Source organism: Cyprinodon tularosa, unplaced genomic scaffold (assembly GCF_016077235.1).
Source record: "Cyprinodon tularosa strain WSP-4 unplaced genomic scaffold, ASM1607723v1 ctg99, whole genome shotgun sequence".
Classification (NCBI taxonomy): Eukaryota; Metazoa; Chordata; class Actinopteri; order Cyprinodontiformes; family Cyprinodontidae; genus Cyprinodon; species Cyprinodon tularosa.
Window position 1 is genome coordinate 274,660 of NW_024039773.1, and position 72,089 is coordinate 346,748.

The 72,089-nt window shown below is 38.3% G+C and overlaps 1 protein-coding gene across 6 annotated transcripts; it reads left to right on the forward strand.

Annotated features, from left to right (window-relative positions):
- Positions 1–4,394: 4,394 nt before the first annotated feature.
- Positions 4,395–22,986, forward strand: znf217 (zinc finger protein 217). Of its 6 annotated transcripts, none has more exons than XM_038276020.1 (6): positions 4,424–4,492; positions 5,197–5,237; positions 7,266–8,583; positions 8,678–8,782; positions 14,237–15,481; positions 21,763–22,986. In XM_038276020.1, the coding sequence occupies exons 3-6, from the start codon at positions 7,305–7,307 to the stop codon at positions 21,873–21,875; spliced, it is 2,742 nt and encodes a 913-aa protein (XP_038131948.1). In that variant the 5' UTR covers positions 4,424–4,492; positions 5,197–5,237; positions 7,266–7,304; the 3' UTR covers positions 21,876–22,986. The 6 variants fall into 6 exon arrangements, with proteins under 6 accessions (XP_038131949.1, XP_038131948.1, XP_038131946.1 ...); XM_038276019.1 differs by lacking the exon at positions 4,424–4,492 and adding an exon at positions 4,611–4,734; XM_038276021.1 differs by lacking the exon at positions 5,197–5,237 and having other exon boundaries at positions 4,395–4,492.
- Positions 22,987–72,089: the final 49,103 nt, after the last annotated feature.

Sequence of the window (72,089 nt, forward strand, 5' to 3'; positions counted from 1 at the left end):
TTTATTGATGAAAAAATAAAGATGATATGGGCAGGATTGAGACTCTTAACCATTACTCTATATGCACTTTGTAAACGGTAAACAGTGCTCTGCTGGTACTTCTGACATAATCTATTGCTCATATAATTATATAGAGCTCTGGGACTCTGCCTGAGGATTACAGGTTTAACTAGTTTAGCTGGGTCTGTTTTGTTTCTCTAATTCAGGTGTGGTACTCTTGACATATTCAAAGAAATATTCAAATAACAGCACTGTACTTGATTCGTTAATTTCCTGTTTTTTTTCTGTTTTTAGTTTAGAAAAGATGCTATTTAGCATTTGGTTATTTTTACACTGGAAAAACAATCTAGAAATAAGTAAAAATTTCTTAAATTAAGTGTATTTACCCTTGATTTGAGTAGATAAATAAGGTAGTTTGCCAATGGAATGAGTATTTTTACTCTTAAAATAAGATAATTAGATAATATGCGCTTGAAATAAGACAAACCAATTGTGTTTTCTTATTGTAAGTCTAAATTGTCTTGTTCCATTGGCAAAATGTCTCTTTTACATCTTCAATCCAAGAACAAATGCACTTATTTTAAGAAAAAATTACTTATCTAGATGTCGATTTTTTTCCAGTGTATCATTTTATTTCAGATTTTTGGCACCACTTAAGCGCTATCTTTACTTATTCTGCATCGTTTGTTTTCTGTGTGACTTGTGCATTATCACTGGGAGGTCACGCTGGCACAAATAGGCGGAAAAAAAAAAAGTCAATGCCAACACGGCTCTTGAAGCATAACAAAAAAGCCCATTTACACAGTTTCACCACATGAAAGAAATATTTCAGATGTAAACTTTTGCATGAAGGACATCTAGTTCCAGTTCTCTTCCCCTTCTAAGCAATAACTCTACAGCCCGTAGCTCTGAATAAACATCTCTAGGCTGAGGGGGGGTGAGAAAGGAGATTACATATTATCAGTGTCCTTCAGAAGCGGCACCAGGATTATGAAAGAAGCCAGACTGCGAATCTGGAGGACAACAATGCAGTCAGCTGCTGCTGACATGCCGAGACAAAAACAAGCCACCCCCCCATCAGAGTGGGTGTCCATTCAATGCATATTCATTCATTTAAAGCTACGATTCTACTGCTATTCTCTGCTCTGCAACATGATTTTTTTTATTTAGTGAAGAACACATGCAAAGAGTTTGGCAGCAACACAAAGTTAATCCAATCAGTTCAAAGTAAACACTGTTTGCCACTTGTTGATGTCATTACCAACACATACAGGGATGAATTTCCACTTAACTGCAATAAATCATACATTCCTATTCATACAGTTAAAGGAAAATGAAACCACAACCCTATTGCTACTGGAGCATATTTAAATAATTAGCAAAGTTATTCTTTTTTGGCACTTTTGCAGTCCTGAGGGATCACACTTGCTGCTTAGATTGATAGCTTTTCTCAAAGCCTTTGTGGTCCCAGAACAATAGGAAATGAGCGGGAGGCCTCGACGTGTCACATGTGGTGTCTTTGATTAACATGCTAGACTTGTTTGTGTAACAGGATCTGAGGGTGAGGCGAAAAGAAAAAGAAAAAACCCTGAAAACTGAATCACTGCATTGCAGGGTGTAGGAAGATATTTTAATTTGACTCAGAGGCTGAGAGTGACTCTGTGTTACAAGGGAATATTTTACAGCATAATTTCTGTTGTGGACAGATTTTAAAGGTTTAAATTATTTAAAAAGAAAACAATACAAAGCTTGTCGGCGTGTTGGAATGTACAGTGGGAAAGTGTGTTATGAAATGATTTAGATCATCGTTTTTTTAAGTAGTTTTTAAAAGATAAGAGCAGATTTTAAATCATTTAATTTATTTTGAAAAAGCGACCAAACTGTGGAAAAATAAACTGCCAACTGAATCGAGCAGCTAATTAAGCCCTCTGCTGTGGTGGAAAGTGTCTAAAAGCATTTGCAGTAAATAGTTCTGAGTCTTTAGTGTCACTGTGGAGGAATTTGACACTCCTTGCTTTGCTAAATTTTCTAAATCAAAGTTTGTTTGTTTTTTGAGAATAAGGAGCTAATTTAGGTTTGAACTTTACTTTTTTGTTTATAATTGTTTTAATTGGTCTGTTTTAGACGTGGTGTATCATTGCCCTGCTGTTTTTTAGGGTTTAAGGTCATTTTAAGCCATTTTTTCTTAAAATATGTGCATTTGTTCTTGGATTGATGAGGCGAAAGAGACATTTTGCCAATGGAACAAGACAATTTACATTTAAAATAAGAAAAAAAAAACATTGCATTGTCTTATTTCAAGTGCATTTTATCTAAATATCTTATTTTAAGAGTAAAAACACTCATTCCATTGGAAAACTGTCTCATTTACCTACTCAAATTAAGGGTAAGTACACTTAATTTAAGATATATTTTACATATTTTTAGATCATTTTGACAGTGCAAAGCTATAGGACATGCACTGGGGAAAAAATAAATATAATTAAGTCTTTTTTTCTTAAATAAATTATTTTTTTCTTGAATTGAGAGGGTAAGTGAGACACTTTGCAAATGGAATGAGACGGTTTACATTTAAAATAAGGAAAAAATAAGAAAAATAAGAAAACACAATTGCTTTGTCTTATTTCAAATATCACTGCAAAAAATCTGAATCTAGATAAGTCATTTTTTCTTAAAATAAGTGCATTTGTTCTTGAAATGAGGAGGTAAAAGAGACATTTTGCCAATGGAACAAGACAATTTACACTTAAAATAAGAAAACACCGTTGCATTGTCTTATTCCAAGTGCATATTATCTAATTATGTTATTTCAAGAGTAAAATTACTTATTCTATTGGCAAACTATCTCATTTACCTGCTCAAATTAAGGGTGAATACATTTAATTTAAGAAATTTTTACTTATTTCTAGATCGTTTTTACAGTGTATTATCTAATTATCTTATTTTAAGAATAAAAATACTCATTCCATTGGAAAATAATCATATTTACCCACTCAAATTAAGGGTAAATACACCTAATCTAAGACATTTTTACGTATTTTTGGGTTATTTTTGCAGTGTGCAAAATACATGTCTTTAAAATATGCTTTAAAATGTTTTTACTCTCCTTATCTTTGGTGTTAGGAAACTTTGGATTATGAAAATCATTAAAAGTCTCACAAAACAGCTCTCTTATTTTCAGTCACACATTTTGATGACGGCGTATTCCCAGACCTGCACACCTACCCGTGTTTTCACTACATGGTTGACAGCAACGGTCCAAACCTTTAAGGTAGCAGCAAAGAAAATGCCAAACATCTTTTAATATCTAGGCAAAACAGCAGGAAGTTTAAAGGCTACAATCCTCAGATAGTTTTGTCAAATAGAGTCTTTGTTCCATGTTCTACTGGGGAGTGGTTACAGAGGTTTTTTTTTTTTTTTTTTTTTACAAAGTTTTTCTTTTTTCTTCCCTCCTCTATGGGGGGGAGGGAGAGCACGTCTCCATAATGAACTTACACTATAGTCCACTCAGTATCTCCACTGACTAAATATGTTGAGTTTACATCAATGTCTTCTTTGGAAACTTTTTTTTTAGTGGTGGAGGAGGGGCAGGTTTTAGGCAACATGTGATCTTCTTTATCTCAGAGCATCTGTGTTGCAATAGTGATTTCCCTGTGCTTTTTGTTGGTGAATATGACATTGATATATTCACATTTATACTGTTTTGCTAAAAAAGAGACAAAAAAAAAACTATCTTTTATCTGTTGCACCATATGGGGGAAGTATATCAGCAATATGTCTTTGTTTTGGAATCACAATGAAGTGCATTTACATCTCTTATTGGGTTTCCACCGGTGAAATAGGTAGAAGAAGAAATTTCCCACGACCCAGCCAGCCTACTTCTACATCTGCATTATCAGAAAAAGGAAAAAAAAGAAGAAAGAAAGAAACCTCATGTAACAGTGAAAGGTTTAAGGCACCCCTCCCCCCACCTCCTCATGGTAGCTGATGCATGACATGAAAATGGTGGAAGGACTACAGTTTAGGTAAGCTACACCTTCAAAGTGTCACATAAATAGCTTTTATGTAAACCCACTATTTTACTAATTTGATATTTTTATCCCCTTTTATTTTAAATTAAAACATCAGAGCAGTAAACAATGCAATAGAAGTCACCACATAAAGGTATAACTATGATCATATATATAGATATAAATGAATGAATAATTCCTACCTGCGCCATTATTGGAGGTAATGTTTAAAAATGTTTAAAAATAGATACATTAATAAACAAATAAATAAATAAAAACTTTTTTTTTTTTAGAGGAGTTTTCTGTCATTCATGACCACGTGACTCGTGGATTTTTTTTATTGAAGAGGAGGGGGCGCGTGCACGCGCTCTTTTTTCCCCCTATGAGTAGTGCAGCGCGCGCGCGTCAGAAGTCAACAGCTGCACAGAGTGAGGAGGAAAGCAAGGGGAGCAAATATGATTCACATTCAAACAATTGATTAGGTGAGCCGTCCAACAGCACACACACACGCGCGCGCGCGCGTATACGCACGAGGAAGGGAGGGAGGGGGAGAGAGAGAGAGAGAGCGCTGCGTGAAATGAAGAAGCTCTCCGACACAAACAGCAGCAGCCCCAAAAAAAAAAAAAAAAAAAGAAAGAAAGAAAGCAGCGTGGCGGCTCACTTCTTCCTTCTCTGGCTTGTTGTATATCTCTATAGTTAATAGTAATCCGGAAACTCTGCCTTGGTAGGTATTGTTTGGTGAGTTTCTACAGTTTCCTCGCAGTCGAATACAACAGAAAGAGAACAAGAAGAAAACAAAGTTAAAGTAGTTTGTTTTTCTAACTTTCTTCTAACAGAAACAATAAAAAAAACGACTTAACGCGACGGGTTCATGAATTATGTCGGTGACCTTAGAAGGTTTGTTGTTGTTTTAAAATGTTTCCGTCGTCGTCGTTTTGGTCGTGATTGTTTGAACTGAATTCTTCCTTTTTTTTCTCTCTCAATGTTTTCGGTTTATTGACGTTAAAACGTTAAACCTGTAGAGGTGTATAAGGAGCCAATGAGCTCCTCGTGCTCGGATAATAATGCACATATAGAAGCGTAATAGTGGCTCTGATTAAATGCAACGTTTGTTTGTGTCTCAGCTGTTAAAAAGTTAACTGCATCATCCACCCCCCCCCCCCCCCCACCCCCCATGAAGGTTCAGGGTCCCTCTTTGACCACATCTGGGCTCTTTGGATTAACAAGGTGACTACTTAACAAAAAAAAGCAGAAGAAACTAACAAAAAGCTCAATTTCCTGCTTGTTATCGAAAGTCTAAGCAGAGGTCAATTAATTAAAGGTGCAGTCATATTTATAACTTTATCAACTATGTTGATTTGATTGATCTTTTATCAAGTTTTAATAAATAGTTGTCTATTTGTTATGTTAAAAGGGTTTAATTGTGGCAGCAAATTTGGGTTTTACTCTTTAGATTTGCTTTTGTTTTATTTCTGGGAGGTTTTAGGCAAATTAAATATAGTCGAATACAAATTTAGATTCAAGCCCTATTTTAAAATATGCAGAAACAACCATGTTTATGTTTGGTTTTCTATTCTAAATATGTCTCATCTTTATAAAAGGCAAATAAAATGTATAAATAGGCAAATAAAAAACTGACTTGCTATAGGAGGAGTGGTCAGATCAGGAAAAGGCCTGAAGGTTATTTAGTCTTTTATGCTTGTTTTAGAAACAATGCAGCCTTTTTTTTTTCTTCTTTTTTTCCCAGAAACACTTTTAAAAGTAATTATGACTAAAGAATATCGACAATACTATTATGGATTTAGGCTTTAGAAATAGAATTTTTCATAACCGAACCAAAGTAGAACATAACTTTACGTATACAGTATAAACACTGCAAAAAATGATCTAGAAATAAGTCAAAATGTCTTAATTTGAGTAGGTAAATAAGGTGATTTGCCAATGGAATGAGGATTTTTACTTTTAAAATAAGGTAATTAGACAATATACACTTTAAATAAGACGACAAAATAGTTTTTTTGTTATTTTAAATGCACATTGTTTCACTTACCTCCAAAATTCAAGAAAAAATTCACTTATTAAAAAAAAAAAAGACTTATGTAGGTTTGAATTTTTTTTTTCCAATGAAGCAGTCTGTTTTTTTTTTTTGATGTCAGTAGATGTCCTCTGCACTCCTTTTGAACTTCGCAGTCGTAGGTCAAGTTTTATATGTGAAATTCAGCTTCTTATTCATCGTCGCCGTAAAAAAAAAACTACAAAATCTTTGTATTCATTAGAGGTAAGAGTTGAACCCTTTTCTGATGCATTCTTCTTGTTTGCTTCTCTTTCTTACATGTTTTCTTACCAACATGTAAGAAAAAGAGGTTGAAATTATTTAAAATCGTACTTTCTCTCCATCGTTATCCTAGGAGTCTGTAACTTAAACGTTTATTTAAAGACGCATCAAGTTATTGTAGTATTTGATAGTTTTTGGGGGCGTTTTGTAAAATATTTTATTGATTCAGTTTCAGCAATGATCAGCTGATTGAAGCAATGATAGATCCTCATCTATTAGCAGAGTTTTGTTTTGTTTTTTGGCCTTTTTATTAACATTTAGACATTTTCTGATGAAAATAAAACAATTAGCCTTCTTCTATAAATGAATAAGCTGATGATAAATATGCATTTTAAGACTTCTCCTTTGTAGATGAGTAGTATTACTGGCAGGAAAAGGCAAATAGGTGAAACGTGGTTTGAAATTGGGACAAGCGCCTCCTAGGGGGCATCCAGTGTAACAGCAGGAGAGAAGGGTTTTTCTAAAATGTATTAATAGAACTTCTGTTACAAAGTAAATTAGATTAAGATTTAGTTGAGATGTTATTATTATTTTTTGATAAATTTGCAGCAGTTGACTTTTCCCTGTTCAGCTACAACCTTTTTTAATCTTATTCTTGCATTAATGTGCTCCCATGCTGTGTATAAACATTAATTCTTCCAGCTTATATGATGCATAATGCAGTTTAAAAATAGCTAAAGATGGTTTGTCTTATAATAGGTATGCCCGCTGTTTTGGCATATAGAAACAAAGTTTTAATCAGTGGTCTGTATTGAGAGGAAATGAGTTGTCTGTGTAGCTGATTGCTTAAAACAGATGTGTTTCCTGTTTCAGTATTAGATGGTTCTCTTAAGTATTTAAAGCTGATTATAGGCCAGTTCTGTGTAACCATTTACCAAAACCTTTTCTGATTTTCTGAGTTTTATTGATGTTATTTTTAGGTTCCTCTTTTGGATAGTGTGCTCAAACCCCAGAGGAAAATGCCAACTCACTCCTTATTGCCGTTTGTGGACAGCCCGGACGGCCTTCTCCAGGACATCCTGATTAGCAACAACGCAGGAATCCCAGGACCTGGCTGCAGCATGACGCCTCAGAACAGTTGTGCTCTGAAGGTCGTCGTAGAGACTGAGCGCCTGCAGCTTTCCTGCATGTTCTGCGACCAAATTTTTAGCAGTCAGGATGAGTTGGGCCCACACGTGCTGGCGCAACACCCCACTACATTCTCGGAGCCCACCGTGCTGCGGGTCGACGCAGAGTTCAGGATCCCCGGCGGACAACCCCGGCCCGAACCCGGCGCCCTCCCCGCACAGAAGGAGGAGGCGCCCAGCTGCATCGTTTGCGGTCAGATCGCACAAGACGCCGGAGAGCTGGAGGCGCACATGAGGAAACACAAGGACTACTTTACGTACTGCTGCAGCGTCTGCGGACGGCGATTCAGGGAATCCTGGTTCCTGAAGAACCACATGAAGATGCACGTGAGACCGGGGCCGAAGAGCAAGGCCGTCCTGGACCAGGAGGCCCCTTTCACCATCAACGACGTCACACAAGCGCCGCCCCCGGAGCCCGTCGTGTCTGTTTACAAAATGTGCATGGTGTGCGGGTTCTTCTTCCCCGACCATGACAGTTTGGCAGAACACAGTAAGAATCACAACCGAGAGGCGGAGCTGGGGAAAGATGAAGTCATGGAGAAGATTGAAGGTGCTACAGACCCTTTAGCTAAACAGGAAGCGTTTTTAGGCAGCCTCAAGCTTTGGCCTGCCTCCACACATAAAGGTTTAAACGACACAAGATCATCCAAGTGGATTCCCCAGCTGGATCCCTTTACTACATATCAAGCATGGCAGCTCGCCACAAAGGGCAAGATAGCCGTCGGTCCAAATAATACTAAAGAGATCGGCCAGGAGCTCAGCACGGACAATGAAGACTGCTGCTCTGACAAGGAGGAGATGAGCGTTTCATGGTCAGAAGGTCAGGGAGAGAAAGCTGCCAAAGATGCGCTGGCGAGAGAGCTGCGGTCTCAGCAGCAGACCGTTCCGGAAGCCTCAAACCCGCCGCGGAGGTCGCTCATGCAGAATCACAAAGACAGAGAGAAGCCGACCACCTGTGAGGAATGCAAGAAGACCTTCAGGACCTATCACCAGCTGGTGCTTCACTCCAGGATCCACAAGCGTGAGAGAGGCGGCGAAGAGAGCCCGACGCCGAGAGCGCCCCAACAGGAGCCGGCGGAGGAGCCGCACGAGGAGGAAAACTTGATTACAGGTAAATCTGGAGCTGCTGCTGACAGGACGGGGAATTACATGCAAGTTCTCACGGTCGTTTTCATGATTTCACTGTGTTTATTTTATTTTTTCAGAAGACGGCGTGGAGCGATCCAAATTCAGATCCAAAGAGTGCAACTACTGCGGCAAATCTTTCCGATCCAGTTATTACCTCACAGTCCACATGAGGACTCACACAGGTAGAACCTGCTCCAAATGATAGAGACGGGATAATGAGGCATCTTGAAGCGTTTTGAAACTTTTCCAAACTGTATTGATGCTGCATTGATTCTGTCTCACAGAATACTGACACCTGCTGGACCTTTAAAGTCGTAGGGAAATCATATTTAAAATGTCAAATCATTCTGGCTTAAACATGAATATAAATGTACTCTTTATCAGAGTTTTTTTTTTTTTACTGTCCCAAAATTTAGAAACTTTTTATTTAAAAAAGGAATCAGTGTTTTTTTTTCTTATCATAATGCAGGCCACTTAGTTATACCTCAGCTTGTACACCTACATTCGGCCAATCGTATATCAGCGGTTGTCTGTCAATCAAATTATTTCGGTCATAGCATCTTGATTCATATAAGAATCCTTTCCTTTCCCATTGAGTTGCGTCCCAGTGTTCACGGGGATGGACGTCTGTGTCTTCGGCAGGCGTAGAGCTAACAGAACTGGCAGCGTTGCGAGGCAAGGGCTCAAACATGTACGGCTGGAAGCCTTCTACACCAAACCAAGCTTCTGCCGCACTGGCGTCCTCTTCCACAACATCTTCGTCCCCGCTTTCCTCCTCTAAATAAAAAATGGATGACGGAGGAGACTCATCCACGACCTCCGACACTAAACTCTCCTCCTCTTGCATGTTTCCACTGTCCATAGCGTTCCTTGACAGCGTCGTTTCTAAGTCACCAATTTAGTGCTACTTGGTCCCAATGGAATTTCCCATTGGGAACCTGCTAGCACTAAGTTGCTAACTGGTTAGCAAGATGCTTCCGACAAACCGGCCACAACCAAACTTGCTTGTGAACCTTCCGCCACAACAAACCCTCCCCCTTCAGGGGTTGACGTTAAGGATTTTTCACATTTCATTTGCCCAGAAACAATTTTTACTTGCTCAGTATAATGTTTGATAAATATAGTTCCTAATATTCATTTCTATATATATATCAATGAAACATGTTTGTTTTTTAAATGTTTTTTTTGTAATTCAGTAAGTTTCCAGGTTCCTGGTGTGTATCTGGATGCGTCAGATAATGAACTCAGGCCTACATTGCCGTGTTAACATGCTTTTCAATCCTTCCTGAACATTCTTTTCAATATAAACTTTGCTTTAAACTGTTGTATGGTTGGAAAAATATAAATTGGAATGTTAAAAATCTAAAAAAAAAAACTTGACAGGTTAAAAATTTACACTACTACTACTCACCAATTTAACAGGTTTAGATCTATAACATTTAAATGCACCACTTCAAAGTCTAAGAGAAATTTTATGAACATTTTTTAATGTATGACCTGCATCACTGTACAGAAGACTGCCATATGCAGAATTCTCTCCCCAAGGAGAGAAAAATCACGCCATCTAGCGGAAAATCACGCAGCTTTTTCAAATCACGCCAGAATGTGTACTAAACAACAAAAATGGCGCCGGCAACGCCTGTGGTTCATTTTAAAGTAATTTTGAGTGATAAAAATGTTTTGCCCGGCGGGCAAATGCAATGAAATTTGTACTTTCCCCCGGGCGATGGTTAACATCAAGCCCCGCCCTTGATAAACGACCAATCACATTCACTTTATTCACTCGTGTAAAGTCGTGCACCACTCGGGAGAATTTGGAAATGCAAACGGTTGGAACAGCCGTTTCCCTAGGACATTAAACACACCGCAGGCAGTTTATTTGACAGACTAAACTGAACTGATTTGATGACCTAGTACAATGATATGATTTAAGTTATTGTCAGTTATATTGTATTACTTCATATCTATTTAAATTAAAAATATCTTTGATATCTTCTGGTGCAGTTGATAAATAATGTAAACATATAATGTGAAAATTTAGGGGAAAATGTGAATGAGGATGCTAGTGGATTAGGCTTTTCAATCATATTTTTAAAACAATAAGTACAGAAAGAAACGTAAATAAACTAAGAGTCAATTTGAAGTTAGCTTTAATTCAGATAAGTTGACTGAGAACTGAGAGGAAAAGGAAAACACAACGAGAAAATTAAAATAAAAACGTAACGGCTGAAGCGTTCCTATTCCTTGTAGGCTGCTACAAGATTCTTGATCGTTTTAATGATAAACTGCAAAAGATGAGAAATTTTTTTAAAGCAGATGCATCATGTTGACAGATAAGTTTTTTAAACACAGTTTGTTTAGTCAGTCAGTTAGAAACAGCTCTTGTATCGCATGCACTGACGCACCGGTGTTGCTGAACGCATCACTAGAAAATGATTTAATGTTACAACCTGAAACATTAAAAAAATAATTATTAGGGTGACATTTAAAAGACTGACTAAAATGATTTTCAATAAATAAAAATATAAAGAGTATGGCAGGCCTTTTGCTCTCTACCAGGCATGCAGACAGTTTTTAGCCATTCCTCTCTGTATGGAGAGAAATTTGTTCCAATATTATTGAAAGTAAAGGATAGAAGATTGTTAAAGAAAATATGTTAAGAAACTGCTATGAAACATGAATCTAAAAAATTTCTTAATCAAAAAAGGTTTTTAAAGTAATTTATTATAATTTATGTATTTTTTATTATTGTTTTTTTTTTTTAAGATATTGTTTCAGAATCCTTTTTTTCTTCAAAGTTTTGTGGCTGATGCTGAGACAAGGTGCACACTTTTCAAATCCTGTTTTATAGATTTCTCCCTTTACACCTCTGGGTAGTCTGTGCACGGGCCAATAGAAACGCTGCTGATGGCGTCCACCCTAAGCAGACTTATTTCTATTGGTCTGTGCACAGACGACTCAGAAGTGTAGGAGAAGAAACCTGTAAAATGGGATTTGAAAAGGAAAACAAGACAAATAAAAATAAAATCAGCAAAAAATAAATGCAAAAAAAGAGAAAAATCTGAAAATCATTGAAAAAAAAAAAAAAAAAAAAAAATATATATATATATATATATATATATATATATATATATATATATATATATATATATAAATGAAAAAAAAATTGTTTATTTAATTTAAAAAATTTGAAAAATATAGAAACAAAAAAAGATTTTGTAGATAAAATCTTAAAGTCTAACAAATAATATTGAACTTTACACACAAATTGCTCTCAAAATTAGTTTTTGATTAAAAAGTTTTTGAAACGTTGCTTCAGTTTTCCTTATTTTAAATATCTTCTTAACTTTCAATAATATTTGAACAAATTTTCTCTCCATGCATTTTAGCTTAAACTCAGTCAGAACGGATGAGCAGCATGTATAAACTGTCATTTGCTGTCTCTCTTATATTTCTTCTAGCCAGCGGCTCTAATTAAGTCTTCCTTTTATCAATAGCTGTTTGCTCAGGATGGCCAGATTTATAAAGTGCACAACAAATCATCGTCCTCCTTGATAGTTTTTTACCAATCTGAGTTGTGTGTCTCTGGTAGGTTTACCATTGTAGTGTTTTCCTTCCACATTTAGTTAGAGCAGGGTTCCTGCGGGTCCTTGAATTGAATTCTTCAAAATAAAACTAAGGCCTTAATTGGTATTAAAATGTCTTAAATCAGTCTTTCGTAGGTATTAATTTTTAAAACATCATAAATAGGATTATTTTTATTACAATTTCTTTATGTAATCTAAATAAAACGTTAAAATTGACAAATTTTTTTTTATTATAAAAAAAAAAAAGGCTCGCCATTATTGGTTCCGTCGGATAGCGGAACCAATAAAAGCGTTGTTGCGGCACAAGTACACAGATTGAAAAGCGGCAACGGTTAGCTTGATTAGCTAGCTTGTGTCTGAATGAATTCAATAATCAGTTAAAAACTGCTTGTTGTTTGGTATTTAACATTTTTTTTTATCTAAAATGTATCAATGGGACTTGGAGGAGTTTGATTGGGTAGAGTCTAACCTGCTAGCCAAAGAGTTAAATATGAGCAAGTGAAAATGTAACCATAATTGGCTCCAGCTAAGAGTTTTCTCCATGGCTAAAACCAGGGAACATACATGAGGCTCAGTGGATTTATGCAAGAATAAATTCAAGCTCAGAACGATGGGAATTAAGGCAGTGGAGTCGCACATGCGAAGCACGAAACACAAAGCGTCAAAATGGAGAGAAACAGCCGGTATTTCTCAGTTTAGTTCCACCCTTGTCTCTGCAACGCCTCCACTTATCACCAAATCAAACATACTAAGAAAACCATACAAAGAAAAATAGCTGCAAAAAAGACTTAGCACTGGTTATGTTGGGGCTTTAAAACTGATTTGTTTTGTTCCCTGCTAAAACAAAGTTTATGAATTCTGTTAAATAACTGTTAAAATCTATCTGTCATTTGTGTGTTTTTAGCTTTCTTCCTGTATGGGAAGCTTTTCAACATTTGAAACATTAGTGCAGTGGTTTATGTTAAAATAAACCTTTGGGTTAAGTTGTAGCAAGCAGGTTTTTCTTGTGTTTCTTGTGAATTTGGGACTTAAATTTTTACTTCAAGTGGCATTAAAAAGTCTGAAAAAGTCTTGAATTTAACTCGCCTTATGCTGTAGGAACCCTGTAGGGCCCTGTCACACTTTGCCGATTTAGCCAGCGTATGCCTGACCTTCCAGAATCTCCTAAAATGCTGAACTTTCTATGTATTTTTTTCAATTTTGGGCGTATACATAGAGCATTCACAATGAGTCCAGGATGACGCACGGCAGTGTGATGCACATGAAATTATTCTTGTGCATCAGTTAATGAGCACCATGAAGCATCAGTTAAAGGAATAGTACACCCAAAACATGATTAGCCTTCATTTTCTACTCACCCCCATGCTGAACAACACTCTGGAGTACTTTTTTGATATCTCAAATGCATCTGGAGATCGCGCACTTTCATCTGGTTTGGTCTGCCGGCTTCCGTAGCGTCGTGAACGCGCAGGTGCGCGCTTTCAGGAAATCCTATACACTACTGTTTATGCTCTAAAAACATTCTAAATGACTTCGTTTCGAGTAAATTCTGGACACTACCCACTCAGGACACTTGGAATACATTGGACGAGCAGTATGGAGGAATATTGACACGTTTTTTGTGGACTTTTATGGACCTTTCTGCCTCGGGCGCCATAGACCTCCATTATTTGAATGTCAGCAGACAGCAAGAAGCCTCCCAGATCTCCAGATGCATTTGAGATATCAAAAAAGTACTCCAGAGTGTTGTTCAGTATGGGGGTGAGTAGAAAATGAAGGCTAATCATGTTTTGGGTGTACTATTCCTTTAAAGCTGCTCCCCTCAGGCGCATTGTTGCTCCTGACATTCCTCTTAAAGTTTTTTGGGTTCAAACCATGTTTCTAATTTTTTTGTTCCCTTGCAACAATAATGGAACAAAATTAACTCATTGGAATTTTTTTTTCGATTAGTGGAGTAAACTGAATAAGTTTGATGATATAAATTTGTTTGTAAGGCATCATTTTTACAGTTCAATTCCATTAAAACGGCTTCATTTCTTTGTTTTCCAGGTGAGAAACCCTATAAATGTGCCTATTGCGACTATGCTGCTGCTCAGAAGACTTCGCTGAAATATCACTATGATCGCCGCCACAAAGACAAACCCTACGTTGAAATAACCAGCAGAGATGCGTCGTCACTACCTCCTCTTGATGGTGACGCCGTCCCAAGCAGACCTAAACTCTGGGAAGCAAAGAGAAAAACTGAAGATAGGTTTGAAGATTTGGACGACAAACCAGACAAACCTGTAGAAGTGAAAACGGAGCCGATGGAGGCGCAGCTCGACCTTCCGGTGGCGGTTAACCTAAAGAAGGAGGAGGAGAAGTCTGAGGCCCCGTTAAATTTATCCTTGAAGGTGTCCATCTCTATAGCTGCAGAAACCAGATATCCATCGACTCCAAATGCGTGTTCGTTCTGTGCTTACAAAACCCTTTACCCCGAGGTTCTGATAATGCACAAAAGGTTGGTGCATAAAGACAAATTAGAAAATGCCAAGAAGATTAATTACGGAGCCACCGGGAAGCCAAGGCGTTACACGGGGTGCCCGCCTGCCCTGGATGGGAAAGACGTCGCTCCGCTGCAGACGACCGACAGACGTCACCCTCGCCGAACCAAATCCCCGCTCCCGCAGCCCCCCAAACCTCAAGAGGGTCTTCCTGCTAACCAGAAGCGCTCGCCCGTCCCCGCAGCAGGTCAGGACGGCACCCAGGGCGCAGCGTCGCAGCATTCCAGACAAAACGCAGAACCTCAACCCAGCCAGGAATCGTCACGATTCACGGAGGTCATGAGGAAAACCAACGCAGGCAGAGGGGCGGCGGGCGAGAGGAGCTACCCGGTGAGGAATGCCAACATCTGGAACTCGGACGCCGCTCGTCTCTGCCTGTCCAGCAGATTCGGAAGCCTCCCTCAAATGGATTATGCCGACACTTCGGGCAAGAGAATGAAGTTTTCCATGCCAACAAACAGAGAGGTCGAGGGTGGCGAGAAAACGTCTTTCCGAGCGCCGCCAGCAGAGGGAGCCAACAGACTGCTAATCCAGGGAAGAAACGTCAAAGCTGTAACTCAGGGGCCGGGGCCGTCCTCCGCTTCCGAGGCTCTGTGTCCAATAAAAACCACGCCTGCTCCTCTGGGGGGAAGCTTGGAGTCGGACTGGAACATGATGAACTTTCTGCACTACACACCAAGCGAGCTGGCGTCGCTCTACCACAGCGCACCAGCCAACCCCAGCCATGGAGGCGTGGCCAACCCAAGAGCTGGTAAGAGTTAGGCTTTTAAATAATATTTATTACTGTTTTAGAGACAAAAAAATGACCAAAATGTTCTATTTTTTTTAAAACCATTCCGCCGCTATTAAAACATTTTACAAAATAAACTCATCAGTTTCAATTATATCATAATTAAAACTGATTTTTTTTTTAAAAATCTATAGAATAGAAAATGCCTTTTTTGTCCCACGATGAGGAAGCAAAAAGATTATAGAAAAAATGTGTCACACAAATATGCACCATAGAAAAGTGTATAAGAATAACATAATAATGAAGAGTTAAACGATAATAAAATACTGTACATTAAAGTGGTTTAACAATATAAAACTGTAAACTTGGAGAATAAATAACCAATATACAGCTATGGACATTTTTACAGTAATGGATATTCGAAAATGAAAAATACAAGATGACAGCAGCAGTTATTTAACTGACTAAGGTAGAAACTGTGCAAAAAATCAGCATGAATGGAACAACTGATTGAGGTTGTTGGGAAGCGTAGTGGTTCTAGAGCGGAGGTCTTCAACAGGGGATCCGCGACCCCTTCGGGGTCCACGGAGGTACTGCATGTGGGTCGCGAAAGTTTTGGTTGATTACTTTTTTATATATCCCCCCCTGCAACTTTTTTCAATAAATGAAATGAAATGTCTTTAAATACACATTAACATGAATAAAGACAGACAATAAAGTCTTTCAGTCATCAATGCACACATTCAGTGACACAGCTCTTTCAAGCTGGACACCATTTCATTCTCAACACCTGTCCCATCAAGCAGGAATCAGAATCAGAAATACTTTAATAATACAATATATATAATTAGGGGGTCCCCGCTCCATCTCGCCTTCAGTTTGGGGGTCCTTGGCCTGGAAAATGTTGAAGACCCCTGTTCTAGAGTCTTCCATCTGCTGGGAGGAAGGATCTGTGATAACGCTCCCTGGTGCATTTAAGGTGCAGCAGCCTGTCACTGAAGGAGCTCTCCAGTTCAGCACCAGCTTCATGCACGGGGTGGGAGACATTATCCAACAGAGATGATAATTTATTTAGGATCCTTTTGTTTCCCACCTCCTGCACTCCAGAGGGCATCCAATCACAGAGCTGGCCTTCCTGTTTTCCTGCTCCTGTTCTCTCAGCTACAGATTCAGAGTCATAGAAGGTCTTTAGGAGCGCCCCTTGGACTCCTAAAGACCTCAGTCTCCTCATCAGTAAGAGTCTGCTCTGAATTTTCTTATACAGAGCCTCTGTTCTGAGTCCAGTCGAGTTTGTTATTCAGATGAACGTTTAGGTATGACAGTGGCGTCGAATGTAAGAGTTTGCCCTGAAATCGAAGGATTGACGGTTCAGGCCATTCACCATTATAGGAGTCCACTGTCTCAATGTCCATTCCCTGGATGTTCAGTGGTGTCAGTGGGATCTGCTTCTGCGAAAGTCCACCACAAGCTTTGGTTTTCCCTGCATTAATCAGGAGCATTAATCAGGAGGTGGTTCTGCTGGCACCAGGCCACAAAGTTCTGGGTCCACTGCCTGTACTCTGAGTCGCCCCCACCTGCGATGATGGGAACTATTGCAGAATCATCAGAGAACTTCTGGAGGTGGCAGCTAGAGGAGTTTTCGGACCCCCGTACTGCAGACCAACTTATCTGAGGCACAGCCCTTTGCCCCTACATACTGTGGACAGCCAGTGAGGTAGTCCAGGGTGCTGGTTCACTCCTGACAGCTCCAGATTGTGTTGAAAGCACTGCAGAAATCAAAGAACATGATCCTCACAGCGCTTACAGGTCCATGGGAACAATCAGGCAAAGTCTGTTCCATCAAATATCCTCATTAGGCATTTTTAGGAGTATGTCTTCAGTACAGGGGCTAGGACTAGTTCTAAAGGGGGCCCTGGCCCCGTTGGCTCCCGTCTAGAACTGCCCATGCTTTGTTTAGCGAATTCCTCTGTAGCTGCAAATGTTGGTTCACTTCTTTAAAATGAAGCAGAAAGAGCAGTGAGAAACTGTAAAGAGGAACGTTAGAAATAACTGATCTAAAAACTGCTTCAACAGACTTTTACATTAACTACAAGTAGGTAGAAGTGCTTTTTCATTTATTCAATAAAAAAGGAGGGCCATGTTTTACAGAAAATACTCAAAAATATGAAAAAAATACAGTTACATTTAGGATTTAGCAGTGGAAGAAAAAGTTATAAACTCTGCTGTAGCATTTATACTGAGGATCAGCCCACCGTTAGAGTATCTTTTTTTTCCTCTGGGACTTTAACACATTAAATATTAATCAATTAGAAACATTTTAACGCATTTATAAACACAACCATTCACGCACACACTTTTAAGGAGAATTTAGAGAAGCCAATTAACCTAACAGTCATGTTTTTGGACTGTGGGAGGAAGCCGGAGTACCCGGAGAGAACCTGCTCATGCATTGGGAGAACATCCAAACTTTACGAAGAAAGGCTCTGGGAATCAAACCCGGAACCTTATTACTGCAAGGCAACAGTGCTACCCACTGCATCACAGTGCAGCCCGTCCACAGGAGATATTACAGCTTAAAAATCCTGACTTGGTGTGAATAATTCATCGTTATCCCCGCATCGTGGTCACCGTAATAGATGCTATCTGAATAGTGCTAGCAGTTAGGAAGGAGCTAGAACCAGGAACATGGATGTTATAGTCGCTGCCTCAGTGGTAAATGTTTTAATGGCTGCAAATTGAATAGCAATTGTTCAGCACCTAAAGACAGAGGTGAACTGTCATAGTTCTGTCAGTATTAAAGTAGTAGCCATTAAGAATTTACCCACTTTCCTTGATGGGTCCTTGTCTGGTCCCCTAAAATTCCTTTTTTTAAACATCAATCTTTGTACTATAATATTCTGTCAGGATTTGCTGACATTAAGATCTAAAGAGAAGCGCCATCTCCTGGTCAGACTTTGTAATTCAGTCAAACATATGCACACCCAGGAGAAGGCCAGTGGCTGAAAGTTGGAGGGGATTTCTCTGGGGGTCGCAGGGGAGTAGGCAGCCGTTTGACTGGGAAGGGCCATTTTGAACGGCTGCTACTGTAGAAATGAATCTTCTGATTACAAGCGGTATATTTTTCTTTATTACAATATATTTTGGGAGATTCCCAAAATATATTTGGGGGATTCCCTCCCTGACACCTTGAGGGCGCCTCAGTCCACTGAGTGTTTTAAAAAAGGCCTTAAAACATTTTTTCTAGCAAAACTTTTGGTCCCCCTTAGATGTTTCTTTTTTCTCTTTTAAAACAGCTTTTATTATTTTATTTTATATTTTTTATTTCATTTTATATATTTTATTTTATTTCTATGTATTTCTTTTTTAATGCTTTTTTTTAAATGCTTTTTTTTGTAGCACTTTGAGGCCTTTTGGTGAAAAGTGCAGTATAAATTAAATGAATTATAATTTTTTTTAAAACCATATTTAGTGGAAGGATTTGTGCTAAACAATAGCAGCCATTCAAAACGGCCCTTCCCATTCGAACGCAATGGCAGCCTGATTCCCTGCAGCTCCCGACAAAATCCCCTCTAACTTCCAGCCACTGGAGTGACCCTCTCTTGCATATTTTTCTTACTCTGACTCCACTTTTTCACTACAGGGTCTGATCAGGAGATGACGCTTCTCTTTAGATCTTAAAGTCCATAAATCATGACAGAAAGAATATTTTAGTACAAAGATTAATTTTTAAAAAAGGAATTGTAGGGGACCAGCCAAGGGCCCATCAAGGAAAGTGGGGAAATTTTAAATGGCTACTACTGTAATTTAAAATCCAGGGACTGTTCGTACATTTATAGTAGAAATTTCATAAAATCTTTTAATAGGAATCTCCTAATCCGATATTATTATCGGCATCTAAAATTTCCGATGTTTTCATGCTAATAGAAACACTCTGCTTCTGTTAAATCTCTGTAACTCATTGGTTAATTTTACATATCTTTTATTTTTGACCTTTGTTCCCTGTTTTAGTGATATTCCTGTGTTTTCTAGCATGCTACAGTATAAAATAATAGGGATGCACGATATAATCGGCATTCCGTAAAAATTCAAAAAATATCCACTGGACTTGGCCCCCTATAATCGGCCCCCTATCGGTATCGGCCTTAAAACTGAATATTGGACATCGGCCACCCCACCGATATTTGACCAGCTTCTGAGTTTCTAAAGTCTAAAAAAAAATAATAATACTACTTCTTCTTCTTCCTCAAAAACTTCTTTTTTTACAGACTTAAAAACTTCTAAAGACGAGGGAAAAAATATTGATACATTAAAATATCACAATATCTTCATATGCTGATATATTGCCATTTAAAAACACCATATCAATCTCTTTTACTAATGAAATATTGCTATATGTCATCGTTATGCTACGAAATCCCCCGAAAATTCACAAAATTTTGCCATATTTTTATATGTTGATATATTGACGCAGTATCGATCTATTTTACTAACAAAATCTCACAAGAATTTGCAAAATATCACGAGAGTTTGTAACAAAACGATGAAATTTCACGAGATTTTGAAAGTAAAATAGATCGATACCGCGTTTTTAAAAATCAATTTGATATCAGCATATGAAAATATATTTGAGTATATTATTTTTCAAAGTGTCAGAAATGGATAACAAAACTGCTATTTTCAATGACTACTTATTTTTGTCCAGCTTTAACATCGGTATCGATATCGGTTATCGGCTACATGAGTTTTAAAATATCGGCATATCGGATATCGGCCAAAATCCTAATATCGTGCATCTCTATAAAATAAGTAATAAAAGCTGATATAACCCATGCTGATATCATATCGGGTTATTATCGGTATCAGCCATTTGTCAAAGCTGCAATATCGGTATCGTATCGGAGATGGAAAAAGTATCGGGACATCCCGAGTTTTTAACTGAAGCTAAATGATTTTTCCTTCTAACCAACCTGTTGAATAACCTAAATAATTGATTAAATACTAGAAATATTTGTTGTTTTGCTCACATGATCATTTGAGGAGAAAAGTGTTTTTTAATGGAAAAGTTGGTTTAAAGAACCTGTAATTAAATCTATTAAAAGTTTATAGCGTCACAGCACTACTTTCCTATTCAATCATAACAGAAATAGATCTTACGGTTAAACTGATATTTGTGCTTCAGGTTATCGTACCGTCAGAAGTAGGGTTGTCAAAAGTATCGACGCTCAAAAAAGTATCGATACTAAAACATTGTATCGTGATACGATACTCATTTTCAAAAGTATCGATACAGTTCTACCACCAGTGGCACCTAAAGTCATCTAGAATGCAGAATAGAGGGAAATGCACTTTCTGAACACTGTGATTGAATAATTCTGTTCAGTTTCATTTTTTTTGTAACGGGTGCAGCTGCTGAGAATTATTTTTCGTTCATTCTTATCTGTGCAAAGCATAGCCAAGGAAGGATACTTATTTATTTTTTTTGTATTTTATTAATGAAAATATTTGTGTTAAATTTTGGGGTCTTTGTTTTTATCTTTGTGGTATCAAAAAAGGTATCAAGTATTGAATATGAGTATCGGTATCGAGTTGAACATTTTAGTATCGTGACGCTAGTCAGAAGCTCATAGCGACCAGAGATGGCAAAAGTACTCACTTTCTGTACTTGAGTAAAAGTACAGATACTTGTGTTAAAAAATACTCTGTTACTTTTACTTGAGTAAAGAAGTTTAATTAGTACTTCCACTTTTACCAAAGTACAGGCTTGTAAATTTACTCAAAGTATAAAAGTAAAAGTAGAAACCACTTTTTTCATGCCGTTGTCTACATTTTAAATGGATGTCTGTCAATAGGACTAGATCTCCGTTGTGTTCATTTTCAATCATCTTGTCGTCCATGCTACTATGCTAACGCCACCGCCACCAAGCTGCAATGATTTGCCGCCAATGAATACCGCCGAATCTGTCGATTCATCTTGTAGTGGTGCGTCAAATGCAACGTAGATTCCCATCCAATTAGATTGAATTTGGTATTGATGACGTGAAAAATAATAACAGTAACTCCATTGAAATGATTCAAAACTAAAGTAACGAGCCAATTTTTTAAAATGTAAGGAGTAGAAAGTACAGATATTTGTGTAAAAATGTAAGGAGTAGAAGTAAAAAGTCGCCATAAAAATAAGTAGTAAAGTAAAGTAAAAATATCTGAAAAATCTACTTGAGTACAGTAACGAAGTATTTGTACTTTGTTACTTATTTCTGAAAGGCTGAGAGATGAGAGAGTTAATGTGAAATATTTGTGCCCAGGTCCCAGAACTCTGCTGTTCCAGCCCCTGCCAGGCCTGCCTAACCTGCAGAGGAGGGACCCCCCACCCTCATTCCCAAACCAGCGCTACGGGGCCACCGACAAGAGCTCCTAAAGCAAAGAGCAGACGGGTAACCCACTGGAAGAATGCCTGCAGAAACTTACATTATTTTTGGGGCTTCAGAGCCTTTTTTCTTTTTCGTCTTTCACTGGATTCAAATGTTTGACCCCCGATATCTTTCTTTTGATTTATTTTTATTTCTAGATGTGAACAGAGCTGCTACCTTATTTTGGAGAACTTTATGGAAAATATATTTAATTTCATCATTTAAAAAAAAAAGAGAGAGACTGTGCCTTTTTGTTGTCCTTTAATTTAATGTAGATTTATTAGATTTATTATGTTCTATGTCGGGTTGAGTATTTCATTATCGGTATTTTCTGATCCGCACAGATATTTTCTCCACTTGGTGTACACTGGGATATTGCCTTCAATTTTCCATCTCTAACTTAAGTCATTCTAGCCACACTAATGTTCACGTATGAGGCTGTTGATGTGAGAACAAAGATGGCTGCTCCTTTCACCTTCAGGCAGCAGACGCCATTACTGTGTGACTTCCAAAACGACGAGGAGGGAGACGTTCGATGGCCTCGGTCCATTAGTTTACAGGCAGGAAGCGTTTCCTCTGGACGCTCTACCTCACGCTGCTCTCTGTTATCTTGTTTCAAAGCTGTTTTCAGCTTTAATGTCCACTGAGCCTTTGTACCTGGACGAACGGAGTATTGCGGATGTCGTCGGACATCCACTTGTGTTCGGGTTGCGTTTTGAACAGAAAAGTCCTTTGAATTGGTTCATTTAATCATTAACTACTAGTGCCTCAGATCCGTCGGCTGCAGACTTGTTTTTGTTTCCACGGTAAAATGGCGCACGTTCGTTTTGGAGTTAGCCGACCGTAAGGCGTCTTTTCAAGCGACCTTTTATGTGCGCCATTCCTGGGAAAAAATCGACCCAGAAGAAGCCATTTTGATTAACGGTTGAATTAAATGTAAACTGTGAAGAGTCTCAGGTTGAGCCATTTACTCGATGTACTTTCGGTTCTGTTGCATTGAAATGCCTCCGATTGATGTGGAGTTTTTTTTCTATCTGGGTTGCATGTAAAGTAAATGTAAAAATGATACCATTGTTTTGAAATTTGTATGACATTTCAGTAATAAAAATGAGAGGCAAATAACTTGTCCGGGTTTTTTTTCTTTTGTTTAGCAGATTATTTTAATTATTTGAACTCAGCATTTATTCCTTCCATGTTTTTATCAACCAGTTGGTTTCTCTCTACGGAGTCACTTTTGTTCCATTTTTGTTTTTAGCAAAGAACACATTTTGTAAATGGAAATGAAAAATTTGTAGCTTTTCTCAAATTAAATTTTTTCACATTACTTTTCTCATTTAATTTTTTAAATTTCAACTTTTATTTTACTTGTATACATATTAAATTGTTTCACACTTCTGTTTTTTTTTAGATTAAGTTTTACAAACTGCATCCTTTTACAAACTGCGTCCTCTGAAGGCAAGATTCGAAGGCTGAATATAATTTCCGCGATCACGGAATCGCGGAATTCGCAAATTAACGCGGAATCTAGTGTAAAGGAATTTCTACATTTGACATGAAATTCTGTTTTTGTGTGGGAGAAGAACGTACGTCGGTGGGAAAATACACACTGGGGGACACAAATCTGGGTGACACAACCCCTCCCGCTCCGGTTTTATCGTTACATTATGGAAAATAATTAACTTTATCATAATGTATTAATATTTTGAGAAGGACCTGTATAAAAAGGTGGAATGTTTGTACTGTAATTTGAAAAAAAAAAAAAAAAATTGGTGTCCAATTTTGTAACTATTTGCAGAAACAAAAAAAAAGATTTCTGGTAATTTAATTGTTTCACCTTGAAAAACAAATTAAGAAATTATGTATTTTATGGAGGAAACGCAGTCTATTGTTTCAGAAGTTGCTTATTTTAAGCTAATATCCTATTTCTCTCTAAAGCATATTTAACGAGAAAAAATGTCTCTGCCATGTATGGAAAATTTGCTTTTAGTTTTTGTTTTATTAGTGTAACTTAAGACGTAGTAAAAGAAAAAGACAAGACTGACTTTGAATTGATTAGTGATATTACTGTACACTGCAAAAACGATCTGGAAATAAGTCACCATGTCTTAAATTAAGTCTATTTACCCCTAATTTGAGTAGAAAAATAAGATAATTTGCCAATGGAATTAGTATATTTACTCTTAGAATAAGATAATTAGATAATATGCACTTGAAATAAGACACTGCAATTGTTTTTTCTTATTTTAAATGTAAATTGTCTTGTTCCATTGGCAAGAATTCACACTTACCTCCTCAATCCAAGGCAAAATGCACTTTATTAAAGTAAAAATGACTTATTGAGGGTTTAAGTTTTTCCAGTGTAGAAAAACACATCAAAAGCCTATTTAAAGGGAAAAAAACGTGTATTAAATTTAAACAAATCCATAAAATATTTGAATATGTTTAAGCCCAGCCTTTAAAACTGCAACAGTTTGTTAAATAACAGTAAAAAGTAGTAGTCTAATTTAATAATCCAAGAGGAAATAAGTTTTAATAATCAATAACAACAAAGTGATCATAATATCAGATTTAGTATTTGCAAAATTATAAATTCATAATTGAACTTTATTGATCTCACATTGGAGAAATTTCCCCCCTTATCCCCTCGTGGAGCAGTGGGTGGCCATTGTGGGGTGCCTGGGGAGCTGTGTGGGGTTAAGGGTCTTGCTCAGGGACCCAGAGTGGCAGACTGTGGGACTCGGACTCAGAACCTCAGGATTCCAGGCTCTATGCTCTGACCACTAGGGCGCCACTCCCCTAAAATTATAAGAAAAAAATATATAAATATATTGAAATCCTGCTGTTTTAAAGAATTAAATAAAAAATAATTAGATTAACAACTTTTGGTGAAATCAAGTCAGAATTCTTTTATTACAAAACTCATAAAACAGTTCACTGTTTACTGTCTAAATTTGGCCTATAACGAGCCTGAATGAAGCTAAAGTACAATAGCATAATCTCACCTAAACATTAGTTATTACTTTTTGTGTTTTTAGACAATTTTGTTCTTGATTTAGTGAAATGACTAATGAGATTGATGACACTTCATGTTTTCACTCAAGTAAAAGTAAAAAGTCCAGTACAAAAAAAAATACACTTAAGTTTTTTTTGTTTGTTTTTTTTAATAAAGTTACTCGAGTTAATCTAACTGCAAAAACGATCTAGAAATAAGTAAAAATGTCTTAAATTAGGTGTATTTACCCTTGATTTGAATAGGTAAATTTGATAATTTGCCAATGGAATTAGTATTTTTACCCTTAAAATAAGATAATTAGATAATATGCACTTGGAATAAGACAATGCAATTGTGTTTTCTTATTTTAAATCTAAATTGTCTTGTTCCATTGGCAAAATATCTCTTTAATCTCCTCAATTTAAGAAGAAATGCACTTACTTTAAGAAAAAATGATTTATCTACATTTAGATTTTTTCCAGTGTAACTGCTACCCACTTCTGCTGGTTTAGGATTGGCTGATGCAGAACGCAGCATTTCCAGTTATTTTAACTGATCAGAGTTAAAAATAAAACCCACAGACTTTAGCAATCTTGATTTATAGTTGATACCATCAGAGATGAATGGCACTTCTCACGCTTTTTAAAAGTTTGCTCATCCACTGTTTGGAGCAGACCCAGAGATTACTGCAGGAACTAAATGACTTATCTGGTTAAATTAAGACTGTATAAAATAAAATAAATGTCCATTTTAAACTGAGACTCCCCCCACAATATGCCAGTGAGAGTTTCTTTAAATGACATGAAGATGATACTTTAGCTGTGTCATGGTCAGAGTTTTGCTGCAAATGTTTGTTTTTTCCATTTCTTTCAAACAGATTAAGAAACTTAAAGTGTAAATATATTAAAATTCTGCTGTTCCTTTTATTGCCAAATCCTAATTATCTGTTCTTTTCAACAAAATATGTTTTTTTTTTAATAACAAGGCAGCACAAATCGATGACCGAGCTGTAAAAAATCCAAAGAACTCTGCAGCTTAATACGGTAATTAAACATCTTTACAGCAAAAAATTATACAGCATAGTTCAGTGTTATTTGGCATTAAACTTTAATTACAACTCAACAGATAAAAACACACTTAAAAAAAATGCAGTTTTCTTTTTTTACTTCACTGTAATAGATAGAGCTTCTTGTTGTTTTTTTATTTTTATTTTTTCCAGTTAACTTTTACTGACTGCCTTTCACCACCAGAGGGCAGCATATACTCAATCTAGATTGTAGCTTTGGGAGATTTCTGGTTTTGAGCAGTAAATAGACTGTTGCATTGTAGTTGCATTTTGTAAAAGATTCACTAAACTTGAAGAGGGAAAATAGATATATAGATTAATATAGATAGATATAGATATATATGTGCCTTCAATTTCTAAAGCAAACCCTTTTTGAAGAAAAAGAAAAACCTCTGACCGTGCTTAGGGCCTAAGGTCACCAATGTGTTGCCCTTCACCTCTTGAATTCAGCACTTCTAAACAACTGGAATATATAATGTTTTATTTATTAGTAGCTGCTTGTGAAAAAAAGGAAGAAAAATAAGCTTCTGAGAAGTTTGGTGATCTCTGACAGAGGCACCATTGTTGACCTTTCCCCATATGTTTAAAAGGAGATAACAGACAAAACATATCCCTGTCGTGTGCTCTGTAAACAGAAAACTACAAGAGACAATCTTCAGTGCAGTGAGCATTTTAAACTTTGATTCTCCCCCCCTCCCTTTTTGAGAAGACCACATCTGTTTGCTGTCTGTTCCCCTGGGCCTGCACTGTGTAATCTATTGCATTAGCTCACATTAGTGCATATCGCCCATGGGCCTCGGTAATCACAAACGCAAAATGAGCATTTCACTTAGCATCACCCTCATGTTCCCTCACACTGTGGCAGACCTAGAGCAAAGGCGTTCTTGAGGACGCGAGTCGACAACAGCTTATGACATCCTTCCTGTTAAACCCGATCCCCACGTCAAGAGAGTGACGGTTTTCATCTAAAGCTTCTTTAATAGGACAAAATAAGGAAATCTTGGGGGTTTTTTTATCCTCTGTTTACTTGCTGTTCTGGATCTTTCTTTGTAAAATGAGATCATTTAGTTTTCTGATTCTTTTTCTGACTCAAATCGATTTTCTGGGCCCGATTTCACTGGGAAAAATCTAAATCTAGATAAGTCATTATTTCATAAAATAAATGCATTTGTTCTTGAATTTAGAAGGTAAAAGACATATTTTGCCAATGAAACAAGACAATTTACATTTAAAATAAGAAAACACAATTACATTGTCTTATTTCAAGTGCATTTTATCTAAATATCTTATTTTAAGAGTAAAAATACTCATTCAATTGGCAAATCATGTCATTTACCTACTCAAATTAAGGATAAATTCACTCAATTTGAGAAATTTTTACTTATTTCTAGATCGTTTTTTCGGTGTTCCATCTATGATTTATCTAAATCGTCAAGTATTAACATACACTGCAAAAACGATCTAGAAATAAGTACAAAAATTCTTAAATTAAGGAATTTACTCTTAATTTGAGCAGGTAAATAAGATCGTTTGCCAATGGAATGAGTATTTTAACTCTTAGAACAAGATAATTAGATAATATGTATTTGAAATAAGACAATGCAGTTATTTTTTCTTATTTTAAATGTAAATTTTCTTGTTCCATTGGCAAAGTGTCTCACCTCCTCAATTCAAGAAAAAAATCATTTATTTTAAGAAAAAATTACTTATTTAGATTTACATTTTTTGCAGTGTACTTTATGTCATTTAGGTGTTTAGCTGTTAAATGGATCAATTAAAGAAACTAATTTCACATATTAAAACTTTTTGCAATCTGTCTGTGTGGGCATAGCAAGCCTGTGGCATAAACTAATTTAGCTGTGGTGCAATATGGATACTGCACTGGAAAAAATCGAGATCTAGATAAGTCATTTTATCTTAAAATAAGTGCATTTCTCTTGGATTTGGGAGGTAAAAGAGACCTTTTGCCAATGGAACAAGACAATTTACACTTAAAATAAGAAAGCACAATTGTATTGACTTATTTCATGTGCATTTTATCTGATTATCTTATTTTAAGAGCAAAAATACTCATTCCAATGGCAAACTATCTCATTTATCTACTCAAGTTAAGGGTAAACACACTTAATTTAAGATATTTTTTACTTATTTCTGGATCGTTTTTCTAGTGTAGACTCCTCCACTTAAGGCACTACACTGCAAAAACAATCTGAAATTAAGTAAAAAAAATTCTTAAATCAAGTGTATTTACCCTTAATTTGAGCAGGTAAATAATAAAGTTTGCCAATGGGATGAGTATTTTTACACTTAAAATAAGTTAATTAGTTAATATGCACTTGAAATAAGACAATGCAATTGATTTTCTTATTTCAAATGTAAATTGTCTTGTTCCATTGACAAAGTCTCTCATTTATCTCCTCAAATCAGGATAAATTGCACTTATTTTAAGAAAAAAATGACTTATTTAGATTTACATTTTTTGCAGTGTAAGTACTTTTATCAGGATTCTTTTTATTGTCAAATCCTAATTATGTGTTTTGATCAACAAAATGTCATGTTTTTTCAAATAAACAAAAAAAAACCCCTGAATGTTGAAACTGTAACACAGCTGGAAGAAAAAATGAAGTCAGAAAATAATCTTTTTTTCCAAAAAAACATGTAATATTATTTAAAAAACAAAAAACCAAAAAAAAAAACTAAAACATTTGAACTTAAATATTTAGATGGCGAAGCAGTTTAAATGTTGGCTCTCTATTTAAATGTGAAATTAAAGGTTTTTATCTGGATTCCAACATTAAATTGTAATCATTGCATTGCAGTATTTATAAAAATAAAATAAAATAAAATTTCATGATATAACCAATAAATTCCATGTAGTAACTTGATAACTCTATGTTGTAGACCAAGGTTTCAATGGTTTTCCCAATCATGATGATTCCTGGTGTGTATGGAGGACCAAAAACGTCAATGCCCAATTAAATATGTTAATGTACCATGAAAAAAGCAGCTGCAACAATTACTTATTTATTTATCAAATACATGAATTAAATATGAAATATACCGTCAAAGCGTAAAATTAGCAACTAAATAATTAAAAATACATTTAAAGTGATGAAATGAATGATAAATACATTTACTCCTAAATAAACAGCCCACTTCCCTCCAACTCCCAGCGGAATCCCCTCCAACTTCCAGCCTCTTCCATATTTTTTTTTTACTCTGACTCCACCTTTTCTCCGAATAACAGAGTCTGACCAGGAGATGAAGCTTCTCTTTAGATCTTAACGTCCACAAATCATAACAGAAAGAATATTTTAGTACAAATATTGATATTTAAGGGATTGTAGGGGACCAGCCAAGCGCCCATCGAGGAAAGTGGGGACATTTTAAATGGCTACTACTGTATGTACAAATAAATAAACAGTGATTTAATTATGTGTATTTTTAAAATCAGTGAAAACATTTGCCCCCATAAATCACCCAGTTGTAACAGACGTTTACTTTCTAATTTAATCCCAGTATAAATACAGCTGTTCTGTGAATGAGAGGCTTCTGGCATTCATCCTCAGATTGGACTGGGTCACTATAACAAAAACAAACTATTTTCCAGTTTTTCTATAGATAATCAATTAGATGATAGTTTCTTTCCCACGGTGCTCTTTACAAGTTTTCTTACAGAACTCTCCAGGATTTAACTTAATCTATCTTCCTATCAGCTCTGAGCAGCTTTCCTCTGCCTGGTAGGGGCGGAACAAGAGGGGGGTCAGGGGTGTCCGTGGAACTTTATCTGGTTCCGTTTGTAGATATTAACTCCGGTTAAACTCCTTAAGTTGTATAGATGAGGCAGTCAACTTTTCTGGTGTTTGAAAGGTGATAGAAAACTGTTAAAAGCAAACCATTTCTAATGTAATGGAAAAGGGCATGCTAGCAGTTAGCATGGTATATCCAGAAGTGATTTAATGCAGTTGAGGGAGTTTTAATGTTCCTCTGAGAACGAGAACTGTTCAAAAGTGCTTATAAGAGCGCAAAGTTTCTTCAACCAAATCATCACATTATAAATAAAAATAGAAAGCTATATAACAGCTAGCGTCCACTTCATTAAAACACAATAAGAGTCTGACAGTATGTCAGAGCAACAGACCCTGTCTATTAATGAGTGTTATATGTCTGTATACTGGAAATTATAATGAGCTTTTATTTTTATTCAGTAGCCTAATAGGTTCCTGTTTTGTTAACTCTTATATCTATTTATTTTTTTTAAAAGACCCACCCTGATTAGATTGGATTCAACTTTATTGTCATTACACATGTACAGGTACAAGGCAACAATATGCAGTTTAGGTCTAACCAGAAGTGCAATAGCAGCAAGTGCAGGATAAATAATGGTTCCACCCTCTTCACATAAAAAAAATGCACATGCACAATTTTGTACCCCCTCCTGAGAAGGAAGGCCTATTAAATGCGTGAGAGAGCGTGCATGAGCCCATTTCTCCTCGTGCACGCTCTGTTTAAAAGTTGCTGTTCTCAAAGCTCATGCAAGCTTACTGTGTCTGAACGCTCTAACCCCTAAATTGTCATGATCTGGCCTGTTTGCTCTCCCCTAATTAGTAATTCCTCTCACCTGTCCTCTTCCTTCCCAGCCTCAATTATAATTTATTCCTCTCACCTGTTTCCTCTGGTTTATATTCAGTTCAGCCTGAGCATCCAGTGCCAGATCATTGCTTGTCTCTCTGTCAGTCTTTCTGTTCACTTTTAGTTCATGGTTCATGTCCTGGATCCTAGCAGCCAGTGGAAAGAGGGTTTTGTGTTTGTCTCGTCTCCTGATCGTCCACTGTTCCTCCCCCACGGAGTCTTCTGGGTTTTTGGCTCAATATGCGGGGAGGTTCAGTTTTTATCCAGTAAGCCTGGCTCCAGGGTGGAGACCAGTTTAAAGTCCTGCTTCAAGTTCCGGTTCCACGTCCTGTCTCGGCTACCCTCTTCCACTGAGCCTGCCTGTCTGCACCTGATCATGTCTGCTCCTGTGCGTGACCACCTGGTCATGCTTCTGGTCCCAGTCAGACTCTGAACCCTCCTGGGAGCCTGTGGATGCCTGGAAGTCTGGATCCTGCCACCTGTCTCTGTTCCTGCCTGATCTGGATCCTGCCTGTTCCTGTCTGTTTCTGTCTGTTCTGGATCCCTCACCAGGATCGGCTTCCAGCATGACCTCTGGGACTGCAGCACTGGAGACACTCGTGGTCTGGACTGTTAAACCAGGTAAGTGACCAACACAGTTAATCTTCTATCAGTTGATTGTGGTCACTTACCTGTGTTTCTCCCCCAGAGTGTCTGAGATTGGGCGGTGCCCCGCCCCCCGCCTGCAGTGTCCACGAGCTACAGCTCCACTTTTGTTTTGTTTTTATTTTAATAAATCTTTTGAACTTTCCTACTGACTGTCTCTCCTGAATACTGGGTCCATCTGTCCTCGTTTCATGACATAAATCCCTCAATCACTATATAGAGTGGAGAATATATAGTGGACTATATAGTGAACTCAGTTAACTGACCGTTCACTGTGACAACAAATCCCATAATGCTTTGCAAAGACAGCTCTCCGCGCAAAGCATTCTGGGATATATCTGCCTCTTCTGAGGCCTTTCTCCTCTTCTCATAAACTTCGTCGACACTTTTTCACTTACGACGACGACTCTCTGAAACGTAGCTAATCACACCTATATGACTGAGTGTGCGCAGGCACAGAAAAAGATAGCTAGTAAACATATCACCAGAATGATTGACAGTTAGGAGGACCACCTATTTTGATGATCCACTCAGAAATAAAAGATTGTCAGCTATACCTTTAAGCCTCATCAGGTTGTTTCTTCAAAGAATGGTGCTTTTTAAGCACTTAAAACCATTATGAGCCAGTTTTAGTTTAATTTAAACCATCTCTAAAGCCAGATTATGATGCTAGGAATCTTAAAACATAGATGCGTTCCTCGATGATCCACCCGGAAATAAAAGATCATCCTCTATACCTCAGGGATTAAGGTATTCCGGCCCCAGGCCGGATTTCCAGCTTGTAGCGATTGCCTATGGGTAAAAAAAAATCACTCGAAAATAAATTCTCATTCTCAATTCTTTCATAGTAGCTTAGCCTCGTCTGTTCCTGTTTGGCTGTGACTCCATCCTGGAGAGAAATATCAGCTGTGCTGCTGCCATCAACACCTTTGTTTCTAGATGTTGAAGATCGGCCTGTTTTTCAGTGTAGTCCTGTTTCTCTGACTGTGACTGGCTGGATGTGCTCTCTTCATTCTCTGACATGTGAGCTGACTCACAGGGAGTTTTTCCTCTCCACTGTCACTACAAGCATGCTTAGTGTGAGGGATTGTATTTGAGTCAATGAGTCGATGCAATCAGCTGGTTTTCCTTAGATAGAAAACTTTGAATCAATTTGACTGGATGATCTGGTTGAACTGTAAAGTGCCTTGAGATGACATGTGTTGTGAATTGGCGCTATAGAAATAAACTGAATTAAATTGAGTTGAAATTGACGCTAAATACATTTTAAAAACACATTCGAAATCCCTCTTGCGTTTGTCAGCCAATGGTAGCAAAGGAGCGCTCTGAAACTAACAATATTAGCCAAACAGAAGAAGAAGGGGGCGGGTACACACTACATGTTTGCACGGATCTATGGCAACAGCTGATTTACCACCGTCAAAAACTGATCGGCCGTTTCTCAATTCACGTTCAAGTCCGTTCTTGGCGAGAACGCAGGAAGATCGAACTTCACGAGAACGCGAGCACACAAGCACGTATGTGTATTGGAACAGAAGCGTACTCGTGACGTCATCACATGCAACGTTCTTTAGCATTTCTTTAACAGTCAAAACTATTTATTCCCTACACAAAACATTTTGAAAACAATATTTTTAATTTCTAAAGCTTAAAAAACATTAAAAAAAAATTACCGAACCGCAAAAAACCACAATCAGAACGAGCGGTAGTTCACACATAACTAGACCGAGAGAAGTGCACTACAGACGGGGTAAATTTAGCCCTGGCTGCGGTTACCCTCGGAGGTCTGCTGGTCACTCTGGTCCGCTCAACGTCTGACTTTTTTTTTTAATTTCGCACTAACTCTGTAAACAGACCACACAGGGAGGCTTCAATGTATAATGTTATCGCCTCAAACAATTTCAAAACGTACTTTTGAAGAACAACAGCAGCAGAAAAGGGAATGTTTAACGCTGTCTCGAATCAAGCTGCGGCCGCGGGGCATTCTGGGGAAGCGGTCAGTCTGAAGAACGCACAAGTCTGCTCTGATGCATGCTCGATAAAGAGGGCGGGGTGAGAACAACATCTGGGGATTTGATGCGTTCTCGATCTGGCGTTCTCGAGAATTGGAACGGTACTCGGGCTGAGGCTGATGACGTGTCACGAGTACACGAGCACATGAGAACGCTCAAGAACGCATATAGAGAAACGGCCATCGTGTATGCAAGTTAAAAATAAGGGTTTGTGCTTTCTTCACCGAACACAACATCTCGTTATAACTAGATATTGATGCACATTCGCCATCTTCTGGCCGTTTTTGGTATTGGATTTTATATATATATATATATATATATATATATATATATATATATATATATATATATATATATATATATATATATATATATATATATATATATATATACATACATTCTGCTTTAATCCCTGCTACCTTTAAGTTTAATAATGTGTGCAAATGCACTGTTTTTGTTTACTTAGTTTGTATTTAGTACAGCTAACACAAAGATAGTTCAAATAAAATTACATATGTGTTTTTTAACAAAAACAATATTTAGTCCATCATATTATTGAAAGATCCTCTTGATACAGGAGGAAACTCAGGTTCTATTGATTCATAATAATCAATATCAATATGATCAGTGAGGATAATGTGAGGATTTAGTTTCCTTAACTGAGGTTTAATCACAGATGGGCTCTGATTAAAAAGGTGGCATCTGTATCTGCTTGTATTCTTGGGGCAGCTTTGAGTGTGACCCGTCTTTAGAGACACGAACTAGTGAAATTCAGGTTGGACCACTTTTTTTCTTGTATTCGAGTGCTTTCATTTGCATACCTAAACATGCTGACATATTTTAGAGATTGCTTTTTAAAGAAAACAGTACTTTTCACGTTCCTAGCTGTGTTTGGTTTTACAGGTTATCCTTGCAGACACACTCATACGATGTTGATTTTCTCCTTTTCCTTTAGTGCTGTCTCCTCTCGTCCTATCAGTCCTTTTATCATTTATAATCGTCGCCTCGAGAACGTCAAATTGCTCGAATTAGCAACTGGGCCAGCAGAGCAGATCTATGGTCAATTGTTGAACATCCTGTCAGACTTTGAGGCTAAAAGTCTCCTATGTCTGCAATCGCTCATCATCATCACCCCATTCCCTCTGAGGAAGAGGGAGCGATGTAACTGTTCCCACAAAAACAGCCCGTGGCCTAAGGAGAGGGATTTGGGTGTCTGGAGACAACAGAGGCCATATGGAGAGGGGCTGAGATAGCAAGGCGCATGTACAGAATAATGGATGATGTGTCATGTTTCATGTTGCAGAGAAGCCATCAGGAGACTTGGGTTGGGGGAAATCAAAAAGGCTCACACACAGCACAAGAGACTGTTGGACCATTTAGCATTTTTTGATTATTTTCATGCTGGGAGAGCGCTGAAAATATAGGCCTGATAGATGAGGTCCTCTGTTTTCAATACCTGTGGTCTGCGTGGGTTATTTATGGGTGAATACAGTCAGGATTCAGAATGGCTGTTACATGTAGCACTATTGGAATGATGATTTTAGCAGCCTGATGAACCGACAACGTGTGTACAGAAAGTGCTCCAGGGAGCCATGAACCCCAGAAAGCCCGAATAAAAAGACGCCTTTTTTTTCAAACGTAGATCAGTTAGGCTACGTTCACACTACAGGCTGAAGTGACCCAAATCCGGGTTTTTTCGCCAATATGCGACCTGGATCTGATCTTTTCATGGCTGTCTGAACAACACGGATCCAATTTTTACGGCTCCGACCCAGGCCACTTGGCTATGTGGTCCTGAATCCGATACGAATCAGATCTTTTCAAATGCGAACGTTCAGGTCACTATTGACTTTTTAAATGTTGGAAAAGACTTCTAGATGCGCGCCGGTGTAGGTACCAGATTGACTCGGGCCTGCGCCTTTTGATGACGTCACAATACATAATTGTTTTAACGTTTGCACAATTGCGCAAAACATTTTGATTGGTCTGGACAGCTTACTAAAGTAATTATAGCGGGGTGTAGGTTTTATTCGAAAGCGGGATTGCGGTTTGTAAACGGACAATTTTATGAAGAAATTCTCCATGGTCCCTGCGCCTTCCGATGACGTCACCGAATTCGCCATGGGCCTTGCGCCTCCCGATGACGTCACATTATGGCAACGCCACTCAAACAAACTACATTGAGCCCGCGGTCTGCATTTGTAACGACAATAAATAGAGACCGCGGGCGCAATGTCGTTTGTTTGAGTGGAGTTGCCATATCGTTACGAGTGGCGTTGCCATATAGTGACGGGCGGAGTTGCCATATTATGACGTCATCAAAAGGCGCAGGCCCCCGAGTCAATCTGGCAGCCCGAGTCAATCTAGTACCTACACCGGCACCACTATCCATGTTTACTTCCGGAAAAAAAGAGCACGCTGGCCTGTGATGTCATTGCGTCCTCTACTGCGCATGCGGGACACTTGCGTTGTATGACTGCAGTTCACACAGGAGATCACATACAAGTCGCATATATTTGGAAATGTGAACGGCAACGGAAAAAAAATCGGATTTCACAAAAATTCGGAATTGAGCATCAAGGCCTACAGGGTGAACGTATCCTTAGATCACACCTGAACAAGTTGATTGTTTAAAGGTAAGGAACACATAACAAAACATTGCGTGGTCACCAGGTAATCGGCCGAAAGTTCGATCTGCCCCAATTTTCTTAAAGTTGGGAGACCAGAAATCGGCTGATACTTGGATGTGAAACCGATCTGGAAAAAAATCAAAATCTAGATAAGTCATTTATTCTTGAAACAAGTGCATTTGTTCTTGAATTGAGGAGATAAAAGAGACATTTTGCCAATGGAACAAGACAATTTAGATTTAAAATAATAAAATAAAATTCCATTGTCTTTTTACAAGTGCATATTATCTATCTATCTTACTTTAAGAGTAAAATACTCATTCCATTGGCAAACTATCTAATATACCTACTCAAATGCAGGTTAAATACACTTAATTTAGGAAATGTTTACTTATTTCTAGATCGTTTTTCGAGTGCGATCTGAGCCACCGATCTAGAAAGGTCTACAAAACACGTTTCATTTATATTTCAGAGGAATGTCTTCTGCAGTTGAAGCATATTTTATTGTTTCTCAAGTATTTTATTTCACCCAGTGGTGGCTGGCCAATAGAGGGCGCTAGGATGCCACCGCACTCGTCCAATGACCTTGATTAAGACATAAAAAACTAACATAAAATTATGAAATCTAAATATTTTGAAATATAAAAATATATTATTTAGCAAGATGAATATTTAATCTTTAATAAAGAGTTAAGCTGTTTAGTTCTTCGTCGGATTGGTGACTTTCCATAACCTGACAACAGCCAGATGCATGTCTCGCTCCGCCCAGCTCCACTCACATACATCTGGGAACCCGCCATAGGAATTGCCTTTACTGAAGGCTGGGCTTTATCAAAACTCCTTGCATATGATTGGATAAGCCACTTGTCTGTCATCTTTATTGACGTGCTATTTCAACCACTCACACCGAAGCTAACCCGTGACGCTGTGAGAGGAGGAGCCATTTGGTAGATCAAGCTCTTGCCAAATCCGGTCGGGAGAAGGGCGAAAACATCGTTTCCACCAACAAAAGCCTTCATAGCCGTTCTCTGGTGTTCTTTTAATGAAACAATATCAGATAGATTGGACAACACAGAAGATATAGCAGCATCAATGCTAACGCTTGCTTCCTCAATGCGAGCCGCCATTGTTGTTGGAATCTCACGGTCGCTTCTCCACTCCAGGACACACCCGCCCTGCGTCCTGATTGGACAGACCATAAATTCGGTTGGGGAAATCACTTTCAATGAGCGGGTTCCCAGATGTATGTGAGTGGAGCTAGGCGGAGTGAGACATGCATCTGGCTGTTGTCAGGTTAGACTTTCCAACCCTGGGGCGCAGAAATCTTTACTCAATGCTAACGATAGGACCATCCTAGGGGGCAGCACTCCTGAACCCAGAGCTGAAAGCAGCTTTATTTGTACACCACCTCCCGCCACAGCGCTGATGTCACTGTTAGAAGTGCAGCTGATTTACAGGTTTATAGAATTATTTAACAAGGCTAGGCTAACTGCATGCAGTGAGGCTAATGCTTTATTCTGCTTTCCCCGCCTCCTTTTTCAAACGTCATGATCTGATTTAGCATTAATTAAGAGGGTAGGACTTATTTAAAACATTTTATAATGCTGTTTTTAGCTGTAATTAATTGTAAACAAACTGGTGTGATACCTTACTATACATTTGATAGTTTTTTTGGTACACATCCATTTTGAAGTTATAACCCCCCACCTGGAGAGAACCGCAACAGCCGCCACTGAATTCAACCGCCACTAACCCTGACCCAACCGCCAACCCCCCCATGAACTTACTTATACAGAACAATTCTTATTAAAATGGCAGAAAATGAAGGCCTGCTTCTGTTCATCATCAGAGTCTTCAGTCAGAAGCTTCTCCGACTCCCTGTAAGACAGACCACTACAGGAGATCCTTCCTAACTGCTGCTTAAAATGTCAACAAGTTGAAGAAAAAAATCCTGCAATATGAGTTACAACAACGTCTAGTTGACCTTAAGGATACATAAGTATTTTTGTATAACTTAGAAATAATGCTATTGTAGTTACTTTATACCTTAAAGTCGTAGGGAAGCGGCCGTTCCAACCGTTGCATTTCTGGATTCTGCCGAGTGGTGCACAACTTTACACGAGTGATAAAGTCAATATGATTGGTTGATTATCAAGGGGGCGGGATTGTTGTGGCAGAAGGTTGGCAAGCGAGTTTTATTGTGGCCGGTTTGTTGGAAGCATCTTGCTAACCAGTTAGCATCTTAGTGCTAGTAGGTTCCCAATGGGAAATTCCATTGGGACCAAGTAGCACTAAATTGGTGACTTAGTAACGACGCTGTCAAGGAACGCTATGGACAGCGGAAACATGCAAGAGGAGGAGAGTTTAGTGTCGGAGGTCGTGGATGAGTCTCCTCCGTCATCCATTTTTTATTTAGAGGAGGAAAGCGGGGACGAAGATGTTGTGGAAGAGGACGCCAGGGCGGCAGAAGCTTGGTTTGGTGTAGAAGGCTTCCAGCCGTACATGTTTGAGCCCTTGCCTCGCAACGCTGCCAGTTCTGTTAGCTCTACGCCTGCCGAAGACACAGACGTCCATCCCCTCGAACACTGGGACGGAACTCAATGGGAAAGGAAATTATTCTGATTTCTTATTTTAACCATTACGTATATTAGCTGCGACATATGAATCAAGATGCTATGTTTCGAAAAAATTTGATTGACAGATGACCGAATTTAGGTGTTCAGGCTGACGTATAACTAACTGGCCTGCAGAAGATAACGGAAAAAAACAGATTTTAAGACAGAAATTTTAATTTGCTAAATTTTGGGACAATATCGTCTGATAAAGAGAACATTTATATACATGTTTAAGTCAGAATGATCTGATATTTAAATATGTTTCCCCTACGACTTTAAATAACCGCACCGCAAAGATGAGGTGGACAAAGGGAAGAGGAGCATGAAGCCACTGCTGCAGTGGAGTCAAACCCTCCTCAGTCCAAGCCTGATTGCCACAGGGGCTGTGCATATGGAGCCCCCCCCCCCACCCTCCTTTTTATCAGCTCTACCTGAATGTGAAATAAGCCGAGCGCCTCCTCTCTGTTTTCCTCCCAGTGTCAGAACTACGTTTAAGTGCTGTTTCCGATACCCATGAGTAAGCCCCATAAAAGCCGCCCCGTCGCCGCAGCGTTATTGTTTCTTGCGGATGATTGATTGATGGATGAGGGCTGACACTTCAATGAAGCCATTTCCACTGGCATCTCTATCCGATGATGTGCAGCGTATATTTTCCATCCACGCCTCATTGCTCGCCTGTGTCATTCCTGGAACTTCATTTACACCATGTTCCCTGAAGGACCTTTTTTAGCCCCATCTTCTTTCTTTTTTTCCTCTCTGCCTGGCTTCTCTTTTTATCTCTTTCCTTTTCTATGCCATAAAATAATGCCATTTCTTGTTGACACTGGAGGGGCCTGGAATCATTCGCACGAAATGATAAAACCAAAGGCGTGGAGGGGTTATTTACAGCATGCGTAACACTGACAGAGTCCCACTGTTCTGCTTTTTCACTGTCAGAAGCCAAGTCCATGCTGAGGCGGAGAAGAGCTGTGATATACATATCAAACCTACGTGCACAGGTATAATCATTTACTGGTATCTCCTGAACGCGCACAGGGCCTTCAGCGTTACGGTTTCTACCGAGCCTGTCCATATAAGCCTGAAAAACACTTTTAAAGCACATTTATAGGATGACAGTGTGATTGAGGTGCCTTTTTTTGAGACAATTGCCTGTTTTTTGCTCATATGGGGAGCAGATGGTAAGCAGGCATCAGTGCGGCAGACTTTCTGGGATGACGGCCATGAGATTTCCCCCTCAGGTGCCATTGGAGCCCCTTTAGAGGGAGAGAGTGATTGGTAGGACATAGCACCCCTAAGCAAATGCTTGTTTTTTTGTTTTTCTCTCTCTCAATATTCCCCGTTTTTGCTGTTTTAAACAAAAAGCCAGTGTGTAAAACCTGCACAACGTGACCTAAGCTATATAGGTGTTCTAAATATAAATATTAGTTCAAGAAAAATATTTTATTGATGAGTTATCTTCATAATAAGTTATAAGATGTATTTGTTAGAGTTTCAGATAATCTGCCTTTTTGCTTTATAAGCATTAATGACTTGTTTAAGGTAAAGCTAAATCATCTGAGCTGGATTGAAGATGTTGCGAGAGCCACTAATGAGCCTTTTTTTAAATATTCAGAGGTAGAATAACTGGTGTGCTTCGGATCAGAGTCCTAATGATGATTAACGCAAGTGCACTTTAGCTTAAAGGAATAGTACACCCAAAACATGATTAGCCTTCATTTTCTACTCACCCCCATGCTGAACAACACTCTGGAGTACTTTTTTGATATCTTAAATGCATCTGGAGATCTGGGAGGCTTCTTGCTGTCTGCCGACATTCAAATAATGGAGGTCTATGGCGTATTATAGTATAGTATTTCCTAAAAGCACGTTCACGGCGCTACGGAAACCGCGGCAGACCAAACCAGACGAAAGTGCGCATTCAGCTCGGCAAAGAACTCATGCTCTTCCTCAACACTGAAGTCCTCAGACATTTTTCTTTCGTTGTTTCTTTCTTTGCACAGGTAAACAGCACATTTCTTCTTCTACGCTTGCATTATCGGCAGAGCAGACGCTGAATGCGCACTTTCATCTGGTTTGGTCTGCCGGCTTCCGTAGCGTCCTGAACTCGCAGGCGCGCGCGTTTAGGAAATCCTATACACTACTGTTTATGCTCTAAAAACATTCTAAATGACTTTGTTTCGAGTAAATTATGGACGCTACCCACTCAGGACAATTAGAATACATTGGACGAGCAGTATGGAGGAATATTGACACGTTTTTTGTGGACTTTTATGGACCTTTCTGCCTCGGGCGCCATAGACCTCCATTATTTGAATGTCAGCAGACAGCAAGAAGCCTCCCAGATCTCCAGATGCATTTGAGATATCAAAAAAGTACTCCAGAGTGTTGTTCAGCATGGGGGTGAGTAGAAAATGAAGGCTAATCATGTTTTGGGTGTACTATTCCTTTAAAGGAATCCACAATTAGTTGACTTTATTTGAGAAATATTTGTTTTTCAATGTAAATAAAATGCAGTAAAAATACTCTATGCTGTTTTGTATTTTCAGAAAGTTAAATAAAATATTGTAACATGGCTATTTCCTTTATATTTAAGCTGCAATACGTCCTTGGTAGATGACATATATTATGCTATTTGCTGTAGCAATAGCTCCATCCAATAAAAACTCCAAAATATATAATTTCTGAAGTAATTATCAGTTTTTAATTAGTCAAAAACCTACATTTTTTTATTTAATAGGAAAATTACAACAAACTTTAAGCCGACAGGTTTAACTAGTTGTGGATCCCTTTAAGTTCACGACTTGATAGTTGCGCCATCATTTTCACTATGAGCAAAATGTATGGTTCCATCAGTTACAGCAAAGCATCCAGGCGTGAAAGGACCCCTCACCATCACACTACCACCACCAGGTTTAACTGTTTCTATATTGTTACATTTTTCTCTGAAATTATCCTGCAATGCACTGGCGACCTGTCCAGGGTGGACCCCGCCTCTCGCCTGTAGACAGCTGGATATAGGCACCAGCACCCCTCGCGACCCCACTTGGGAATAAGCGTGTAAGAAAATGGATGGATAATATGTTATCTATTTGCCAGATGTAACAGTAAAACTTTCTGTAAAAGTTAAGGTAGGGTATGCAGCGACAGTGGAGAGGAAAAACTCTGTCATGAGCCGAGGACAGAAAGATGGACCCAGTATTCAGGAGAGACAGTCAGTAGGAAAGTTCAAAAATGTATTTAATAACGCCCAATCTCAGAACACTCTTGTTTAGCAGTTCAGTCCATACCCCTTGAGAGGGGTGCACTCCAGCCGATGGGCTGACAGCTGATGCGGCTTGCGTCACTTTTCGGCAACAATGCAAAATGTTATGTTTGGCTCAAAAGCAACACAGCTCATCACCCTGAACACACCATCCCCACCGTCAAACATGGTGGTGGCAGAATCATGGTGTGGGCCTTTGACAGGAAAGATGGTTAAAATTATGGGAAGAAAAGCTGTTGGAGTCTGTAGGAGGCCTGAGACTGGGACAGAGATTTATCTTCCAAAGAAACAATGATCCAAAAATATAAAGCAAAATCTCCAATGAAATGCTTCACAAATAAACATATCCAGGTGTTAGTATGGCCTAGTCAAAGTCCAGACCTGAATTCTATTGAAAATCTGTGGAAAGAACTGAAAACAGCTCCTCACAAATGCTCTCTATCCAATTTCACGGAGGTCCAACTGTTTGCACGAAGAATGAGCAAAAATGTCAGCGTCTCGATGTACAAAACTGATAGAGACGAACCCCAAGTGACCTGCAGCTGTAATCGCATCCAAAGGTTTTTTTTTTGTTTTTGTTTAATTAAAGAGTTTCAAATATCCAATACATTTTGTCCCACTTCATGATCGTGTCCCACTTGTTGTTGACTCTTCACAAAAAATTACAATTTGTCTTAATGTCGGAAATGTGGCAAAAAGTTGAGAAGCTCAAGGGGGGCGAATATTTTCACAAGACACTGTTGATGAGGAAAAGCAGAGAGAACATAATGTTAAGCCATTACAGGGTTCCTACAGCATAAGGCAAGTTAAATTCAAGACTTTTTAAGACTTTTTAATGCCACTTGAAACAAACATTTAAGACCAAATTCACAAGAAACACAAGAAAAACCTGCTTGCGACAACTTAACCCAAAGGTTTATTCTAACATAAACCACTGCACTAATGTTTCAAATGTTGAAACGCTTTCCATACAGGAAGAAAGCTAAAAACAAACAAATGACAGATATATTTGAACAATTATTTAACTGAATTCACAAACTTTGTTTTAGCAGGGAACAAAACTAATCAGTTTTAAAGCCGCAACATAACCAGTGCTAAGTCTTTTTTGCAGCTATTTTTCTTTGTATGGTTTTCTTAGTATGTTTGATTTGGTGATAAGTGGAGGCGATGCAGAGACAAGGGTGGAACTAAACTGAGAAATACCGGCTGTTTCTCTGTAACTCCATTTTGACGCTTTGTGTTTCGTGCTTCGCATGTGCGACTCCACTGCCTTAATTCCCATCGTTCTGAGCTTGAATGACTTCTTGCACTAAATCCACTGAGCCTCACGTATGTTCCCTGGTTTTAGCCACGGAGAAAACTCTTGGCTGGAGACAATTTTGGTTACATTTACACTTGCTCATATTTTCCAGACAAAAAGTTAATGGTGCATCTCCCAAATGTCCCGGCCGCAACAACGCCATTATTGGTTCCGCTATCGGGACGGAACCAATAATGGCGAGCCGTTATTTTTTAAATTAAAAAAAGGTCAATTTTAATGTTTTATTTAGATTACAAAAATAAATTGTTATAAAAATAATCCTATTTATGATGTTTTAAAAATTAAGACCTACGAAAGACTGATTTAAGACATTTTAATACCAATTAAGGCCTTAGTTTTATTTTGAAGAATTCAATGCCTTTTCAGACTTTTTAAGGACCCGTGGGAACCTTGTATTAAATAACGCAAAATTGGAAATTAATATAGAAATAATTAGTTACAGTGTATTCCATATAAGATCACTCCATCATGCTGTTCTACAAAGTTCTCACAGGAAGTGCATCATTAGTATTACTCTACCTGTGTTTTGTAGATGTAATATTTCAGACTCAGGCCAGCTGACAGCTTTTCTAGACCCCCCCCAACCCAGAATGGGCAATTCCTTTCATGGACCTGTTCCTGACTCATCCTCAGTTTATTTTTTATATTTACTCCTAAAATTCCTCAAGCCTTTCGTGTAATCTTCCCTTTTTCTCTTTTCTTATCCTGACATCCTGACTAAAACCTGACATTCTTAGTTTGCAGCGAAACGAACTTTAAAAGTTGAAGCCCGCCGTTATCCTGGTCAAACCATTTTATGTTTGGTGGGGGGAGCTCTAATGGCCCCTATTTCAAAGAAAACATATTACCTATACCAGGGGTTGATGTTAAGGATTTTTACCACTTGCCCTTTGGGCAAGTGACTTTCACATTTCATTTGCCCAGAAACAATTTTTACTTGCCCAGTATAATGTTTGATAAATATAGTTCCTAATATTCATTTTTGTATATATATCAATGAAACATGTTTGTTTTTTAAATGTTTTTTGTAAGTTTCCAGGTTCCTGGTGTGTATCTGCATGCGTCAGATAATGAACTCAAACCTATATAACCGTGTTAACATGCTTTTCAATCCTTCCTGCACATTCTTTTCAAACTAAACTTTGCTTTAAACTGTTGAGTGCTTGGAAAAATATAAATCGTAAAGTTAAAAATCTAAAAAAAAACTTGACAGGTTAAAAACTTAAGATAAATCACAAGACAGAAGTCAATGTCACAAATGAATGAACTTTTATTTTAGAGTCACGGTATGTTTATACAAGATAATACTATTAATATAATGTGACTTTTCTATAGAATCATTATACATAGTTATTTTATTCAGGGTTTCCACAGTCTGACATCATTTCAGAATTCCCTGACTTTTAACTGACTCAGGATTAGTTTTCCCTGACAAAATAAATGCAGCAACAAGACAATAATAATAACATAACAGGTCACCAATTTAACATGTTTAACTCTATAACATTTAAATGCACCTCTCCAATTTCTAAGAGAAAAAAATGTTATGAACATTTTTTAGTGTATGACATGCATTACTGTACAAAAGACTGCCTTAAGATAGCCATATTTACACTGTGCGCATGGCATACAATTATGCCAATTGCCCTAATACCTGACCAATAATTTTTCATCTAGGGTTATCTGGGTGGTCGGTGTGTCTGATTCGCGCCAATTCCCGGACAAAAATCCCGCCATCTGGCGAAAAATCTCGTGGCTTTTTCAAATCACGCGAGAATGTGTACAAAACAACAGAAATGGCGCCGGCAATGCATGCGGGTCCTTTTTTAAGCGAATGTCGGTGATTTAAAAGTCATTTTAAGTGATAAATAATTTTTTTATTGATTATTGCACTTGCCCAGCGGGCAAATGCAATGAAATTTGTACTCTCATGACAATAAAAACTACTTGCCCCGGGCGATCGGGCGATGGTTAACGCCCTGTATACCTAATCCATATATATTTATATGTTTAGCTAATAAATATTTTATCAAAAATATTTTCTAAAATTTTTTTCTGCCTCTATTGTTAATGGTCAGAGTGTCAAATATGGGCCCCCCTCTGTCCTGGGCCTGAGACAATTGACTCCTTTGTCCTAGAGTCTGACATTTTTTCGTGAATCCCACGGGTCACGGGATGGGATGGGAGTCAGAATTAGTAACGATCACGTGATTGGGACGGTACAGGATTAAACATTAACGGGAGCAGACGGGAGCAGACCAATAATAACAAAAAAAAAAAAAAACTAGGTTCGATGCCAAAAAATAAAATAAAATAGAAAGAAAAAAAATCCAGTACTGGCGCCGCCATTTTGTAGTTTTTTTCCTTGAAGCCTACACTATAATGCGAGTCAAAAAAACTACACGACCCAAAAACCAACAGCACTTCCGCTCTGAGTTTTTCACCCGCGCTCAAAAAAACAACAAGAATGGGAACGGTGCAGGAGCGGGAGTCATTCTGAATAGGAAGGGGATGGGAGTGGGAGTAATTTCACCAGGAGTGGGACGGGACAGGAGTGAAAATCCACTCCCGTGTCAGTCTCTACTTTGTCCCCCCCTGTCGGCGGGCGTGTTCAGACTTGCTCAGTTCTGGCTTGTTGCTTTCATGAAGCCCTCATGGTCTCCACAGGTAACACATATTTCATCAGTTATCAGCTACATGGCATTCTGGCTTTAAATGTCTGAAAGTCAGCTTGCTAGATATCATTGTGTTGAAAACATTAAAGGAGCTGCCTTTAGGCTATCTTGGGATCTTAATGTGTTATTTCCTGCTATCACTTTAGTGCGAAGGAGCATGTGAAGCATCTGCCTTTCAGCACCTCGAGATCAAAATGTACCCTGCAGTAGACTGGGGGGGGAAATAGGACACAATGCACAGTTTACCACAGGATGCATTTACCAAAGCTCTGCTGTGTGCGTCTGTGGAGTCAGTGTATCTGACCTTGGCTGCTATAGGACACTTTGGTTCATCAGGAAAGATGATTGTTTCCTTTAAAAGATATTAGGGGGAAAACGTCTGAAGGAAACTGACATGGCTCCCTGCATCCCTGATGGTTTCCACTCCGTTTCTTTTATAGTCCTATAGTAGGTGAGGGAATAGTGTCCCGCCGCAACGTTTTATATATTAAGCAATGTCTTTCCCTGCAGAAACAAGAGCGTAATATTTTCTACATGAGCGTGTCATTCTTTTATCAATAATCACCTTGGAGGGAGAGCCGCTCTCAGTGAGGAGATATTGACCTCTGTGGTGATGAGGGTACAGCGGTGATCCCTCTCCACAACACAGAAAACAGGGTGATGACCTTGGAGGTGGTCATTTATCGACTGGCCATGGATCAGAGCACGACCAAACTCACTATATCACCTATACAGCAAATTCATCTCAGACTTAAACTGGAGATGTATTTATACTCCTTACATTTTATTTGGTTTTTATTTAGCTAAGCTATGATTAAGGATTTTCATGCATTTTATTCGGATTTTATATAATAGAACAACAGAGGATTGGATAATTAATGAAACTAAAAGGTTTGGAGGGGTTCAAATTATTAGGGTTTTACCGGCTTTTTTTGTTTGTATGACCTCCATTTTGGAAAACAACTCGTGAAGATGGAATGGCTAGAAGAGCGAGGTGTGGGAGAACCCTGAGAGCCTTTTTACACCTTGATTCCAGCTATTTTTCGCCCTCAAGCCCCAAACTTGCGCCTTGTTTTAGCTTAGAAAACATGCAAATTGAATTGGAAGTACGGATCTGCCCCTTAGGAAAGGGCCGTCATTTGGCTTCTTTGTTAGCCTGCAATACTAAATAATGGGCTATTCCTCAGATATTTTGGTCCCCTGTATGGGGGTGGGGGTTGCGATGATAGCGGGAAGGTATCAACTCTATTGCTGTATTTCCAAACTTCCAAACTTGCAGTGGTGTCAAAAGTACCCACATTTGTTACTTAAGTAGAAGTATAGATACTGCAGTTTAAAAACACTCTGGTAAAAGTTGAAGTATCAACTTGACCTCTTTACTCAAGTAAAAGTGAAAAAGTATGTGCTCCAAAAACTACTTAAAGTATAAAAGTATAAAGTAACAGCCAGATGCCGCTATATGAATATAGGGATGCACTTTTCCGCATAACACCGGACCGCGGTCCGCTAATCCGTGACCTCTGCATTAAACCGAAGCCAAAAGTAACGAGTAACGGTTGTTTTAATAATGTAAGGAATAGAAAGTACAGATACTCATGAGAAAATGTTACGAGTAGAAGTCAGAAGTAAGAAGAAAAATTAGTAATGGAGTAAAGTATAGATACCTAAAAAGTGTACTTAAGTACAGTAACGAAGTATTTGTACTTCGTTACTTGACACCTCTGCAAACTTGGAAACAAAGCCTTGTGCATTTTTTTTTTGAATAATTCCTGCTTCATTCATCTTTAGTAGAATTTAACCCTATATCTGTGTCTTTACAGGTCTGCCTAGAAAGTGGATCAGACCGCTGCAGATCCAGAACGCTACTGCCTGCATCCTCACTACAACTAAGAAAATAGAGAACATCAGCCCAGTTTTAAAGTCCTTTCACTGGCTCCCAGTATCTCGGAGAATAGACCTTAAAATCCCTCTGTTAGTCTTTAAATCACTGAATGGCTTCATTCCAAAATATATATCAGACTTAATGTCAGTAGATCAGCAGCCAGACCTCTCAGGTCTAATGGATTAAATCAACTCTGCAGAACAAGAACCAGACATGGAGAAGCTGCATTGAATAATAAAAAAAAATGATAGTGCAGAAACACTCAATTGGTTAAAAGAAGTATTTGTATAGAGCAGGATTCCCAAATGTTTTATCCTGTATCTCCAAAAAACAAAAATACAACAGACGAGTGACTCCTTAAAAATACACGTAATTATGTCTAATTCTATACATTTTGGGTCAAACAAGTTCAATGATTGATTGATTGATTGATTGATAGATTGATTGACTTTATTGATCTCACAGTCAATAAATGTACGCGTTACTTCAGCTCAAATAGTCAAAGTAGAAGAAGAAGGTGCCAAAGGACGAAAAAGGTGCATAGGATATATACAGTAGGCTATATACAGGGTTATTGCACAGGGTGTTTATATGGCTGTTTATTAGTGTTTTTTTGGACCCGATACCGATTCCCGATAACTGGCTGTGCAGTATTGGCCGATACCATCTGTTTGAAATTGATGTGTGTGTATATATATGAAGAACTGCATACTTCTTGGATGTTAAATAATTGCCATCATGGCTTTGTCAAGCTGCTGCCTACCTTTGTGAAGCAGGAAAAAGACTAATACAAAGTGAATCCAGTAGAACTTTTTATTGCCTACCTGGAATGGGTGACAATAGTTGAATACATTTTTGGCTCTCAAAATGGTATCAATGCCCTATTTGTTGGTACTCGCTGATACCAATACCACCATTTTAGTGCTAGATCGGGGCCCTGCCTGATACTGGCATCGGTATCGGTGCAACACCAGTGTTTATATAGATGGATATTTATATATATAGTTATTTCACTGGGTGTCAAATATAGTAAAACAAGTTATTGCACAGGATATCAAATAGTAATTGGACATTATACATGAAAAGAATGGCCCAGTCAAAGTCCAGAGTTATATTAGACTGATAATCTATGACAAACCTTGAAAGACCGATGTTGACAAATGTTCACCAACTGATCTGACTGAACCTGAGCTATCTCACAATAAAGGATTGGTAATTATTTAAATCTAAGGACGTGCAAGGTAGAGATATCCCAAACCACCTGCAGGTGCGGCTGGAGGTGCTTCAGCAGCACTGGATACAGATGGCTGAACACGATAAACCTCCTCGCAGTTTTCTCTCCAAAAACACAATTATGCACAATGCTGTGTTGATGCATCAAATGGACTCTCAATAAAATAAGCTCTAGCTTGTGGTTAAAATGTGAAAAAATTTGAAAACTTTTAGGGAGAATGAATAATACCACAAGGCACAGAATAACATGTTGGTTTAAATCAATCCCGTTACGGTAATATCTTGTTAGAATAAAAAAGAAAAGTACAACAAACGTAAATGAGCTGCTGGGCCTGTGAGAGGAGGAGCCGAGAAGTCACAGAGCAATGGCCCTTCTTGTCTAATTCAACGTGACACTGAATAGTACACACAGAGAAACAAGTAACCTCAAATTGGGTTATTCCTCCTACCTGCCAGTAATCCAGTTGATAAGCACTATACATGTAGATTTCTGAGGAGCAGAGAAATCAGATTACTCAGAGCTGAACTGGGATTTTCAGTCTAAATTGGCTGTTCTTCCCAGGGCCCTCTCGTTCTAACAGGATGAATGAGAGGAAATAAATGACTTGACTTTGCACAGATAAATAGTCTGCAAAGGAGCACTGAGCAATGGCGGGCAATGCAGGCTTATTGGGTGCACAGATATTCAATCTGTAGATGTATTTAGGAGAAAAAACTACAAACCTGAACATCTACAAAGTGGTAAAAGATTTAATGATTTAAGATGTATGTTTTAAAGACACTTCTGCAAAACAACAACAACAAAAAGCGGCATAGCAACTGAAGGCTGCTCCTGATAACATTTGGGAAAGTAAACCTGATTTCCTGTCATGGATGACAAAGCTGTTTGATGGTTTCATAAAGGTGCTTCATAAAACCCGTCTCATTATTTCATCACAAGGCTTTAAAACAAACTCTGCGGCTACATTGGAGGCGCTGGGATTTTTTTTTTAAAGCAAATGTTTAGAGTGCTTTCATGTGATGATGTCATTTCACACTGCAAAAAGGATCGAGAAATAAGTCAACATGTCTTAAATTAAGTGTATTTACCCCTAATTTGTTAGAAAAATAAGGTGATTTGCCAACGGAATGAGTATATTTACTCTTAGAATAAGATAATTAGATAATATGCCCTTTAAATAAGACAATGCAATTGTTTTTTTCTTATTTTAAAGGTAAAATTTCTTGTTCCATAGGCAAGGTTTCACACGTACCTGCTCAATTAAAGGAAAAATTCACTTATTTTAAGAAAACATTACTTATTTAGATTAAAATTTTTTCCAGTGCAGCTTAATTTGCTAACACACTGCAAAAATGATCTAGAAATAAGTCAAAATGTCTTAAATAAAGGGCATTTACGCTTAATTTGAGCAGAAAAATAAGATGATTTGCAGGAAATTAGATAATATACACTTGAAATAAGACAATGAAACAGGGTTTTTCTTATTTTAAATGTAAATTGTCTTTTTCCAATTTCAAATAGTTTCACTTACCTCCTCAGTTCAACAAAAATCACACTTTTTTTTAGGAAAAAATGACTTATCTAGATTTAGATTTTTTCCAGTGCAGGATGATGCAAAAGAGATTTAAACCGCCTTATTGTTTGGCTATAAAGAAACCAAAAGTTCTTCTAATATCTCATAATGTGATCTTTTATTTTCATTTTTTAGTGTATACAAAACAAAATTTCATTTAGTACAGCTTTTCAGTCAGTAAATGACCATTTCCATTCAATAATATGCAGCAGGGATCAAATGTAAACAGCGTGTGAGAAGAAACATGGTGCAAAAAAAACACCACATTGATATGGAAGTTCAAAGCATTATTATGTATGATGCAAATATCCAGTATTTTTGGTTTGGTTTCATCAGAGTGATGCAGAGTCTTATGCTGCCTTTTCATTTTTTTTGCTCAAGATGAAGACAAAAGATTAAAAAAGGTTGGTAATCTAATATAAAGCCAGAAATTTAGCGTCTTTTTTTGCCTTAAAGCGATAGTTCAGACATGAAGTTGTGTAAAACGTTCAGCCTGTACTAGATGACGGCAAAAGAAAATAAGAAAATAAACCAATCAATCATGGTATAGACTGTTAGAAATGATTAGTAATGGAATATTACACTGCAAAAAATGTAAATCTAAATGAGTAATTTTTTCTTAAAATAAGTGCATTTTATCCTGATTTGAGGAGGTAAATGAGACACTTTGCCAATGAAACAAGACAATTTACATTTGAAATAAGAAAAATCAATTGCATTGTCTTATTTCAAGTGCATATTATCTAATTGACTTATTTTAAGTGTAAAAATACTCATTCCATTGGCAAACTATCTTATTTACCTGCCTAAATTAAGGGTAAATACACTTGATTTAAGACATTTTAACTTAATTTCAGATCATTTTTGCAGTGTATAACTTTACCACAAATCTGGTTGAACCGGGTTTGATAATGGAAAAACAGAATTATTATTTAGAGAGAAGTCAGAGAAATAAAATAAAACAAAAATAGTATATAATCGTACGGAACTCAATGGGAAAAATAAATGATTCTTATTGCTTATTTCAACCGTTGCGTATATCAGCTGCTACATATGAATCAAGATGCTGTGACCGAAAAAAATTGATTGACAGATGACCGTTGATATATGATTGGCCGAATTTAGGTGTACAGGCTGATGTATAATTAACTGGCCTGCATAAGATAACGGGGAAAAAAAATAAAAAGATTATAAGACAGGATTTATATATATATATATATATACATTTTCTAAATTTTGGGACAATATTATCTGATAAAGATTATAATTATATACATGTTTAAGCCAGAATGATTTCACATTTAAATATGATTTCATTACATCTTTAAAGGGGAATCCCAGGAAGTGAAGTAGTCTGAAATGAGAACAGAAATCAGTGCACCAAAATAAAACAGGAAGTTCCAAAAAACAACTGAACTAATCTGCAGCGCTGCATGTGACAGATGGCTGCAGTTAGGAAGTGTAGTGGTCTGTGTTGCAGCGCTTCTGACTAAAGACGCTGATGAGGAGGATGTTCTCTGTGATGTTCTTCATTTTATGTAGGATTCTTCTCAGTAAAATTATTTTCCGGGCTTCTAGAGGAGTTTCCACAACAGAAGCAGGCCTTCATTTTCCGCCTGTTGAGCTTTTTAAGTCATTTGGTTCATTTCATGAAAAACTCTTTTTTATAAATAAGTAAGTTGGTAAAGTCTATTTAATAAATGCCTTTGACAGACAAAGCAGCAACAATGTCATGATGTGTTTAGAGGTATGACCCAAAATGCAGTAAACCACTCAGAGAGCAAGGCAAAGGTTTGAACAGGTTTATTGATAAAACCAGCGGGGGTTGGATTCAGGAAACTCAGTGTACTCAGAGGCTGGTGAACTGGAACTGGAAGGGAGGAGGGAAGTTCACAGGGGTGAGTTCAGGATCCGTAGGAACTTTGACTTAAAGCTACAGTGTGTAATAATTACAGGGATATACAGGCAGAAATGTAATATATTATACATAACTATGTTATTTATCATCATCTACGAGCTCAGCCTCTTAACCTTAATATTTGCGTTGCCTTAGAATTCGTTATTTATAATTACATAGGAGCGGGTCTCGCAGCCATGGAGGCAGACATCTTTGCGCTACGGCAGCGCAGAGCCAACAAACTAGCGATTGCGAGATCGCCCATTATGCTCGAAAGTAACTACGGCAAGTTGAGAGAGATGAACTGAGACGGTACTGAACAATAGATGGCAGTATTATGCCTGAGAATACTTTCTGTAAAATTATCTATGTAAACAAACCTCATCACTTGAGAAGGTAGGTGATGCGGACGTCGTGGAAGACATTTTGTCCCGTGACGCTCGCCGTACTGTCGGGGGGAAGAAGCGGTGGGGGGGAGATGTTCATGTTGCTGCGGTCTGCAGTCTGGACGTTAGATGTCGCTAAAAATTACACACTGTAGCTTTAACTATCACTTGGAGAGACAGAGAAAACGGGACTCTCGTTAGTAGAGAAAACCTTCTTCCCAGAATCCAGTCTGTGTGGGTTGATCCAGAGGTTGTGACTCGTTGGAGAGTGGACAGGTAGACATTTGTTGGATCCGGAGGAGCTATAGAGCGGACTGTCACTCGGAAATCCAGGAGAACTTGAACGGAACTTGTGGAGGTTAATCCCCTGCTCAGTGTGAGACTCAAACAATCCTTCCAGGGGAAGAAGGCCAAAAACATCCAGTTTGCAGGATGGCCAAAACTGGAAAACACTCTGGCCCCGAGGTAGTGACAGTCCACTGCTTAAGTACTCCTCCAGATAATGATCCAACGAGACGCAGGTGTGCAGGGAGGACCAACGAGGACAGGGCGCCACCTGGTGGTGGAGGGAGAGACAGAGACAAAACAGACAACACAAACGGGATTCCTGATAAACAAAGTGATGTACAGGACATCAATTAAACCAAATTTCAAATATAATAATAAAGATCCAGACAGATGGATCTATGTATATTTGTATTAAGCAGAAAAGAACCCCAGTCGGCCTCGGCAGATGGCCGCTCACACTGAGCCTGGTTCTGCTGGAGGTTTCTTCCTGTTAAAAGGGAGTTTTTCCTCTCCACTGTCGCTACAAGCATGCTTAGTGTGGGGGATTGTATTTGAGTCAATGAGTCAATGCAATCAACTGGTTTTCCTTAGATAGAAAACTTTGTATCAATTTGACTGTATGATCTGGTTGAACTGTAAAGTGCCTTGAGATGACATGTGTTGTGAATTTGGCGCTATATAAATAAACTGAATTGAATTGAATTGAATTGAAAAGGACAGAGCTTTTCAGTGCTGTCGTTTGGTAAAAGTGTCCTTAATTAGAAACGTGCTGATGTCACTTTTTCACAGCTCTTCATTCTTCGCTGAAGCCGTCTTTTAAAATAAATCCCCTGCTTTTGTTAGTCATCATTTCGAAAATAAACAAATGAATAAATAGCGAAAGGAATCTCCAGGATATGCGCCCAAATTCTGACAAGAAAAGAACTCAGAACCTGATTTGCTAATCAAGAATTATCTGGACTGAAATAGATGATTGTTTTCCACCTGTCGTTTTTTATTTTGGTAACAGTTTTATTTTTTGTTGGATTTGCTCGTCTCCAAGGAGCGAACAGCTGGAATTTTCTTGTAGGATACTGAAACCTTAAAATACAAAATAAAACATTGAAATAAAACAATTTCTAAGCAGCAAAGTTCAATACCAAAGCCTATCTTTGTATATTTTTTATGCTTTTTCAAGCGTGATCTTTGACTTTTTCCTCCTTTTTCACCTGGGGGATTCCTAGTTTACTCTTTAGGTCGCTAAATACTCCTAAAATTCACTAACAAAGCTGCTGTATGCGACCAGAAAATCATAAAGCAACCTGACCTGATTAGCTTCTTTAAATTCCTCCTGTTGTTCACCTGCCTGGACCTAAAGTCAGCTTGCTGTTTAAAAACTAATCTTCCAAATCTTTTCAGATACTCATTGGTTCTGCAGTGATTTCTTCCAATAGCCTAAATCAACACTCAGAGGTTTATAAACACTCATCACAGACATTTATCTCATGGATTTAAAAGGGGAAAATCATTTTCCAACTTTACAGAGTTTTAACGTAAAGCAGCATGAATTTGGTGCTTTAGATTTATTTTCACTAAACCTCACCAAGATTCGTTCTACATAAAGGCTGAAATATACACATAGATCCTCATTAGCATTCAGATACAAACGGAACCCCTCTGTTTTTAAAATACATACCATTGATGGTAAAACACCCCGCAGCATAATGCTGCCGCTACCTTGTTTAACAGTTGAAAGCTTCACATAAACCCTTCCAAAAATAAACCCATTCACTTTAAAGATTATTGAAGGTAAAATATTCAACAAACGACATATGAATCCCATGTAAAATTACATGTATACATGTGGATTTGGACTGTTTGGTGTTAAAGGCATAAGATATTCCCATGTTTTCACATGGAATATACATGTTTTTTTACATGTGATACATATGTGCCTCAAATGTGACACAAATGTGCTTTTAACATGGAATGTTCTAAATCCACATGTAATCTTTTTTTTAAGTTTGTCTTTTAGTAACCTGACTCCGCCAGATGGATTTGCTCCGCATATCCATCTGGAAACCTTCCGTTGAAGTAATTTTGGGAAGGGGCGAAAATACTGGTTAGCTGATTGGCCTATGTTGGTGATAGACGGGCCAAATAAACCAATCAGATCAACGAAGCATATGACGTACTAACAGCCAGGCTACTCTTGCCGAAGCCAGTCGGGAGAAGAGCAAAAACATCTTTTCCTCTGAGAAAAGCCTCCAGAGCAGTGTTTTGCTCTTCTTTCAGTGAAGAAATACTCTGTAATTCCGATAAAATTTGCTCGATAGCCACGCTAACGCTAGTTTCATCGGCTGAAGCCGCCATGTTCTTTAGATTGAACTGTCGCGCTTCTCGTTGCGTCACACCTCAACTTGCCTCAAAGCCTGATTGGACTTTCGTCCGACTCCAAATTTTCTTTAACGGAGACTCCAGACTGATTAGCGAGTGAAATCTTGAAAGCTCGCGAGATCAGGATGGTCTCACGAGGCTAGTCTTTTAGGGCATTTCAAAGTCTACTTATTTTCATTTACCATTAGCTAAATTGTTCACATGTGAACCTCCTTATTTTCTAGGACATGATTCCAATCCAACATAGCTTAACTCACAGCTATGAATAAAGACATAGAAAACAAACATATTTGACAGAAGTAAATCTGTATTTAACTGTATTTAAACATGAGGACCATTGTGTGTATCAATTGTGCTAGAAATAATTAATAAAGCTGAATAACTGGTATTATTGGAAATTGGTGTCAATGTTTACATTAGAAACCCTTTTTTCAATTTTTTTAATTCATAACAACCTCTACTTTAAGTATGTCAATAGATGTTTACATAAAAAAAAATCCAATAGGATTGCAATACACTATAAAAAATAAATAATTAGATTTTTGAGTAATTTAAAAATAAAACAGCAGGATTTCGCATAGACAAGTCCGAGTAGCTCCATCTCAGTACGGAGCTGAGTCCGACGTGGTTTTTAGTCGTACAGTGTGCGTGGGTAGATCACATCAGAACGTCTGGCCTCACAGTGTGAGCTTTTAAACCCTGCGGTTTCATCATACAGTGTGATCTCATCGATTTAAAATGTCGTACAGTGTATGGATGGCTTTATCTGCTCATGGCTGCCACTTTTTTTTTTTTTTTTTGCTAATATCTTAGTTGTTAAAATAATCCTGGAAGGTCTCAGACTTTGTTCAGCCTTCAAAAGTTGTAAATTGGGCAGGAACCAGACAGAAAGAGGGAGCTTTTGTTATGGTCTTGGTTCTGTAAAGTTTTCTTTGAGTTTTCAGTTTCATGTTGATTCATGTTTTTGTTTTTCTAGTTTTATTGGTTTAATTCCTATTTTGTTGTGTTTTCTGGATATATTTGGGTTCTTATGCTTTTCTTTGTTGCCCTCTTGTGTTGGTTTCCTTTTCATTAGCTCTTTTCCTAGAAGCCTCTGTTCACACCTGCTCCCAATCAGCTCGTTAGTCCTCCCTTTGTTCAGTCAACCATAAATACTCTTCCTCAGTGCTGGTTCCTCTTCTCTCCCTGGCTCCTCATGCTTGTTTTCCCCCTCATGTCTCCATGGTTCTTGTTTATGTATCATTTTAAGTTGGATTTTGGATTCCTGCCTCTGTTACCTGTGTTCATTAATTAAAACTGCAAGCACTCACCTCTGCATTTGGCTCCTAAATCCTCACCAAAAACTGACAGCTTTGCTTTAAAGGCTAATGGTTTTCTTCAAGGTATGAAGGAAATAACCAATATTTCCACACAAATTAATACCCAAGAAGTTCTAAAAGCATTATTTCATCATATATATGCCAATCGATGACTTCAGAAGGCTTTAAAAAAGCAGGATATGGGATTTTTCGCCTGTCTGGCGATGTGGCAATAAGAATAATGGTCCTGATGCCAAAAAGAGCCAAACAGATTTTACTTTCACAAGTGAAGCAGTACGGCTATCGCCATAGTGTTCCGCTTGATTTATGCATATAAATAGCTTTATTATGATTCTGCAGGGCGTATTACAGACTATATGGACACTGCAATGTAAGTAGAAAAAGAAAGGAAAAAGGAGAAAAGATGAAAGAAAGAGGAGATAAAAGAGAGATAATGATAGAACATCTTCAGTCTGCTTCATCACCTGCAAAGATGAGATGTAAAAAGAACAGCACAACCAATGGATATAGTACAAGAGATGCACTAAAGTAGCACCTTGATACTATCGCTGAAGTATAAGCAGTATTATTTAATCTGACATGTGTACTGTGGTAGCTGAAGATAAGAATATGGGATCTTAAAACAAGAATAAAAATGACCTCGTTTAGACCTTAGCCTGTTTGTATCTGAGTTTCCATGGTAACTTACTTCAGACCTATTTAGGCCTGTTTTTTTTAAAAGGGAATTGATTGGAAATAACCCCGACCTCAACCTATTGATTTTCAGTTACTAAGGGCCACAACCACAGAGAAGATTTACAGCTTCCATCTTTACAAGCATCCCACTGCATGTGTTCTAAATGTGACCTTTTGAGCAGAAGAGACGCTTTAAAAAAATGCTCCGCTTTTCTGTTAGCGTTTTTTTTTTTCTTTTTCCTGTATAATGGTGCGTTTATTATCCAGAGAAAGCAGTTTAGGTAAGAACATCAGAATTCAAGCAGTTCTGTGGCACTGGAATCCACCCGTGTGTGACTCGGGTGTTAACACCTCAGCATGATTTATGTCCCGAGCAGCATTTCCTTGCATCGCAAATAGCAAGACTTTCAGCTTCCTCTTCTGCTGCTTTTTGTATTTTCTAACATGACACATGAATCCCCGGTGGCCTTGGAAATCAGACAACCCAGGTGCAACACTAATATCCTTCCCTGTATCCAAACATTTCCTTTAAAAATAACTGGCACATTGGGGCCCATAAATTAGAAACGAGTCCTGCTCAAGACGTCTGGCTTCCAATAAGACCGTACCCAGAGCAATAAACTTTGACATTGGTGCTTGAAAAATGCCTGCCCTTTTTCATTGTCAAGTGTTACAAATTGATGAAATGAGTTCATCGATGTTCCCCGGTCATTATCTCTCCAGTGGCACTTTGTTTTACAGACAGTGGGAAAAGGGACAGTGCAGATTAGAGGCCCCGGCACAGTTTATCAAACAAAATCTAATATCATCCATAAGAGAAGAATCTGGAAATCAATACTTCATTACTAAATTGTTAGTGGGGATGAAGAGTAATTGTGTGAGTTCAGACATGTGTCTCGGCGGCCGGGGCATAGGAAGTTCAATGTCACCCAGGAAGTGATAAGTAAAGGCACTGATGGGAAGAAACATTTCTGTAATGGGGTCTGCAGCAGGAGGGCAGCGGCCTGAGCACAGAACAGACAATAGACCCTAGTTTGCCATTGATTGGTCCGGCTATAAAGATGGAATGGTTTAAAGAGCAAAACTGAGGAAAAAAAGGAGGAAAAAAGAGAATGTGACTGAGTTCCACCTTCTGAGTCGACCCTTCCTCCATTTTTTTTATTTTTATGCCTTCTTCTGTACAAAAACATCAACCAACCAACCAGAGATGGCCTTAAAAATGATTGCCCTCCTTACAGCGTTGTATAACCAAACAAAAAAACACTTTTTCTGTAAAATGAGTCAATTTTTCTTAAAATAAATGCATTTTTTTCTGAATTGATATCAGTGAGAAACTTACATTTGGAAAAAGACAATTTACATAAAAAATATAAAGAAAAAAATAAAATACTTATTTACCTGCTCAGATTGAGGCCAACACACATATTCTAAGACATTTTATTTTAAGATCGTTTGTGTTGTCAGATTATCTCAATGAAAACAAAAATACTGCCAAACCTGATCTATAAATAAGTAAAATGTTCTTAATTCAAATGAATTTATCTTTAATCTGAGCAAGTAAGAGTTTCACTACGTCATCACATTTTTATAATAGAAGTAATAATTAGTCATTAAAGAAATCAAGAGGAAAAATGTATAAAAAGGTGATTCAAGAACAAATTAACTGATTTACTGGTCATGATCCCAACATCTCATTTAATAGTCTAATGATAATATGTAAAGTTAGATGTAAATATTGGTTTAAACAATAACATAAAAATAAATAATAACATAAAGTCAATACAGAATAATTTCTGGTGGATTTTTAAAAATATTTTCTTATCAATACTTACAGTATTTAAGTATGTAGGTTATAATAGGCTAGTTTACTTACAGGAATATACAGTATACTGCTGACTGTATTTTAACTTGATCTCCAGATGTTACAGCTGGATTATCAGATAGAAAAAAACATGAAACCAGTGATGATTAAAGGAATAGTACACCCAAAACATGATTAGCCTTCATTTTCTACTCACCCCCATGCTGAACAACACACTGGAGTACTTTTTTGATATCTCAAATGCATCTGGAGATCTGGGAGGCTTCTTGCTGTCTGCTGACATTCAAATAATGGAGGTCTATGGCGCCCGAGGCAGAAAGGTCCATAAAAGTCCACAAAAAAAGTGTCAATATTCCTCCATACTGCTCGTCCAATGTATTCCAAGTGTCCTGAGTGGGTAGCGTCCATAATTTACTCGAAACAAAGTCATTTAGAATGTTTTTAGAGCATAAACAGTAGTGTATAGGATTTCCTGAAAGCGCGTTCACGAGTCTACGGAAACCGGCAGACCAAACCAGATTAAAGTGCGCATTCAGCGTCTGCTCTGCCAATAATGCAAGCGTAGAAGAAGAAATGTGCTGTTTACCTGTGCAAAGAAAGAAACAACGAAAGAAAAATGTCTGAGGACTTCAGTGTTGAGGAAGAGCATGAGTTCTTTGCCGAGCTGAATGCGCACTTTCGTCTGGTTTGGTCTGCCGCGGTTACCGTAGCGCCGTGAACGCGCTTTCAGGAAATCCTATACACTACTGTTTATGCTCTAAAAACAATCTAAATGACTTCGTTTCGAGTAAATTCTGGATGCTACCCACTCAGGACACTTGGAATACATTGGACGAGCAGTGTGGAGGAATATTGACACGTTTTTTGTGGACTTTTATGGACCTTTCTGCCTCGGGCGCCATAGACCTCCATTATTTGAATGTCAGCAGACAGCAAGAAGCCTCCCAGATCTCCAGATGCATTTGAGATATCAAAAAAGTACTCCAGAGTGTAGTTCAGCATGGGGGTGAGTAGAAAATGAAGGCTAATCATGTTTTGGGTGTACTATTCCTTTAAGGACAAAAACTGAATCTACCTTAAGCATAAGCTGTAGGTGTGTCTTTCTAATATTTCTTTATATCAAACAAGCTCTTTCTTTATTGAGTTAATTACTCAAGATGGGATGAGGAGCTTTCAATAAAAGTAGCGCTGATTCATGAAAATAAAACAGTAAAAATACTTTTCAAAGTACTTTTCTTCAAAAAGTTACTCCCATAAATGTGAATGTAACTAATCATTATCCACCTCTGAGCATTTACCTGAGGAGGATTAAGAAAAACAAAACTGTTCATACGGGCTGGTCGTATGTGTCCAACCTCCTCCTCCTTTGTTTGCTCTAAAGCAGAGATTTTTAGCCTGCAAATCCAAATACACACAGTTATTTCACTCCATATTCCTAGGAGCTATTTCTCTTTTTTAAGCTTTAGATCAGGGGTAACCAATTAAAAATCAGCGGGGTCCGAATAAAGAAAATCATCAACCAGTAAAGGCCCGGAGACAAATTATAATCTGTTACTTTAAACAACATTTAATACTGAAATAAAATTAGGTTTTTATGCATCCATATTATACACACTAGAACAAATCGAAATCTAGATAAGTTATTTTTTCTTTAAATAAGTGCTTTTGTTCTTAAATTGAGGAGGTAAAAGAGACATTTTGCCAATGGAACAAGACAATGTAGATTTAGAATAAGAAAAAACAATTGCATTGTCTTATTTCAAGTGCATATTATCTAATTATCTTATTTTAAGAGTAAAAATACTCATTCCATTGGCAAACTATCTCATTTACCTACTTAAAATAAAGATAAATACACTTAATTTAAGAAATTCTTACTTATTTCTAAATCGTTTTTGCAGTGCATTGACTTTAAAAATAAAAATAAATTACTTTTGTATCTGTTCATGGTGGAGAATCCTGCTTCACAGCAGCAGGTTGAGCCAAACATCCTCTAAATGTGCAGGGTCATCTTTGAGCACGCCATTTCACTTTTCTTTCACCAGTTCACCGCAGTTCTTCCAGCAGTCCACACTTTCTCTGCTCTCTTTTTCTCATCGTCTCCTTCTTTCCCATCGCCCGGCTTGCCACAGGTTCGCTGCTGCTGATTGGCAATTTGAATCACGTGCAGCCTGGAGCCGGACGCTCTGAAGGCTTTACCGTATTAACAGGAGAAGGGGCGCAAGTGAATTTAGACACTGTTGTTGGACAACATGCAGTAATTTATAAATATTTTAAATCAGGTTGGGTCCAGATTGTTAGGTTTCTGTTTTTGTTATGTTTTTCTGTTGATATTCAGTTTTGCTTTGCTCTTTGTCTTTTTACATTTTTATGGTTTAGTTCTTATTTTGTTGTGTTCCTTGGGTTTTTCTCAGTTATTGTCTCAGTCTAGGTTCCGTAATATTTTCTTTTTAGTGTTCAGTTTTGCTTTACTCCTTGTTTTCTAGTTTAACCTTTTCATAACATGAGGACCCAAATTTGGGTCCTCAGCACTCGCCCCAAGATGGTTTTTAGACCTGTAACATATTCTCTGGGGTCTTGCCTTTATTTTGATACCAAAACAATTAAAATAAACTCTGTAGTTCTTGAGATATATTGGATTCATTTTGGGCAAGTTATTTTCAACAATATTTCTCGAAAACAGGCCTAGGGTTTATTTCTTATTTTGTTATGTTTTTTAGGTTATTTTCAGTTTTCTTGGTTTCTATTTGTTGCCCTCTGCTGCCCTCTTATGTCCTCCTTTCTCCCTAGCTTTTTTCCTCTCTTGCTCTGTGCACAACTGCTCCCAGTTTCCTCATTAGCCCTCTCTTTTGTCTCAGTCTCCTTTAAAAGCTCTCTCTCTTTAGTTCCTCTTTGCTGGGTCCTCGTCTAACCTCTTCAGTCTTCCTCCACTTCGTCTCTCTGAGCCTTCCACCTTGAGTTGTGATTGTCTCCATGGTTTTCTGGTTTGTTTTCTTCTTATTTTTTCATGTTTTGAATTTTTTGATTTTTGGACTCGTGGTTTCATGTTTGTTTTTGTTTTTTTAAACTTTGATTTCATTTTGGATTTCAGATTCTGGGTTGCCTGTTTGTTTGGACTTTGCTTTTTTCAGTTACTCCTTCATTAAAACCAACCATAAATTTATCTCTGCCTGCCTGCCCTCTGTTTTTGTTCCCTCAACCCTCAAACAAATCCTGACACAGATTAGCCAGCGTGACCTCTGTTTTAGAATTTAGTTATTTAGTTTGCAAACATGTTCATCTATTGATTGATTCACTTCAGTTGGTTTTTTTTGGTTTGATTATAGTTATTTAGAATTAGTTTTGTTTATCCTTCAGCTGTTCAGTTTGTTCAGGGGCGACAGCGGCATCGGGTGCAGGAGTTTGCCCTGCAGCTGAAGGGTTGTCGGTTCATGCCCCAGCTCCAGCTTTTAGTGTCGTTGTGTCCTTGGGCAAGACACTTTACCTGTGTTGCCTACTGATGGTGGTCAGAGGGCCCGTTGGTGTCGGTGTACGGTGGTGTTGGTGTACGGCAGCCTCGCTTCTGTCGTGTCAGTGTGTGTGTGAATGACTGAATGTAGTGTAAAGTGCTTTGGTCAAGTCTCCTGAGTTAAAAAAGCGCTTTATTAGTACAGGCCATTTACCATTTGCTTATTTTATTATGGCTATGGGTGTTTAGGGTATAAATATGAAGGCTTTTAGTGCATCAGCATAAAAGTCGGTGGTGATATGGTTTTCTACCTGTAAGTCAGGAATCAGCAGCCAGTCAGGGTGACATAGAGAAACCTGAATAGGAGAAGCAGCAGGTAATCCTAGGATATGGACCTTGATGTTTGGGAGCCAACTGGGGAATAAAACAACCTTTTTTTTTTACCCTACTCTGTAAATGCTCTTTAAATCGCTCACTATATGACCAAAGCAGCTCATTTTAAAGACAAACCCCGGACTAAAGAGTTGACATACACCACCGTTCAAAAGTTTGGGGTCACATTGAAATGTCATTTTTGACGGAAAAGCACTGTACTTTTCAATGAAGATAACTTTAAACTAGTCTTAACTTTAAAGAAATACACTCTATACTTTGCTAATGTGGTAAATGACTATTCTAGCTGCAAATGTCTGGTTTTTGGTGCAATATCTACATAGGTCTAAAGAGGCCCATTTCCAGCAACTATCACTCCAGTGTTCTAATGGTACAATGTGTTTGCTCATTGGCTCAGAAGGCGAATTGATGATTAGAAATCCCTTGTGCAATCATGTTTACACATCTGAAAACAGTTTAGCTCGTTACAGAAGCTACAAAACTGACCTTCCTTTGAGCAGATTGAGTTTCTGGAGCATCACATTTCTGGGGTCAATTAAACGCTAAAATGGCCAGAAAAAGAGAACTTTCATCTGAAACTCGACAGTCTATTTTTGTTCTTAGAAATGAAGGCTATTCCATGAGAGAAAATGCTAAGAAATTGAAGATTTTCTACAATGGTGTGTACTACTCCCTTCAAAAATAAGGACATTTCAATGTGACCCCAAACTTTTGAACGGTAGTGTATATGAGTTATTTTAAATGATTCCTCATGCCAATATAAGGCACTTGACACTATCAATGTTACGAGCGGGGCTCCCCTCTTGAAATACCGACTATGTAAGTTAGAAGAAGACGCACCTTCGTTTGTCAGGTCATGTGACCTGGAAGAATGTATCGCTTTACGGGCACATGCTCTTATACAGTCACGGAGCTAATGCTTTATCTCTATTATTTCTCCACAAACTGGACTACTTGTCATGACGGAGCTAAGGAAAAAGTTTAAACCTTCTGAGGCTAAAAAGAGAATGAGACTGGTAAGTTACACATTGCTCCTATTATAGTCATATTTCTTTATTATTTTTTATGTTTAGTTGAAGCAAAATAAGGGCAGTTACAAGTCTAGCGCCCCTAGTGGCCAAAAGTTACACACTACGCCCAAACATCTATTTTCCGTCACAACCCCAAGCTGGGTCACGAGGGCAACTGGTGCATATCTCCAGCTGTCTACGGGCAGCGGGGTCCACCCTGGACAGGTCATCAGTCCATCGCAGGGCAACACAGAGACAAACGGGACAAACAACCACGCATTCACACACTTAAATAAATAGAGAAGCCAATTAATTAACAGTCATGTTTTTGGACTGTGGGAGGAAGCCAGTAGCCTCGTGAGACCATCCTGATCTTGCGAGCTTTCAAGGTCTCACTCGCAGATCAGTCTGGAGACTCTCCGTTAAAGAAAATTTGGAGCCGTTCACCAAACGAACGTCCAATCAGCGTTGGCTTTGAGGCGGGTTGAGGTGTGACGCAACGAGAAGCGCGACAGTTCAGTCTAAAGAATATGGCGGCTTCAGCCGATGAAACTAGCGTATCGAGCAAATTTTATCGGAATTACAGAGTATTTCTTCACTGAAAGAAGAGCAAAACACTGCTCTGGAGGCTTTTCTCAGAGGAAAAGATGTTTTTGCTCTTCTCCCGACTGGTTTTGGTAAGAGTTTGAGTGCTCACTAGCTCTGTTAGTACGTCATATGCTTCGTTGATCTGATTGGTTTATTTGGCCCGTCTATCACCAACATAGGCCAATCAGCTAACCAGTATTTTCGCCCCTTCCCAAAATTACTTCAATGGAAGGTTTCCAGATGGATATGCGCCATCTGGCGGAGTCAGGTTTGGAAGCCAGAGTACCCAGAGAGAACCCAAGCATGCTCAGGGAGAACATGTAAACTCCATGCAGAAAAAAACCCTATCCGGGAATTAAACCCGGAGCCTTCGTGCTGTAAGGCAGCAGTGCTACCCACTGCTCCACTGAGCAGCCCACAGGCTGTGCCTAAAAGTGTGAAACCAAACCTGCAGTTGCTTGAAATGAGTGATTCTTTTGAATAAATCCTTTTAATGAACTGATTCCTGCGATTCACACTAATATTGGATGTAGCCTTAATTTGGTTATCTTTCTTTTCCCAAATCAAACTCGTATGGAAGTTTGCAAATACCTTTTCACCAAAACTATGTTGAACAAAAAGTGTGGAAAAAACAGCAGATTGCTTCATGACCTCGCCATTAGCGGAATGTCTGTTTTAAATATGGCTCAGTGTGTGTTAATGAACCTTCATAAGTAACTTTGATGGAAGACCATAACCATAGCAGCACATTCTGCACTGTTCAGTGTGCAGAACATTTGGCTTACTTGAGCCCTCTGGCTCCTCTTTTGTTTCGCAGTGTGTAAGGGCACATCAGTGCAGTGAGCAAATCACCTCTGTGCAGCTTGGCATAGCCTCATCCGTCTAAAAGCTTGTGTCTGGAGTCCCTCTGACCCATTCCCCTTGCTCACCATGTTCAGCCATGCAAATCAGAGTGCCTTCACTTTGAACATTTATAAGATGAACCTGCAGCTCATGTCTGATGCCACTTGGGGTTCAAAGGGGCCAAAGCTTTGGTTAAGATATAATATGGGGAGTTTCAGTTTTAGTAAACAGACAGAACATTAGGCGATGATAATATTACAGATTTATGTAATAAATTAGAAAGAGATCCAAAATAATTATGCTACATTTGTTATATTTTCTATTTCTGGAGAAAAATATTCACTAGTATCAATGCTGTGATTAAAAGGTTTTGTTAAATTTCTTATTTTTGGAGCAGATTCCATTAGCAGATACGCTGCTGGCAGTCTTTACTAAATGCCAATTGGAAAATGTGAATACTTTTTTATGGACTCCATAAAATGAGCATCTTTCTTTATCTTAGTATCTTTCCTTGTTAGTTCAAATTACTCAATACTTAATCTTTTACATTTTTATGGAGTGAATTTTGTTCCCTTCTAAAATTCTCAATAAAAAAGGTTTTGCGAGTAACCTTACTGTTTTCTCTCATTTGAATTTTGTTAGAAATCCAGTTTGTGTGGGTTGCGTCTTTGTGTGTTTTCCCTCCACCACCAGGTGGCGCCTGGTTCTCGTTGACCCTCTCACACACCTGCGGATGGTTGCCTCATTACCGGAGGACTCTTAAGCTGCTGACTGCCACTACCTCGAGGCCAGAGTGTTTGCCAGTTTTGGGTACTCTAGCCAAGCTGAGTTTTGCTGAGTCATACTGAGTTTTTGTCAACCAGAGCCTAACGTTGTTGTTTTTGTCTTTACCTCTTGGCAGGAAGTCATCCTGCAAACTTTAAGTTTTGGACCTTCTCCCCCTGGAAGGATAATCTGAGCTTCAAACTGAGCTGGGGTTCCAAACTGGAGGTTTCGATCAACTTCTCCCCAAAGGATTGTTTGAGCTTCACACTGAGCAGGGGACTCATCTCCACAAGAAACCATTCAAGTACCATAGGAAATCCCAGTGGCAGTCAGCTCCTCCGTTCCTCAAGGAAACACCTCAACCTGGGTAAACCCTGTCCACCCTCCAACGAGCAAGTCAATTACTGGATCAACCCACACCAACAGGATTCAGAGAACGACACCTTTTTCTGGAAACGTGAGTCCTGTTTCCTTAATTCTCATTTTGCAAATAGAACCTAAAATTTCCCACTGAGCCTGAACTAACCACAGGAACTTCCCTTCACTTTTCAGTCCCGGTTCGCCAGTGTTCTGAGCAGCACTGGACCCATCTCTACCAGTTCTCAATAAACCTGTTAAACCTTCCCCTGGTCTCTCTGTTTGGTTTTCTGCATGTGGGTCAGATCTTTGCATAAAATCATGACAAAGTTGTATTACATTTTTGGTGCCATATTTAATTTTTTGAATTTGATTTCTTTAAAAACATTTTTTTTTTTTTTCATGTTGAGTTTTATTAACCACATTCTTTTTAAACCGTGTTTCACAAAGTAAATTTACTTGAATACTGTGTTTAAGTACGATTTTTGAGTAACTTTACTTTACTTGAGTCATTTATTGGGGAGGTTACTTAAAACCTTCACTCCACTACATTTGGGGAAGCTGCTACTTACTTTTTGTTTACCTCAGCTTAGCTTTTTTATCCGCTGTTGCTGTTTTTTTTTCCTAGTTAAAAATGCCGTTCCACAAATGTGTAAAACTCAGGGCAGGTATTATTTTTCTAGTTTAGAAATGTTATTACGGTGTCAGTTGTTGCCATGTGGCCAAGTTGTTCAGTAGGATGGGTTCTCTAATCAGAGTTGTAATTTATCTGTCATTATAAATTCAACCTTAGACCTCTGTTTCATAGTGAAAAAGTGAGGAGATTCAAGACACTCATGTTTTCTTTTTTTTGGTTTGTTTTTGAATAAGAAATAAAAATCAAATAAGCTCTCCTTATTTTTTGTGGCATTTTTATGCTGAAGTTCTTTCCAGGTTGTGCAGAATCTGTAGCCGGTAGTTCTATGCATCAATGCATCAGATAGTTTCTCAAAGTTACAAAGGTTCTTTAAAAGTAGGGAAGCTTGATTTTACACTAGGGAATTAAATGAATTTCATTGGTCGATTATCAAGGGGGCGGGATTGTTGTGGTGGAAGGTTCGCAAGCAAGTTTTATTGTGGCCGGTTTGTCGGAAGCATCTTGCTAACCAGTTAGCAACTTAGTGCTAGTAGGTTCCTAATGGGAAATTCCAATGGGATCAAGTAGCACTAAATTGGTGACTTAGAAACGACACTGTCAAGGAACGCTATGGACAGCGGAAACATGCAAGAGGAGGAGAGTTTAGTGTCAGAGGTCGTGGATGAGTCTCCGCCGTCATCCATTGTTTATTTAGAGGAAGAAAGCGGGGACGAAGATAAATGATTCTTATTTCTTATTTCAACCGTTGCGTATATTAGCTGCGACAAATGAATTAACATGCTATGACCGAAATAATTTGATTGACAGAAGACTGTTGATATATGATTGGCCGAATTTAGGTGTTCAGGCTGACGTATAACTAACTGGCCTGTAGCCTCGTGAGACCATCCTGATCTCGCGAGCTTTCAAGATTTCACTCGCAAATCAGTCTGGAGACTCTCCGTTGAAGAAAATTCGTTCACCGTTCACCAAACGAACGTCCAATCAGCGTTGGCTTTGAGGCGGGTTGAGGTGTGACGCAACGAGAAGCGCGACAGTTCAGTCTAAAGAACATGGCGGCTCCAGCCGATGAAACTAGCGTTAGCGTGGCTATCGAGCAAGTTTTATCGGAGTTACAGAGTATTTCTTCACTGAAAGAAGAGCAAAACACTGCTCTGGAGGCTTTTCTCAGAGAAAGATATGTTTTTGCTCTTCACCCGGTTTCGGCAAGAGTAGCCTGGCTTGTGGTTGTGTTTTCGTCGTCGTTAATCTGATTGGTGAATTTGGCCCGTCTATCACCAACATAGGCCAATCAGCTAATGGGTTTTTTCGCCCCTTCCCAAAATTACTTCAGCGGAAGGTTTCCAGATGGATATGCGGAGCAAATCCATCTGGCGGAGTCAGGTTAACTGGCCTGCATAACATAACGAAAACCCCCACAGATTTTAAGACAGGATTATTTAAAAAAAACAGACATTTTCAAACTTTTGGGACAATATCATCTGATAAAGAGTACATTTATATACATGTTTAAGCAAGAATGATATGACATTGAAATATGACTTCCCTATGACTTTAAGAGCCGTTGTAGAGGGTCCAAAGAGCCACTTTTGGATCCAGGCCCACTGGCTGTGGACCCTTGATTTAGGGGTATCAGGGTCAAGGGGACTAAACTGAAACATAAATGACGGTCATATTTTCAATTAAAAGAAAAAGAAGCTCATCGATCCTTTTCCTTCCCACTTTGTTCCACTCTATCACCTGAAGTCCCAATTTTAACAACAAACAGAAAAATGAAGTTAAAAGTGTGTGAATACTGTACTGTGGCGCACATGCTTGGATATCTGCGGTTGGAGTGTTTTTCTAATTAACGCCAGCACCACCTTCCCAGCACAACAGATGATTAGTGATAAAACAAGCTGTAAGAGCCACTTTCTACCATTCCTAGAGCCGAATTTGAATGTTCAGCAACTATAGAGCTCCTTTTAAAATAAGGTGCTCCCCGTTGTTGACAGAGAAAAACATTTTTTTTTTTATGTGCAGGGCTTTGACGTTGCTGAAGTGAGGCTGACAGTCCAGTAACAGGGGCCGTTTGCTAATGATTTTTGAGCAGCCCCCAACCGAGTCCTAAATGTCTGCAATATCCATAAACAACTCTATACTGTCCAATTAGGCAGACAGAGATGTACTGGGCTGTCAGACAGATTTGCATGGCTAAGCACCTGAGATCCAAAGGATGATGAGGGGGATGGTTCACCGGCCAGAGAGAGAATGTGCACAATGGATGACTTTCATTACAGCATTACCGCTTTTACATACACACTCATCCAATTACTGCCTGGATTAATTGATCATCATACCTTTTCTTTTTTCCTAGTAACAATGTTGGAGCCACTCTGTTTTTTTTTCTCCTTTCTGCTCTGCAGCTCCTCTGTGCAGGTTTTCCAGTGAGAGCTCTTTATAAGGAGGAAAAAAAATGTCTGAGGGGACATTTGGAGAATGGAGTAGGGGGGGTTTGTTAGAGAAACTCGTCATGAGCCACCACTGCGAGGACGGCCATTTGCAGGATCGCATACGTTGGGAATAATTAGAATTTATGTGTGCTCGTCAATCCCGCCTCATCCTCTTCCCTGCTGTAGAAGAGCCATCAGTGGTCAGAAGGGTTCACCGGAGCATGACTCATCCCTGAGCGCGTTTGATCAGAATGAATTATGCCTTTTAGATTCATTATGGCACTTTATTTCTCCTCTCTGTCCTCCTTCCTTGTCCGTTCAGTACGGGGAATGAAATGTACAAGACAGGGTACATATTTTATTGTATGCATGCTGTCATGCACGCACGGTTAGGGATAAGAAGTAGGAGGAGACGTTTTGGCCGAGAAACCCATTATAACCCATTTTTTCTGAAGTTTCTTTTTTATTTTAAGGGAGAGTGGAAAGTTTCACAGAGCAAAGAAACGTCTGATTAGGCTGAGAAGTAGACATTTAAAGAGTAAAAATGAAGGTAACCAACAACAATACATCAGAACAACAGTTTTTTTTATTATCTGTAGGCCTACAATAAAAGTTTTAAGAGGATTATTTAAGGCCTTTTACATTTTTCTAATCACTCTTTTATAGAGAGGTCTTCTTCTAGAAAGTGGTTTTTCCAAGTAGATTTTTTCTTTTTTTGCTTTTTTTTTTGTCACACTTTAAGATTGTGGATGATTTTTTAAATATGATTTAAAAAACAAAACAAAAACGTTTTTGTGTAGTTTTCTAAGATAGTACTTTTTTTTTAACAAAACAATTGAATTGTTCCAGAACAAGTTTGATTTATGTGAAAAATATTGATTCTTTTTTTAACTCTTGTTCATTTTCATAGTTTTTATTTTAATAAGACAAGGAAAAGCGTAAAACACAGCCACACAAAAAAGGCATCTTAAAGCAAATGGTGGCAAACAAGAGTCAGAATGTTTTGCACCGTTTCTTTCTATATTTATGTATATTTTTGTGTCCAAAACAAAAACACAATTTTATCTGAGAGGGTTGTTTATAACATCATGAGACACTTTGCACAGACAATTCAACCATATCATGCAGTCAGATTGGAGAAATGTTTTTTCGTATCTAACAAAAACAAGTTGATTACATAGACTCACTGACTCTGAAGCAATCCCTAGCACCAACTATGCTTGTGGCGACAGTAGAGAGGAAAAACTCCCTTTTAACAGGAAGAAACCTCCAGCAGAACCAGACTCAGTGTGAGCGGCCATCTGCTGAGGCCGACTGGGGTTCAAGGAGACATAAAAAAAGAAGCAGAGATACAAAAGGCAACTGTAAAAGGCGGCCCCGTCCAGGAAACACACAGCCAGACAGACGAGCTCTGAGCCAGCTCCCATTTCAGAGGATGAAAGAGAGCACATCAAGCCAGTCACAGTCAGAGAAACAGGACTACACTGGAAAACAGGCTGATCTCCAACATCTATAAACAAAGGTGTTGATGGCAGCAGCACAGCTGATATTTCTCTCCAGGATGGAGTCACAGCCAAACAGGAACAGTCCAGATTAAGCTACTATCAGAAAAAGCAGAGACTGCATAGAGTTAGAGATTGAGCTAACAAATTCTGCAGAGTGGGAGAATAGAGATAGAATGAAGCAGAAGGATGAAAAAGGGGTCCCTATGTCCTCCAGCAGTCTAAGCCTATAGCAGCAGAACTATAGAGATAGCTCAGGATAACCTGAGCCACTCTAACTAGAAGCTTTATCAAAAAGGAAAGTTTTAAGCCTAGCCTTAAAAGTAGACATGGTGTCTGCCTCACGGACTAAAACTGGTAGTTGGTTCAAGGAACCACGAGTAAACCTGCAGATTCAGAGCGAAGTGCTCTGTTAGGGACATAAGGAACAATCAGAGGTTTTATATGTGAGAAGAAGGATAATTCTGGATTTAACAGGAAGCCAATGAAGAGAAGCCAGGATAGGATAGATATGATCTCTCTTTTTCATTTTCATCAGAACTCTGGCTGCAGCATTTTGGATCAGCTGAAGGCTTTTAACTACAGTTTGTGGACTTCCTGATAGTAAAGAATTACAATAGTCCAGCCTTGAAGTAACAAATGCATGGACTAGTTTCTCAGCATCAACCCCTGAATATTCCTAATTTTTGCAATATTCCACAGATGAAAGAAGGAAATTCTAGAAACCTCTTTGATATGGGATTTAAATGACAGGTCCTGATCAAAAACAACACCAAGATTTTTTTATCATAAAATTAATTTAATCTCATCCAAATGAAGTGACTGACTAATCAGCTTCTTATTCAAAGACACTGGTCCCAAGACTATAACTTCTGTTTTGTCTGCATTCAGGAGAAGAAAGTTAAGAGTCATCCAGGTTTTTATGTCTTCAGGCATGCCTGTAAT

Excerpts from the sequence above, each read along its gene's own strand:
- znf217 (XM_038276021.1), top strand. The coding sequence starts at position 7,305 with ATGCCAACTCACTCCTTATTGCCGTTTGTGGACAGCCCGGACGGCCTT. Across the intron at positions 8,584-8,677 it reads GGAGGAAAACTTGATTACAG|AAGACGGCGTGGAGCGATCC; the intron begins GTAAATCTGGAG and ends TTATTTTTTCAG. Across the intron at positions 8,783-14,236 it reads CCACATGAGGACTCACACAG|GTGAGAAACCCTATAAATGT; the intron begins GTAGAACCTGCT and ends TTTGTTTTCCAG.